The sequence below is a fragment of the Hyperoodon ampullatus genome (assembly GCF_949752795.1).
Source record: "Hyperoodon ampullatus genome assembly, chromosome: 5".
Classification (NCBI taxonomy): Eukaryota; Metazoa; Chordata; class Mammalia; order Artiodactyla; family Ziphiidae; genus Hyperoodon; species Hyperoodon ampullatus.
In genome coordinates, this window is record NC_136918.1 from 20747669 (window position 1) to 20819757 (window position 72089).

General features: G+C 37.4%; 1 protein-coding gene across 1 annotated transcript; it reads right to left on the reverse strand.

The window, feature by feature from the left end:
- Nucleotides 1-30511: 30511 nt before the first annotated feature.
- Nucleotides 30512-33096, reverse strand: STRIT1 (small transmembrane regulator of ion transport 1; the record flags this gene model as incomplete). Its single annotated transcript, XM_079705199.1, has 2 exons — nucleotides 30512-30606; nucleotides 33084-33096. 2 exons carry the CDS (start codon nucleotides 33094-33096, stop codon nucleotides 30512-30514), a joined length of 108 nt encoding a protein of 35 aa, XP_079561325.1.
- Nucleotides 33097-72089: the final 38993 nt, after the last annotated feature.

A 72089-nucleotide genomic window follows, 5' to 3' on the forward strand; every position in this document is an offset into this window, starting at 1 on the left:
CAAACTGGCTTTCTTGACACAAACTTACCCCCAATCCTGGAAACAACAACTAGGGAATACCAGTTAAAATGCATGAGTTGTTTTGAGCCAAGTCGTGGAAGAAGTAAACTCAGTAAACATTTGTTATTTTAAAATGTTGATTCACAATTTAAAGGAAGGGTTTAGATAAATTTATGGTTTGTAGGTCCATAATGTATCATTAAGAAAAGCTGATGATATTTAGGATACATTTTGTGGTTGATATCTACAAGGTTAATGATATACTTTCACAAAACAAAGACTTAGTTCTTTGACTGCAAAAGGGCTGAAAGTTCGTGTAGTTCCGTCTCTTAATTTTACTAGAGAAAGAAAATAAGGTCAAGAGAGGCTAAGTGATGACAACCAACTAATGACTCTTAACTAGATGCCAGACCTGGGGTACACAACTTTATCCAGATGCTATTCCAAAAAATCTATACATCTATCTGTAGATAGATATACATATATATACATATGTAATCATTAGAGATTCAAAATGTGCATTATCATATAAAAAATTCTGAGTACTCTTTCAGTAAAGAAATCTGTTCAGCTTTACTAAACTTAACCTTTCTAAATTCACTTGACCACAAACCCCTTTTTTGCCATGCAACAATTATTAAGATCCCATGAAACTGGGACATGAAAATGCTACATGAAAACTTCCTTTGTGTCCATAATTATTCTATTTGGTTTGCTGGCTCATTTTTTAACCTACTTAATTCAAGCTAGAAATATAGGCAACACGTAAAAATAGATTTTTAAATAAAACCCCACACAGTTTTTCACTCAATCAGGTCATTAAAGTAATAGTGAAATTCCAAGCAGATCTGCTGCATGGCCAGAACCAATGGTGACCTCTGTATTTTTATACACTTGCCAACTAATACAACATTGGCCTACTTTTTTCAAAGGCAGATAGGCATAGCATTACACATATGCAAACTGATTTGAAGAGAATTGTCTTCAAAACTTACAGATATTTTGTGGTATAAAACACAAAGTATCCCACTCAACAGAGCAATGTCTGCAGACCTTTAATGTATCATTAAGTGTATATTTATTAGTTTGAGCTATATCCTTATCTCTAAATTAAACAAAAAGAGCTTAATGCCTTATAGAGATGTATAAAAGCTTCATTCTGTTTTAAAACTTACTCAGCAGTTCCTGTGGCCTTGTCCTTTCATCTTTGTGAAATGGAAATATTAGGCTGTCAGATGGTATGGAAATTCTTATATCCTTAACTGTTTGTATAATCTTCTGGCTCAGGAAAATCAACCTGGAGAGGTAGTATTCACTTCTGCCAAATGCTGCAGAACCCTCTGTTTGGTACACCGACACTACTCATTTCATCCCTCATGGCAGAATAATTTCTAGTAGAATCATGCATACACTGGCCAGTATTAATGTCATCTGTGTTCCCTCGAGATGAGCATATTTCACACACACACACACACACACACACTCACACACTCACACACTCTCACACACACCAAAATTGCAAATGCCTGGAAGGTATTTGACATCCCCTTAAGCTTAAAATGTACCCAGCACCACTATCTGACTTAGGAGTTTTAGTAGTTTTAGTAGTTTTAGGAGACTTAAATGCCAGTCTAGTCAATATTCTGCCCAAGCGTCACATGTAAGCAATCTGTATTCATGTTGATTCCCTGTAAACCGCTTCTCTTGAAATAGCTGCTAAATGAAATAGAAAGGTATCTAGATAAACTCATGTGATTATCATAGTCTAATACTGCTAAATTGCAACCCATGGGATAATTTAAGGGGAAATTACATTTACACCTCCAATCAGTGAACCAACGTTATGACTCATTTTGTAACCAGCAATTTTTTGACTTTGCTCATCTCCACCCTTGAATGGATATTTTTAGACTGAGGCGGAAAGGATTATTTGTTGTAGTCTTGCCCTTAATACTGCTTTGTGTATCGTTCCATACACATAATTGGCTCTGTGAGAATTAGAGGATAATAAGATCATTAATAAGGGCTAATATTGCTACAGTTCCATAGGAAATGTGAGTTTCAAAGAATTTACAGAACTTGAAGTAATTGTCTTTCTTTAAAAAATAATTTATTTTATTTTTGGCTGTGTTGGGTCTTTGTTGCTATAGGCGGGCTTTTCTCTAGTTGCAGCTCGCGGGGGCTACTCTTTTTTGCGGTGCGCAGGCTTCTCATTGTGGTGGCTTCTCGTTGTGGAGCACAGGCTCTAGGCGCGAGGGCTTCAGTAGTTGTGGCACGTGGGCTCAGTAGTTGTGGCTCACGGGCCCTAGAGCGCAGGCTCAGTAGTTGTGCCTCACGGGTTTAGTTGCTCTGCGGCATGTGGGAATCTTCCCGGACCAAGGCTTGAACCCGTGTCCCCTGCATTGGCAGGCTGATTCTTAACCACTGTGCTGGGAAGCCCGAAGTAATTGTCTTTGATGAGTGGTTTCTCTCTTACTATCTGCCTCATAGAATAGTTGAAATCAACCTTGATTGCTTTGTAGGTCTGGTAAATTGAGTAACTGGATGTCCTATATTTTAGTTCTTCTAAGAATGCTTGCAAGCCAAAAAAGTCTGAACAAAACAACGAGATGATATGTGATACTAAGGCCAGGTCAAGTCAAGTTCTACAATAACTCATGCTTTTTGGCACTAATAGATTAGAATAAATCTCAGTAGAACTAGAATTTAACTATCTGAATAAATAATGAATAAAAGTTTGGTGATATTTTCATCAGTTTTCTTCTAGAAGAGGCAGTTAGAGAAGTACTAATCTCTGTTGAGACTGAAGAAGATGTTTCATTTGATGTAATAATTTTAAGATGGTATCCCTACATTTTTTAATACCCAATATCCTTCCTACTGGTATTTAGCATCCATTTTAAAATTGCATACACATAATAAAACAGACTTTCCAAGAAAGAGCTATTCTTTTTTACCCTATTACCAAGGCAGCTAAAATCTACCTTTTAAAAAAAAACTTACCATCTCCTTCATTTTCCTCTTCTCTACAATCTCTTAATGTTGGAACATGCCAGGGCTCAGTCCTTGGGCCTCTTTTCTACACTCACTGCTTTTGGTGATTTCATCCATGCAGTAAATATTACCTATGTGCTGATAGCTCCAAAATTTATATCTCCAACTCAGTTGTCCCTCCAAAAATTTCCAAACTCCTATATCCAAATTCCTAGTCAACAGTTCCACTTGTATTTCTTTTATTTTTAAATTGAAGTATAGTTGATTTACAATATTAATTTCAGGTGAATAGCATAATGATTCATTTTTGTTTTTGTGGATTATATCCCATTGTAGGTTATTACAAAATACTGGGTATAATTCCTTGTGCTGTACAGTAAATCCTTTTTGCTTATGTAGTTCGTGTATAGTAGTTTGTATCTGTTAATCCCATACTCCTAATTTTTCTCTCCCCCCGCCTCTTCCCTCTCCCTTTTGGTAATCATAAATTTGTTTTCTATGTCTGTTAGTCTGTTTCTGTTTTGTTATAGATTCACTGTATTATTTTTCAGGTTCCACATATAAGTGATATAGTGCCTGTCTATCTCTGTCTGACTTACTTCACTAAGCATAGTATTCTCTATGTCCATCCACAGGCATTGCTGTCTGTGGCATTATTTCATTCTTTATTATGGCTGAGTAGTATTCCATTGTGTATTATACCACATCTTCCTAAGCCAATCGTCTGTTGATGGGCACTTGGGTTGTTTCCATGTCTTGGCTATTGTAAATAGTGTTGCTATGAACATTGGAGTGCATTTATCTTTTTGAATTAGTTTTAATTTTTTTCTGGATATATACCCAGGAGTGGGTCATATGGTAATTCAATTTTTAGTCTTTTAAGGAACCTCCATTCTACTTTTCATAGTGGCTGTACCAATTTACATTCCTACCAACAGTGTAGGAGGGTTCCCTTTTCTCCATATCCCCTCCAGCATTTATTATATGTAGATTTTTTGATGATAGCCATTCCAACAGGCTTGAGGTGGTTTTGATTTTGCATTTCTCTAATAATTAGCAATGTCGAACATCTTTTCATATGCCTATTAGCCATCTATGTCTTCTTTGGAAAAATGTCTATTTAGGTCTTCTGCCCATTTTTTGATTGGGTTGTTTTTTGTTTGTTTGTTTCTTTGTTATTGAGCTGTATGAGCCATTTGTATACTTTGGAAATTAATTCCTTATTGGTCACATCATTTACAAATATTTTCTCCCATTCCAGAGGTTGTCCTTTCATTTTGTTTATGGTTTCCTTTGCTGTGCAAAAGCTTTTAAGTTTTGTTAGGTCCCATTTGTTTACTTTTGCCTTGGGAGACTGATCTAAGAAAATATTGATACAATTTATGTCAAAGAGTGTTTCATCTATGTTTTCTTCTAGGAGTTTTGTGGTGTTATGACTTACATTTAGGTCTTTAATCCACTTTGAGTTTTTTTTGTGTGTGCGTGTGTGGTACGCGGGCCTCTCACTGTTGTGGCCTCTCCCATTGTGGAGCACAGGCTCTGGATGCGCAGGCTCAGTGGCCATGGCTCATGGGCCCAACTGCTCCGTGGCATGTGGGATCTTCCCGGACCAGGGCATGAACCCGTGTCCCCTGCATTGGCAGGCAGACTCTCAACCACTGCACCACCAGGGAAGACCCTGAGTTTATTTTTTTATATGGTGCGAGGGAATAGTCCAATTTCATTGTTTTACCTGTAGATCTCCAGCTTTCCTAGCATGACTGTTGAAGAGACTGTCTTTACTTCATTGTATATGTTGCATCCTTTGTTGTAGATTAATTGACCATAGGTTAGGGGATTTATTTCTGGGCTCTCTATTCTGTTCCATTGATCTATGTGTCTATTTTTGTGCCAATACCTCCACTCGTATTTCTAATAAGATCTAAATCTCACACTTCCCAAAACTAAACTGCTGATCTTTTCCACAAAAGCTACTCTGCCCATAACTTTCCTCTTCTCAGTTGATAGAAGTTTTGTTCTTTCAGTTGCTCAGGTCAAAACCTTAAGTCATTCTGGACTTCTCTCTTTCTTTCACATCTTACAACCAATCTAATTGGAAATCAGGTTGGTTCTATCATCAAAATAGATCCAGATATCAGTATGAACTCATATTTAGTTTAGGAATTATACAGACAGATAGATACATAAATAAATGTAATATGTATATGTATGCATATTGGTAGGTAGAAGAATGCCCCTTCCACAAAGATATCTACATTATAATACTTGGAATCTTTTACCATACATGGTAAAAGGGACTTTGAAGATGTGATTAAGTTTTAAACCTTGAAATGGGGGAATTAATTTGGATTATCTGGGCTTGTCCAGTGTAATCACAACAATCCGTAAAAGAGAGGAGGAGATGTGATAACAGAAGCAGAGTGTCAGAGTGATGCAATGTGGACTTGAAGGTGTTATGATACTGACTTTGAAGATGGAAGATAGGGCCATGAGCCAAGGAATGCAGGAAGCCTAGAGAAGATGGGAAAGGCAAGGAAACAAATTTTCTCCTAGAGCCTCCAGAAGTAACACAACCCTGCCAACACCTTGATTTTAGCCCACTGAAATCCATTTCAGATTTTGACCTTCAGGGCTGTCAGATAATGAATGGGTATTGTTTTAAGTCACTAAGTTTATGGTAATTTATTACAGCAGCCTAGGAAACGAATACACTTGTCTTAGAAATAAACATCTATTTCCTAGCTCTGTCTGCTGAGAGGGTCTAGAAGCAGTGACCTCCCAGTAGTAATGAGTCCATCTAGTGTCCAGATCCTGGTTTCTATATATTATTCTCCAACACAAGGTACCAGGGCTTCTTGGGAAAATGGCTGATTCTAGGGCTGGGGCAGAGAAAAGGCAAAAATAGTTTGGAGCATTTTATAGCACCAGAAAACAAGGAAGTGCTCTAAAACATGGGACACTTCAAAAAGGCACAGGAACAAGACTGAAAGACTTTCCAATGGCCAAAACTGGAATAATTTAAGCAACAACATAACAATAGTATTGGATTATAACTCAAAGGGGAAAATAATCCATGAATTTATACTGATATAAATAAATGATAAGATACATAAATGCATTGGTGAATAGACACAAATCCTCCTTTCAAAAAATATTCCAATTAATAAATGTGGAAGGAATGAGGGATATAGAAAATCACCATTACAACCCCACAGCAATAACTTTTGCAGGCAAGATCTGCTTAGTGCAAAACTCTAAGGAGAAACAAGATATTTGCAAAGTAATATCTCTCCCAAAATATTTACTAACTACTATAGTAATTTTATCATATGTACACAAATTCTTTGCTATTCCTCCCTCTAGGAGGTAAAGCTTAATTCTACAACCCTTGAGTGTGGACTGGACTCAGTGACTTGCTTCTAAGGAATAGTGTATGGAAAGAGGGAAATAGTAACTACAGAGAAACCTAGAAGACACCTCTTCAACCAAGTGACCACAGTTGCATTACTGGTAATAAGTCACGTTGATATCATGTATCCTCTGCTAGGATGTGATGAGAAAGGCCCCTCATCTTTGTGGTATTCATCTCCCTAATCTACAATCAATATCAAGCAAACCCAAATTGAGAGTCTATGAAATCCTGACCAGTACTCAAAAGTGGCAAGGTCAGAAAAGACAAGGCAAAACTGAGAAACTGCCACAGACTGGAGGAATTTGCATTGTGACAACCAGGTTCAATGTGGTATCCTGGATTAGATCCTGGACCAGAAAAAGACACTAGCAGAAAAAAAACTGATGAAATCCAAATAGTCTATTTCTCCACAGTAGAATGTCAATTGCCCTTCATGAGAACAGGAATCTTTGGTTTTTTCTTGTTTTTGTTTTTGTTTTTGTTTTTTGTTTTTTTTTAATCCAGTGATATATCCCAAGCACCTAGAACAGTATCTGGCACACAGTAGATACACAATAAATTGTTGTTAAATTGAATTTAACCTGACACATTCAGATCCCTAGAATATGAAACAATCTTCAGATGGTATCAGACTCCCTAGAAGCTTTCATGTAAATTCTTTCTCTTCAAGTCCATATACTTATATGCTTTGCCTTTAAATAAAAGTTTACTACTTAGGTTTAATAATGTATTCAAAATTCATGATATATTACCTTATGAAATTACCATTTTTGTAGATCAAAATAGGTGAGCATTACAACTTCATATAATTCAAGCTAATGAGATAATTTTGATCAGTTGTTTACTACTAATAATTATAATTATAACTCAATTCAGATGATTTTTAAACTGCTTTATTGAGGTATGATTGACATACAAAAATTATATACATTTATATACAACTCGATGAGTTGAATTTTAAGTATACATTTGTAAAACCTTACGATAGTCTATGCCATAAACAATATCCATAACCTCCTCTATTTTATTTAGTAGTATTATTTTATGTGATAAGAACATTTATCATAAGATCTACCCTCTTAGAAAAATTTTAAGTGTACAATACAGTATTGTTAACTATAGGAAGTATGATATACAGTAGATCTCTAGGACTTATTCATCTTGCATAACTGTAAGTTTGTACCCTTTGACTAATTATTACATCCCTGTTTCCCCCTTCTTCCTGTCCCTGGCAACCACTATTCTATGCTCTATTTTATCTATTTTAGATCCCTCGTGTATTGTCATGAAGTATTTATCCTTCTGTGTCTGACTTTTTTCACTTAACATAATGTCCTTCAGTTCATCCATGTTGTCACAAGTGACAGAATTTCTTCTTCTTTAAGACTGAATAATATTCTATTGTATGTATATACCACATCTTCTTTACCTATTCATCTATTCACCTGTCCATGGATAAAAGTGTCTGATATACAGCAAAGTGATTCATTTATATAATATATATATATATATATTCTTTTTCAGAATCTTTTTCATTATAGTTTATTACAAGATATTTAATATAGTTTCCTGTGTTATACAGTAGGTCCTTGTTGGTTATCTATTTTATATATAGTAATGTATATCTGTTAATTCCAAACTCCTAATTTATCCCTCCATCCCTTTCCCCTTTGGTAACCATAAGTTTGTTTTCTGTCTGTGAGTCTGTTTCTGTTGTATAAATAAGTTCATTTGTATCATATTTTTAGATTCCACATATAAGTGATATCATATGATATTTGTCTTTGTCTGACTTACTTCACTTAGAATAATAATTTCTAGGTCCATCCATGTTACTACAAATGGCATTATCTCATTCTTTTTTAAGGTTGAGTAATATTCCATTGTGTGTGTGTGTGTGTGTGTGTGTATGTCTATGTCTCTTTATCCATTCATCTGTTGATAAACATTTATTGTTGCTCCCATATCTTGGCTCTTGTAAATAATGCTGCAGTGAACATTGGGGTACATGCATCTTTTCGAATTATAGTTTTGTCCAGATATATGCCTGGGGTGGATTGCTGGATCATATGGCAACTCTACTTTTAGTTTTTTGAGGAACTTCCATACTATTTTTCACAGTGGCTGCACCAATTTACTTTCCCACCAACAGTGTAGGAGCATTCCCGTTTCTCCACACCCTCTCCAGCATTTGTTATTTATAAATTTTTTAATGATGGCCATTCTGACCAGTGTGAGGTGGTACCTCATTGTAGTTTTGATTCTAGTGTTTATCTAATAATTAGCAATGTTGTGCATCTTTTCATGTGCCTGTTGGCCATCTGTATGTCTTCTTTGGAGAAATGTCCATTTAGGTCTTCTGCCCATTTTTCTATTGGGTTGTTTGGGTTTTTGTTGTTGAATTGTATGAGCTATTTGTATATTTTGGAAATTAAGCCCTTGTCAGTTGTATCATTTGCAAATATTTTCTCCCATTCTGTAGGTTGCCTATTCATTTTGTTTATAGTTTTCTTTGTTGTACACAACCTTGTAAGTTTGATTAGGTCCCATTTGTTTATTTTTTCTTTTATTTCTATTGCCTTGGGAGACTGACCTAAGAAGACATCGGTATGATTTATGTCAGGGAATGTTTTCCCTATGTTCTCTTCTAGGAGTTTTATGGTGTCGAGTCTTATATTTAAGTCTTTAAGCCATTTTGAGTTTATTTTTGCGTATGGTGAGAGGGAGTGTTGTGACTTCATTGATTCACATGAAGCCATCCAACATTCCCAACACCACTTGCTGAAGAGACTGTCTTTTCTCCATTGTATATTTTTGCCTCCTTTGTCGAAGATTAATTGACCATAGGCGTGTGGGTTTATTTTGGGGCTCTCTATTCTGCTCCATTGATCCATATGTCTGTTTTTGTGTCAATTACCATGCAGTTTTGATTACTGTACCTTTGTAGTATTGTCTGAAGTCTGCAAGGGTTATGCCTCCAGATTTGTTTTTGGGTTTTTTTCCCCCCCTCAGGATTGCTTTGGTAATTCTGGGGCTTTTGTGGGTCTATATAAATTTTAGGATTATTTGCTCTAGTTCTGTGAAAAACGTCATGGGTAATTTGATAGGGATCACACTAAATCTGTAGATTGCTTTGGGTAATATGGCCATTTTAACTATATTAATTCTTCCAGTCCAAGAGCATGGGCTGTCTTCCCATTTCTTTGAATCATCTTCATTTTCCTTTATCAATGTTTGATATTTCTCATTGTATAAGTCTTTTACCTCCTTGGTCAGGTTTGTTCCTAAATATTTTGTGTTTTTGATGTGATTTTAAAAGGATTTTTTTTTTTTTTTTTGCTTTCCATTTCTGATATTTCATTGTTAGTGTAAAGAACTGCAACAGATTTGTGTATGTTAATTTTGTGTCCTTCTACCTTGCTGAATTTGCTTATCAATTTTAGTAGTTTTTGTGTGGAGTCTTTAGGGTTTTCTATATATGGTAACATCATCTGCATATAATGACAATTCTACTTCTTCCCTTCCAACTTGAATATCTTTTATTTCTTTGTCTTGTCTGATTGCTGTGGCTAGGACTTCCAATACTGTGTTGAATAGAAGTGGTGAGAGTGAGCATCCTTGTCTTGTTCCAGATTTTAGTGGTAAGGCTTTCAGCTTTTCACCATTGAGTGTTATGTTAGCTGTGGCTTTTTCATAAATAACTTGTATTATGTTGAGATACGTTCCCTCTACCCACTTTGGTAGGTCACTTCTCATTGCAGTGACTTCTCTTGTTGTAGAGCACGGTCTCTTAGGTGTTTGGCTTCAGTAGTTGTGGCACACAGGCTTCAGTAGTTGTGGCTTGTGGGCTCTAGAGTGCAAGCTCTGTAGTTGTGATGCCCGGGATTAGTTGCTCCACAGCATATGGGACCTTCCTGGACCAGGGATCGAACCTGTGTCCCCTCAATTGGCAGGCAGATTCTTAACCACTGAGCTACCAGGGAAGTCCTACTTTCTTTTTTTTTTTTTCCTGCGGTACACGGGCCTCTCACTGTTGTGGCCTCTCCCGTTGTGGAGCACAGGCTCCAGACACGCAGGATCAGTGGCCATGGCTCACGGGCCCAGCCGCTGCCTGGCATGTGGGATCTTCCCAGACTGGGACACAAACCCACGTCCCCTGCATCAGCAGGCAGACTCCCAACCACTGCGCCACCAGGGAAGCCCTACTTTCATTTTTATAATTTGGCTTTCTGTCTGCTGTTCTGATTGGGTGATTTCCATTATTCTATCTTCCAGATCACTTATTCATTCTTCTGCATTATTTGGTTTGCTACTTATTGCCTCTAAGTTGGCTTTCATCTCAGAAAATGAGTTTTCTAATTTTTCTTGGCTCCTCTTTATAGTTTCTAGTTCTTTGTTACAGTGATCTGCACTTCTATTGATAACCTTTCTTAATTCCTTCAGTATTTTCATTACTTCCTTTTTGAACTCAGGGTCTAGTAGACTGGAGAGGTCTGTATCGTTTGTTTTTTCAGGGGAATTCTCTAGTTCTCTGAACTGAGAGTAGTTCCTCTGCTTCTTCATTTTACTTATATTTCTCTGACTCTATGTATTTAGGAGGAGCAGTTATCTACTGTGACCTTAAAGGGCTGTTTTTATGTGGGAGCATCCCTGTGTAGGCTGCATGAGTCTAATTTTTTTGGTGCAAAAAAATATTTTTATTTTAGTATGGATGCCTGCCACAACTTTCCTCCATGTGTGCTGGCCATTATCCCCTTGATAGAGGTTATAATTGGCATTGTGGTGACCAGATGTGTGTATGTGTGTGTGTGTGTGTGTGTGTGTGTGTGTGTGTGTGTGTATAATGGCCATCCTAACAGATGTGAGGTGATATCTCATTGTGGTTTTGATTTGCATTCCCCTGATGATTAGTGATGTTGAACACCTCTTCATATTCCTTTCGGCCATTTGTATATCTTCTTTGGAGAAATGTCTATTCAGTTCCTTTGTCCATTTTTTAATTGGATTACTTGGCTTTTTTGCTTGGGTTATAGAAGTTCTCTATATATTTTGGATATTTGGTTTGTGAATATTTTTTCCCATTCCATAGATACCCAAACTGGGATAGTTGGTCACTTTTCCAATGCCCATGTGGAGCTTTACCAAAGACTTTAAACTATGTAAGTTCAGTCTTTGCAAAGAATGTCACAGCAGCCAGTTCTGTGCAAGAGCCATCTGATAGTGGGCATCTACACAGTAACCCCAGAAAAAGATGTCTCAGGGAATTCTGTATCATGGGCCAATACTTCAGAGAAAGGTCCCATAAGGTATCCATCATCCTTGTAGCCACCAGAGAAAGGCGTGATTAAGTGCTAGCTCTGAGGATGTAACCATAGAGCATTTTGTCTGACCCAGGTACTGTGTTGGTTTTTTTTTTTTAATTAATAGACAGCACTTTAAATACAAAGACTTCACATTTTTTTAAAAAAAGATATTTTTAGCTTCTCTTGAAAAATTGGAAGTTCTGATAACATTTGTCTTAAGCTCTTACATGCCAAAAATCTGTTTCAGCTAAGAGTAGTGACTTCCTACTTCAGATGGGGCATTTGTTTCCAAATCATCATAGTCTCCAACCAACCAGTTTTACTCTTTCCATCACCTGAACCTTGCAGGCATTTGAGTTTATAACCCACTGATTTAGTTGAAAAGGGGAACAGAGGAAGGAAGCCGTGTTTCAGAAACTAATGATTCAGATTTCAGTTCTACAATTGGCCAATTTCTTAGCTAAACTTTTAGAATTTTATCTACTTCATGGTTGAAAATACCAGGGTATAGAGAATTTCACTGTCATCAGAACATAAACATATGAGTTTTAAAACATATAAATGATCTTGTATGAAAGAAAAAAAAGAGAAACTTTATCAATTATACTTCAAAAACAAACAAACTCATAGAAAGGGAGATCAGATTTGTGGTTAACATGGTGGCGGATGGGGAAGGAAGAGGGGAATTGGATGAATGTGGTCAAAATGTACAAACTTCCAGTTATGATATAAATAAATACTAGGGGTGTAATGTACAAGATGATAAATATAAATAACACTGCTGTGTGTTATATATGAAAGTTGTTAAGAGAGTAAATCCTAAGGGTTCTCATCACAAGGAAAAATATACTTTATATATATATATATATTTTAATTTAAGTGTAGGGCTTCCCTGGTGGTGCAGTGGTTGAGAGTCCGTCTGTCGATACAGGGGACACGGACTCGTGCCCTGGTCCGGGAAGATCCCACATGCTGCAGAGCAGCTGGGCCCGTGAGCCATGGCCTCTGAGCCTGCCTGTCTGGAGCCTATGCTCCACAACGGGAGAGACCACAACAGGGAGAGACCACAACAGGGAGAGACCTGCATAACGCAAAAAAAAAAAAAAAAAAAAAAAAAAAAAAATTAAGTGTAGTTTATTTACAGTGTTGTACTAGTTTCATATGTACAGCAAAGTGATTCTGTTATATATATATGTATATATATATATTTTTTTTCAGATTCTTTTCCATTAGAGGTTATTACAAGATATTGAATATAGTTCCCTGTGCTAGATGGTAGGTCCTTGTAGTTTATTTATTTTATATATAGTAGTGTGTATATGTTAATCCCAACCTCCTAATTTATCCCTCCCCCTTCCTTTCCCCTTTGGTAGCCATAAGTTTGTTTTCTATTTCTGTGAGTTTATTTCTGTTTTGTAAATAAGTTCATTTGTATCATTCTTTTAGATTCCACATACAAGTGATATCATATGAAATTTGTCTTTTTCTGTCTTACTTCACTTAGTATGGTAATCTCTAGGTCTACCCATGTTGCTGCAAATGGCATTATCTCCCTCTTTTTTATGGCTGAGAAAATATTCCATTGTGTATATACACCACATCTTCTTTATCCACTCATCAGTCAGGTTGCTTTAGGTTGCTTCCATGTCTTTGCTATTGTAAATAATGCTGCTATGAACATTGGTGTGCATGTATCTTATCAAATTAGAGTGTTCTTCAGATATATGCCCAGGAGTGGGATTACAGGATCATATGGCAACTATATTTTCAGCTTTTTAAGGAACCTCCATACTGTTTTCCATAGTGGCTGCCCCAATTTACATTCCCACCAACAGAGCAGGAGGGTTCCCTTTTTCCCACACCCTCTCCAGCATTTATTATTTGTAGACTTTTAAATTATGGCCATTCTGATGAGTGTGAGGTGATACCTTATTGTAGTTTTGATTTGATTTCTCTAATAATTAGCGATGTTGAGCATCTTTTCATATGCCTATTAGTCATCTGCATGTCTTCTTTGGGAAAAAAATGGCTATTTATATCTTCTACCCATTTTTTTGATTGGGTTTTTTTAATATTGAGCTGTATGAGCTATTTGCATATTTTGGAAAATAGTCCCTTGTTGGTCACATAATTTGCAAATGTTTTCTCCCATTCCATATGTTGTCTTTTTGTTTTGTTGATGGTTTCCTTTGCTGTGCAAAAGCTTTTGAGTTTTGTTAGATGCCATTTGTTGATTTTTTATTTTATTTATTTGTTTATTACTTTAGGAGATGGATCCAAAAAAAATATTGCTGTGATTTATGTCAAAGAGTGTTCTGCCTATGTTTTTCTCTAGGAGTTTTGTAGTATCTGGTCTTACACTTAGGTCTTTAATCCATTTTGAGATTATTTTTGTGAATGGTGTTAAAGAATGTTCTAATTTCAATCTTTTACATGTAACTGTCCAGTTTTCCCAGCACCACTTATTGAAGAGGCTGTCTTTTCTCCATTGTATATTCTTGCCTTCTTTGTTGTAGATTAATTGACCATAAGTACATGTGTTTATTTATTGTATTTCTATTCTGTTCCATTCATCTGTGTGTCTGTTTTTGTGCCAATAGCATGCTGTTTTTATTTCTGTAGCTTTTTTGTATAGTCTGAAGTCAGGGAGTATGATTCCTCTAGTTGGGTTCTTCTTTCTCAGGATTGTTTTGGCTATTTGGGGTCTGTTTCCATACAAAAGTTAAAATTATTTTTTCTAGTTCTGTGAAAAAATGCCATTGGTAATTTGGTAGGGATTCTATTGAATCTGTAGATTGCCTTGGGTAGTATTGTCATTTTAACAATATTGATTCTTCCAATCCAAGAACATCGTATATCTTTCTGTCTGTTTATGTCATCTTCAATTTCTTTCATCAGCATCTTATAGCTTTCAGAGTACAGGTCTTTTTTCTCCTAAGTAGATTTATTCCTAGGCGTTTTATTTTTTCTGATGCAATGGTAGGTGGGATTGTTCCCTTAATTTCTCTTTCTGATATTTCATTGTTAGTGTATAGAAATGCAACAGATTTCTGTATATCAATTTTGTATGCTGAAACTTTACCAGATTCATTGATGAGCTCTAGTAGTTTTCTGGTGGTGCTTTTGGAATTTCTATGTATAGAATCATGCCATCAGCAAACAGTGACAGTTTTACTTCTTTCCTTCCAATATGGATTCCTCTTATTTCCTTTTCTTCTCTAATTGCTGTGTCTAGGATTTCCAAAGCTATGTTGAATAAAAGTAGCAAGAGTGGGCATCCTTGTCTTGTTGCTGATCTTAGAGGAAATATTTCCAGCTTTTCGCCATTGAGTATGTTAGCTGTGGGTTTGTCATACGTGGCCTTTATTATGTTGAAGTATGTTTTCCTCTATGCCCACTTTCTGGAGAGATTTTTTTTTTTTTTTTTTTTGCGGTACGCAGGCCTCTCACTGTTGTGGCCTCTCCCGTTGTGGAGCACAGACTCCAGACATGCAGGCTCAGCATCCATGGCTCACAGGCCTAGCTGCTCCATGGCACGTGGGATCTCCCCAGACTGGGGCATGAACCCATGTCCCCTGCATCGGCAGGTGGACTCTCAACTACTGTGCCACCAGGGAAGCCCTGGAGAGTTTTTATCATAAATGGATTTTGAATTTTACCAAAAGCTTTTTCTGTATCGATTGAGATGATCACATGGTTTTATTCTTCAGTTTGTTAATGTGGTGTTTCACATTGATTTGCCGATACTGAAATATCCTTGCATCCCTGGGGTAAATTCCACTTGATCATGGTGTGTGATTCTTATAATGTATTCTTAGATTTAGTTTGCTAATATTTGTTGAGGATTTTTGCATCTATGTTCATCAGTGGTATTGGCCTATAATTTTCTTTTTCTGTGTGTGATATATTTGTCTTGGAAATGTTCCTTCCTCTAGAATTTTTGGGAATAGTTTCAGAAGGATATGTGTTAACTCTTCTCTAAATGTTTGATAGAATTTGCCTGTGAAGCCCTCTGGTCTTGGAATTTTGTTTGTTGGGAGTTTTAAAATTACTGATTTAATTTCACTATTGGTAATTGGTCTATTCATATTTTCTATTTCTTCCTGGTTCAATTTTGGGAGATTGCACATTTCTAGGAATTTGTCCATTTTTTCTAGGTTGTCCATTTTATTGGCATATAGTTGCCTGTACTAGTGTCTTATGGTCCTTTGTATTTCTTTGGTGTTTGTTGTAGCTTTTCCTTTTTAATTTCTACTTTTATTGATTTGGGCCCTCTTCCTCTTTTTTTTGGATGAGTCTGGCTTAAAGTTTATCAATTTTATCTTTTCAAAGAACCAACTTTTAGTTTCATTGATCTTTTCTATTGTTTTTAAATCTCTGTTTCATTTATTTCTGCTTGGACCTTTGTGATTTCTCTCCTTCTACTAATTTTGGGTTTTGTTTGTTCTTCTTTCTCTAGTTCCTTTAGGTGTAAGGTTAGGAAATTTATTCGAGATTTTCTTGTGTCCTAAGGTAAGCTTGTACGGCTATAAGCTTCTCTCTTAGAACTGCTTTTGCTGCGTCCCATAGGTCTTGGATGGTCGTGTTTTCATTTTCATTTGTCTCTAGGTATTTTTTAATTTCCTCTTTGATTTCTTCAGTGATTCAGATGTTGTTCAGTAGCATATTGTTTAGCCTCCACGTGTTTGTGTTTTTTGCACTTCTTTCCTTGTAGTTGATTTCTATCTCATAGTGTTGTGATTGGAAAAGACAATTGATATGATTTCAATTTTCTTAAATTTACTGAGGCTTGTTTTGTGGCCTAGCATGTGATCTATCCTGGAGAATGTTCCACGTGCACTTGAAAAGAATGTGTATTCTGCTGCTTTTGGATGGAATGCTGTATAAATATCAGTTAAGTTCATCTGGTCTAATGTGTCATCTAAGGCCTGTGTTTCCTTATTGATTTTCTGTCTAGATGATCTGTCCATTTAAGTAATTGGGGTGTAAATCTCCCACTATTACTGTGTTACTGTCGATTTCTCCCTTCATGTCTTTAACATTTGCCTTATATATTGGGGTGCTCCTATGTTGTGTGCATATGTATTTATAATTCTTATATCTTCTTCTTGGATTGATCTCTTCATCATTAGGTAGTGTCCTTATTTGTCTTTTGTAACAGTCTTTATTTTAAAGTCTATTTTGTCTGATATAATATTGCTACTCCAGCTTTCTTTTTATTTTCACTTTCATGGAATACCTTTTCTCCATCTCATCACTTTCAGTCTGTATGTGTCTCTAGGTCCGAAGTGGGTCTCTTGTAGACAGCATATATATGGGTCTTGTTGTTGTATCCATTCTGCCAGTCTATGACTTTCTGTTGGAGCATTAATCTATTTACATGCAAGGTAATTATCAATGTGTATACTCTTATTGCCATTTCGTTAATTGTTTTGAATTTGTTTTTGTAGGTCTTTTTTTCCCCCTTTCCTATTTTGTCCTCTTCTCTTGTGATTTGATTACTATATTTAGTGTTGTCTTTGGATTCCTTTTTATTTTTTGTATGTATATCTATGACAGATTTTTGGTTTGCAGTTACTGTAGTGTTTTGATATAGCAGTCTATATATGTACATGATTTTTTAAAGTTGCTGATCTCTTAATTTCAAATGTGTTTTAAATATCCTGCATTTGTATTCTCCCCCTCTCATGCTTACTGGTTTTGATTTCATATTCATGTGTGGATGACTTCCTACCTTTACTGTATGTTTGCCTTTACCAGTGAGGTTTTCATTTTGTAATTTTCTTGTTTCTAGCTGTGGCCTTTTCTTCTTCACCTAGAGAATTTCCTTTAACATTTGTTGTAAAGCTGGTTTGGTGGTGCTGAATTCCCTCAACTTTTGCTAGTCTGTAAAGCTTTTGATTTGTCCATCAAATCTAAATGAGAGCCTTGCTGGGTATGGTATTCTTGGTAGTAGTTTTTTCCCTTTCATCACTTTAAACAGTCATGCCACTCCCTTCTGGCCTGCAGAGTTTCTGCTGAAAAACCACCTGATAGCCTTATGGGAGTTCCCTTGTATGTTATTTGTTGCTCTTCCCTTGCTGTTTTTAGTATTCTCTCTTTATTTTTAAGTTTTGTCATTTTGATTACAATGTGTCTTGATGTGTTCTTCTTTGGGTTCATCCTGCGTTGGACTCTGTGCTTCCTGGACTTGGGTGACTCTTTCTTCTCCCAGGTTAGGGAATTTTTCAGCTATTATCTCTTTTAATATTTTCTCAGGTTCTTTCTCTCTCTCTTCTCCTTCTGGGACCCCTAGAATGTGAATATTGGGTGCTTGATGTTGTCCCAGAGATCTCTTAAAATTCTTTTTCTTTTTTCTGTTCAGTGGCAGTGATTTCCACAACTCTGTTTTCCAGCTCACTGATTCATTCTTCTGTATTATTTAGTCTACTCTTGATTCCTTCTAGTGTATTTTTTTTTTGTCTAATTTATGTATTCTTCATCTCTGGTTAGTTGTTCTTTATATTTTCTTACTCTTTGTTTAAAAATTCTAACTTCTCACTCTATGCATCCATTCTCCTCCTGAATGCTTTGATCACCTTTACAGTCATTACTCTGAACTCTTTCTCTGGTAGATTGCCTATCTCCATTTCACTTAGTTCTTCTTCTGGGGTTTTATCTTGTTCTTTCATCTGGAACACATTCCTCTGCCACCTCATTTTGTCTAAGTTGCAATGTGTATTTTTATGTATTTTGTAGGTTAGTTATATTTCTTGATCTTGGAGAAGTGGCTCTCTGAGGAAATGTCCTATGCATCCAAGCAGTGTCCTCCCTTCTCATCACCTAAGCTATATGCTCTAGGGGTTCCCCTAGAACCCCTAGAGCATGTGTCTATCTAGTGTTGTGGGCTGACTATGCGGGCTGTCTGGTAGGCTTGGTTGGCCCCTTGTCTGGTTGGTTGCCAGACCCTGCCTTGTGCAGATACTTCTGGCTGCTCTTTAGTGGGGCCTGGTCACAAGATGGATGTTTGTAGAACCATGGGGGCCCCTGGGGCTAGTGGTGGCTCACTGGTGGGCAGAGTCAGGGTCCACTCACTGGCAGGTAAAGATAGATCCTGGGGTTAGTGCCGGACTGCTGGCAGTCAAATCTTGTTCCTGGAGTCTGGCTGCAGGGCCCAGGGATCCCAGAGTTTGTTTCAATCATTGAAGGAGGAGGGCTGGTTGCTGATATGGTTGGGTTTGGGGTGAGTGTGTCTCAAAGGTTGCATTGGCTTGCTAGTGGGAAGGGCCAGGGCCAAGCTGGTCTCGGTGTAGGGTCTGGCTTGTTGTTGGCAGACTCATTCCACAGGCTGCAGGATCATAGTTTTCTTGCCTGTGGTGTCTGCCCCCTGGTGGATGAGTCTGGTCTAGAGGCTTGTGCAGGTTTCCTGGCAGGAAGGGTCAGTGCTTGCCCACTGGTAGGTAGAGCTGGGTCTTGGCCTTTTGATGGGCAGGGCCATGTCTAGGCAGCTGTGGGCTCAGGAAGTCTTTAGGCAGTCTGTCTGCTGATGGGTGGGGCTGTATCCCCACCCAGTTGTTCGGTCTGAGGAGTCCCAGCACTGGCGCCTGTAGGCTATTGGGTGTGGCTAATTAGCCAACATGGCAGCTGCCAGGAGTGTTCATGCAGTTGAATGCTCACTACCATATCTACCACCAGTGTCTACATCCCCAGAGTGAGCCTCAGCCACGCCCTGCCTCTCCAGGAGACTCTCCAAGATCAGCAGGTAGGTTTGGCCCAGGCTCCTATCAAATTACTGCTTTTGTCCAGGGTCCTGGTGTACATGAGATTTTGTGTGCACCCTTTAAAAGTGAAGTCTCTATTTCCTCCAGTCCTGTGGGGCTCCTGCAATTAAGCCCACTGGCCTTTAATGTGAAATGCTCTAGGGGCTCATCCTCTCCGTACCATACTCCTGGGCTGGGGAGCCTGACATGGGGGCTCAAAACTCTCACTCCTGTGGGACAACCTCTGCAATATAATTATTCTCCACTTTGTGGGTCGCCTACCCAGCAGGTATGGGATTTGATTACATCACAAGTCTGCCCCTCCTCCCCATCTTGTTGTGGTTCCATCTTTATGTTTTTAGTTGTAGAAGATCTTTTCTGGTGGGTTCTCGTGTTTTTCCTCGATGGTTGTTCTGCAGATGATTGTGATTTTGGTGTGCTTGTGAGAGGAGGTGCACTCAGGGTCTTTCTATTCTGCCTCTTGGCTGCTCCTCCTGGCTCCCATTCCAATTTTTGCTCTTAAAGTCTGCCTTCCTTCCTGTCTTCATGGAGATCTCTCCTCCAGTGCCTTGCCTTAGTAAACTTTTCACTAGTTTGTGGTTTGCCTAGATGGAACTTTTTTTTCCTTTGTGCTTCGTCTAGTTTCATTTGCTCATTGTGTACCACAGGCAGAAGCCTTGTACCCGGCCCTTCAGATTAGAGTTCTTCTTGTGAAAATCTATATTTCTTTCATTTTGTATCTGTATGAGATGATGAATGTTCACTAAACTTATTGTGATAATCATTTCATGATATATGTAAGTCAAATCATTATGCTGTACACCTAAAACAAACAGTGCCATATGTCAATTATATCTCAATAAAACTGGAAGAAAAAAAGAGACCCTTCCTCTAAATTTTATTTAAATGTATAGTATAGTCTCCAGAAGCCCAGCAAAAACAAATATAATCTTTAAGCTAAAAAAAAAGTCTGTTTTTCAGATTTTGAGGTGAAGGAGAAGGGGGAGTATTTGTTAACTGGAAAGCCAATATCATCTCTTCAAAGGGGAAAAAAAAAACAGAAATGTCATTTTCTTTTATAAACCTTCATTAGATGAAAGGACATCAGTAACACTTGCTTTACTTATATTAACTTTTTATCCAAAAGCCCAAGAGTCCTGTATAGTAGTGATCTTAGATCAAAAAAGTAGATCTTACATTAATTTCTCTGCCTCCCCACACTTTCATGTGTTTACAAGTTACAGCTGTCTTGTATTTGCTCTTGCATATATTTCTTAACTTAATACTAAGTGAAATCAGATGAGGAAATAAAATCAAGTCATTGTAAAAAGATCTCAAAGCCTGCACAAGCCTTTAAACTTAGTTATAAACCCTACTTTGGTTTCCTAAAGTGTAACTCAAAGCAAAGAATTTTACTGTACTATACATTTTTATTTTATTTACATATATATGTAATTCCAACAGCAATCAGAATTAAAATCACTATTTACAAGTTCTCTCCTTGAGAGTAGACATTAAATAGATCTTTTTGTTTGTTTTATTGGCTGCAGTGTAAACCAAAGATTGTAGGAAGATATGTTCTAACAGACAATATTCTTTGAGATATGTATTTCAATGAATTTGAGCAGGAAGGAGTGAACTCTCCATTTGTTCACAAAGTTGTCAGTATTTCCTGTTTTTCTTATATTGGTTTTCCATCTCTCTCACTTCTGCTACCTTGCTGTCCCCATGTGAATCTGGGACCCCTAAATTATCGACATGTATATTAATGTAGAATTCACCATGACTAAATTAGTGCCAGATTCAGAAAGAGAGCAAAAACCATTTTGTAATCTTTAATTTAAAAAGAACTTCATGGATTTCAAAGAAATAGACTGTGTCAGTATTTTTATTGATACATGCCCAAGCTGAGATGATATGTTAGGAAAGTTAGAGAGGTGGCTTGGGGACATGTTGCATTGGATTCTCAAACTTGAGCATGTGTGCCTCGGATTCACTGGGAAAACTTGTAAAAACACCAGTTGCTTAGCCCTACCCTCAAAGTTTCTGATTCAAAGTATTTGCCTTTCAAACAGGTTTGCAGATGATGCTGATACTACTAGGTCAGGGACCAAATTTTGAAAACTACTGGAATAAGAAATACCCAAAGACTTGATATAGTTTTAAAAGGAAGGAAACGTCTTTGTCAAATTTCTCTTTCAGGAGACGCACACATAGCCACACAGACTTTATTTTCTTTACTAAATGATTAAAATTCCTTTAGATAGAACCTAATGGGAGCAAAAATGATAGTAGTGAATTACTGAAAAGCAATAAATAAGATTTAGAGGGATGGGTTAGAAAGGTGGTTTGAGGGGTAGGCTTTATAAATACAGAGTGCACTGACTTGAGAGAAACCAATCCTTACCCACGCAACACCAAACAACAATATAGCTTTGGATACTTATTTGCAAAGATAATTCATACTACACAGATCTCTGGTCTGGTTGTAAAACACATTTTCATCAACTTGCTAGGGAAAAAATCTCCCTTATACTCCTTTATCAAACTATGGGCCAGATGTGGGAAAAAAAAAAAAAAAAAAGACAATACATCGAGTAGTTTTGTCAGAAATCAGTCTAACTACAGCATGATTGATCATTACTGAGCCTTTAGGTTTCCATTGTTCTTCAAGTTCTTCTTCTATAGGCAGTCACCAAGTCATACTTCACCTATCTCAAGGGCAGAACAATTCCAACAGTTTTTCCAGAGCTGTGTATTGAGTCGGATTTTTCCTTTACTGTTTCTTAGACTAAGATGATTAATCAGAAGGGCACTAATGCTTTCACTCCCTGGGCTATGGCCTTCCCCTAAAAGAAGAAATTCCAGATGATAACTGTTTAGCAAAATTATCATAGGCAATGAGTTTCAAATGCTTCTCAGTAGCTAAATTTCTTACATTGACATCAGTGAAAACTTGGATATGGCTTGAAAATGTAACAAAGAGCTCTGCCCTACACTTGACCCTGCATCTGCTTTCCTCCAGATGATGCATCACAAAACCTTGCTCTCTGCTTTGACTCCACTCTGTTCCTATGACCTGACATGTTTACACATCACACCGCTTTTCTTCTCCAAAGTTTTCCTTGTCACTAACTGTGTCCATAAAGTTACAATGATTAATGAGTTGCTGCTGCTGCTGTTATTGTTTTAAAACCTCTTTGGATTCCTGTATTAGAGTTACTACTGAAATGCCCACTGATTTATTTTTTTCACTTTTCTCTAAAGTGAATTTATGTAGATGTAGATTTTTTAAAAGTCTTCTAAAGGATTATTTTTGTGAGTATTTTTGTATCACATGTAAGTCCCAAGACTGTGAAGCAAAGTCCCTAAACTTGAAAGTTTTAAAATCATCACTTTCTAGAGACATATTCCAGGCAACCCCCAGGGAGATTTTCAGAGCTCCCACATCATCGTCACTGTACACCGCCTTTAGTGGATATACAATCAAGAATGGTGGGAAAGTGAATACATCAGCCTCTGCCTTAGAAGAAGAAGAAAAAAAAGAGGGGGAGGGGAGGAAAGAAGGTAGACTTGAGCATCTCACACCAAGGAGAGCTGTTCAAAGTGCTTTAACTACATGATGAGACAATCTAATGGGATACAGAAATATAAGCAATATAGATACGTGCAGCAGCATAAATAAGATCTAAATCATTTGCTGTAAGAGTACAATGCTCTCTGCAGCTCTACCAGGCTTAAATGCACAGGCTTTGAGACAGAATTTACTATAGCAGAAAGAATATACAACATAACATAGTGATCTCCAGGCTCAAAAGGATACTGCTTGGGGTTCAAGTTCTGATAGTGACAAACTGTGTGACTGGAGCTTGTTACTTAACCTTTCTGAATCTGTTTCTTCATCTTTAAATGGACATAATAATTACACCTAGTTAAGAAAGCCATCATAAAGATTAGATGAGCTAACACAGGCAAAATGCTTAGAACAGTACTTTTAGCATGTGATTCAGAGCCCTGGGTCAAGAATTTAAGTTCAGCTGAGCTGGTGACCAGCTGTGAGATTTTGGGCAAGTCCACCTTCATAAGTCTCATTACACACATCTAGATACACTGAGCTTTCATGAGAATCAAGCAAAATAATGTATAAGAAAGCATTTTTACAATTATAACATGCAAACTATTTTGTAAATGCATTGAAATGATTTTTGGATTGATACCTACTAAATTGCTAATTGTGGTTACCTCTGACCAGGGAGTAGAATTAAAGATAGGTGAAGGGAATCTAAGCTTTTTACTTTCTTCTGTATTGTTTGAAATGTTTAGAGAGAAGTCATTTATTGCATATGTACCTTTTGATGATAGTCTTCTACATAAGTTATTCTTATTAGAACTATGCAAGCATCTAAAAACTCTTGACATCTAGGGATTATAGTTTTACTTCCAAACACCTGTGTGAATATCTCTGTACAGTACTGACAACATGAAAACTCTCAACTACTCTCCGTATCTGCAGATATAGAGAAAGGTTTAAAGTTCTATGGAGGAGATTCATGTTGAGCCAAAATTTAAAGGGTGGAAGGAAGTATCAACAGTTGTATAAATGTAGGTGTTGGGAAGAGAGGTGGAGTATGTTAGGGCCAATAGTGGGTCTTTTTGGAACAGAATGTACAAAAGTGGCTTAGAGCTATAAGAGAGAGAAGGCAGCCCAGATATAGAGCTGGTCAAGAGCCTTAAGTTCTATGGTACAAGTTGCCTTTATATTAAGGGACTGTTAGAAATCTAAGAACTTGAAAACATTGCACAGAATGGGACTGAAATAACAGAAAATTATAGAAAACCAAAAGGAGGCTAAAGGAGGTAAGGAAGGTCTTGCTACAGGATTTAACTGTGAAGACCAAGAAGCATGAAAATGAAGTACTGCCCAGAAGAAACATGTGGCTGTCAATCCCTTATTTAGGTCAATGATTTCCTTCCCCTGAAATCTGGTACATCTCACAGTATAGTTGGAAAAAAAATCTGGTAATTTGGTGATCATATAGTATAGTTGAAGAACAATTTGTAATTCAAAATCAGAAGATGTGTGTTCAAGTCCTGGTTGTAATAATATTAACTATAATAATCATGAATAAGTCTCAACATCTCTGCACTCCAGTTTCCTTATCTCCACAGCATGGAGATGATGATAACATCTACTTCACAGAGTTGTTGGATGCAATAAATAAGAATGTATGTAAGAAGTAATGAGGAAGTTTGTGATACTAATAATGACTAAAATAGTCTCATACAAATTGAACATTCAATAAGTGACAGACATTGTGCTAAGAGCTTCACACGCTTGATCAATGTTCAGGCATTCATTCATTCACTTGACATATATCTGTTGGACATTTCCCTGTTATTTCCAGTGAATCCTACTTTCTCACATGTCCTACACTGAAGAAGTTTACCATCTAGTGGTGGATGCAAAAGGGAAATGGTCTCACTTAGAAACAATAAAGACCCTAGATGGGTGTGTGTGTGTATGTTTGGAGATATGGGTGGTCAGAGAAAGCTTTTACCAAGATGGTAATGTCTAAAAATACTGAATTCTAAGTAGTGCTTTTCAAATTGTTGGTCAAGCCACTGATTTTAAAATCAGTTTGGTGGGTTAAGGCTTGTATTTTTTTTTTTTTTTTTTTTTTTTTTTTGCTGTACACGGGCCTCTCACTGTTGTGGCCTCTCCCGTTGTGAAGCACAGGCTCCGGACACGCAGGCTCAGCGGCCATGGCTCACGGGCCCAGCCGCTGCGCGGCATGTGGGATCTTCCCAGACCGGGGCACGAACCCATGTCCCCTGCATCGGCAGGCGGGCTGTCAACAACTGCGCCACCAGGGAAGCCCCTGTATTTTGTTTTAAATTATAACTGACCCCACTTGTTTGTATCAGAGGACTCTGAGAATCCAGATATGTTACCAGGGTGGCAGTGAGATCCAAACAGTTCTCAGCCTGTTTGGCATCCTAATGGGGCCACTGAACTAAAGGCTTTTTGCAGAAACTTGAGGAGCCCCCTGGAGGAACTCATCTCTGTCAGAGAAGGAGCCAGGCTTGAGGAGCTCGGTGCAGTGATTGTGAATTCAGTGTGGCAGATGAGTCCGTCTGGGCCTTCCCTGGATGTATGTCTGGGTTCTAGGGAGAGAGAGGAGAGGCTGAGGATAAAAATGGAAATAACTATTTAATTAAACTCTGAGGCACATTGTGGCCTAGGCAGTGCTGCTTTAGAACTCCACAAACAGCAACTTGACTGTAGACCACCACACAAATCCAATAAGAGCTCTGATGGGACAGGTAGGGAGAAGTGGGAAAGCATCCATGGTGCCTGGGAGAAACTGTGGGGCTCTGCAGAGGAGAAGTGGTGACTAGAAGAAGCAGACATTTATTTATATGCCCGCGTGAGACCCTCCTGGGTTCCTTATCACGAGGGAAGCAACAACTAGGGAAGTTTGAATTACTGGTATTAAAGGTGATCCCATTACTCTGCACAGGCTACTGAAAGTGGAAAAGTGTGTTGGTTAAATATGAGAATAGGAAAAGTGAGAGAACATTAAATAAAAGAACAGGAGAAGAAAGGGAAAAACAAAATTGGATGGATCTGGCCACTTGCTTGAAGAGGTGATCGTACTCTGACTCCAAAGCAATCTGTCCATCTATTGTCAACAGGCTCAAAAGCAAGTTTCTACCTTTAGCAAGATAAATGAGGAATATGCCCAATGTCTACAACATGCTGATGAGATTATCAGCTTTATTAGACTAAGGGATTGCATTTTCTAAATCAAAATGCATCCTATCCTGAGTTACCTTCACATGATGCAGATGAGAGAAAATGTGGCCTTGAGTACATCAGTATGCAAACCACTAAGAAGCTTATTTCCATTTACTCTTCACTTCTGGACCAATTTTACAGAGTGAGTAACCTATAACAACTCAAAACAGTTTCTCCATGACCCTGTTTCATTCAGCATCAAGATTGCAATCAACATCTAATTTCTTTTAATATTCATAGACATAAGCTCCAAAAAAGAACTTTGACAGATATATATATGTGTCATTTAGAATTTTGAATTTATAACGGCATGTATGTCCAGCCCAAGAAAATGACTGAAAATGGACTTAAATCTAGGATAATGATGAAAGCCTTAAACTCTTGACTATTTCTGACCTTCTGAAAAAAAATCCCCAGCTCTGTGCCCACTCAGGATTCATTGAGATGATTTATAAGAAATTGCATACCTATCTCACTTTTGCAAACCAAGAAATCACTTTCAAAAGAGAGTGGAATAAAAGTAAAACATTCATCCATCTCATTCTCTGGGAAATTACCAACTCAAAATATTATTCTTCAGCTTTCAGTATTCTTTCCTAAAAGGAATCTTAGGCCAATGTATATTTATGTTTTAAGTGGAATTCCTCTGCTTGTCCAAAAAAAAAAAAAAAAAAAAAAATAGAAACAAAGAAAAAGGGGGAGGCAATGTCTGAGAAATGGCAATAAGCAATAATAAGGGATAATAAAATAAATAGTAAAAATGGGAAATAATTTCCTCAGAAAATAAAAAGAGAAGCTTTATTTAACTACAAGATCTACAGATGGACATTAGAGTCTTCCCTGGGTATCTGCATGGGACTGATTCCAGGACCCCTGTAGATACCAAAATCCACAGATGCCCAAGTCCCTTACACAAAATGGCATAGTATTTGCATATAACTTATGCATATCTTCCTGTGTACTTTATTTTTTTATGTATCCAATTTTATCTTTTTAATTTTTATCTTATATTGAGGTATACTTGATTTACAATGTTGTGTTAGTTTCAGGTGTACAGCAATGTGATTTAGTTATACATATAAATATATCCACTCTTTTTTAGAGTCTTTTCCCATATAGGCCATTACAGAGAATTGAGTAGAGTTCCCTGTGCTATGCAGTTGGTCCTTGATGACTATCTAACATATACATATATAGTAGTGTCTATATATATATAGTAGTGTCTATATGTTAATCCCAAACTCCTAATTTATCCCTTTCTCCCATCTTTCCCCTTTGGTAACCATAAGTTTGTTTTCAAAGTCTGTGAGTCTATTTCTGCTTTGTGAATAAGTTCATTTGTATCATCTTTTTAGATTCCACATATGAGTGCTATCTTATGATATTTGTCTTTCTCCATCTGACTTACTTCACTTAGTATGATAATCTCCAGAGAAATTATCTAAATAAAATAGATAATTTAAAATAGATAATAGGAGAAATGTCTATTTAGATATTCTGCCCATTTTTTTGATTGGGTTATCTCTTTTTCGATATTGAGTTGCATGAGCTGTTTGTATATTTTGGAGATTAATCCCTTGTTGGTCGCATAGTTTGTAAATATTTTCTCCCATTCTGTAGGTTGTCTTTTCATTTTGTTTATGGTTTCCTTTGCTCTGTAAAAGCTTTTAAGTTCAATTAGGTCCCATTTGTTTATTTTTGTATTTATTTCTATTACTCTAGGAGACAGATCCAAAAAGATATTGCTGCAATTTATGCCAAAGAGTGTCCTGCCTATGTTTTCCTCTAAGAGTTTTATAGTATCTGGTCTTACATTTAGGTTTTTAATCCACTTTAAATCATTTCTATGTTACTTATAATACCTAATACAATATAAATGCAATGCAAATAGTTGTAAATACAATGTAAATCTATGTAAATAGTTGCTGGCATGTAGCAAATTCAATTTTTGCTTTTTGGAATTTTCTGGAATTTTTTCAAATATTTTAGATTTGCAGTTGGTTGTATCCATAATGCAGAACTCGTGGGCACAGAGGGCCAACCGTAGATGGAAACATTACTGTGGGTTGTGCACAGGGATCTCACCTCTAGCCTTCTATTCTCTAGTAAATTTCCTCAGCTCTACCAGGCTTTGTTGCTCATGAGGAGTTTCCTTAGATATTTCAAAACTCATTGGAATTTACCTCTTATTCCAGACATGGCTAGTAATAAAAAAGCTTTCTTTGAGAGGTTTTTATGTCCTAATTACAGTATAGAGAAAGTAGTATTCTCAGCTCTGACATCAATACATGCCTTGATGGGGAGGAGCACAGAGTGAGGGTTGGTGATGATGTAAGGCCGAGCATTATGCAATCAGAAAATTTTAAGAAACACTTAACTCATTAAACTCTTCTTCTCAACTAGTTATAGCTGCAGTTTGATAGAATGTAAGCTGAAGGTTTTGGAAATTTAAATGCCTATAAGATTCTATGCCTTGTGAAATCTGTATGTCATCACCTACCTAATCCTATTGTTCACAGATCACTAATCACTTCTTTGAGAATTCCAATCCAGCTTACATTGCTCCAACGACATCTTGAAAGTTCAAAGTTAGAACATCAACATTGTGCATTCAAGAATATTGTAAGGAGGAAATAATTACCCATTTGTTACATATTTATTAGTTGTCTGTTTTGTACTATGAGTTGGAGAGATGAGAAATAGATTCACTCATAAAGGGCTTCAATTTAACAGAGGAAGAAACTCACATATATGAAAATATTAATGGAAAAATAATATGTATCATTATACTTCATTAATTAAAAAGTATAATGTAATATAAGCTAATATAATAAAGTGCTAATTTTTTGTTGCAGAAAAGTGGTTTGGATTTACTGATATAAGCTGTCATTGATCAGAGTCTCATGTACCAGGGAGTAATGCCTACACACACACACACACACACATATGATAGGTGTGTTTCCAAACTTCTGTGATACTAAAAATCACCTGGGGAATTGATTTCTTAATAGGCCTTCTCTAGACCTACTGAAATGAACTCTCCAGAGCAGGAGCTTGAGAATCTGTCTTTTTAACAAATGACTCAATTGTTTCAGTTCAGGCAGGTTTAGAAAACACTGCAGTCCTCACAACAATCCCATGAAAATATTATTCTTTTATAGTTGAGAAACTAAGGTTAGAGAGATTAATTAACTAACTACTCAAAGGACTCCCAAGTTAGAGTACAACAATCTGACGTCCAAAACTTTTGGTCTTTTCACTGCACTAAGCTTTCTTTGTTCTCTGAGAAAATGAGCAGGTTGGATGTGTAAACATGGAATTAAAATACTTATTATAGGGAAATTCATTTCTACTGCTGCTTAAAAACAACATTACAGTCTGCTTTAAAGTGCTAAGGAAAAGAATATTGAGCCCTTGAAATAAGAAATTATTTGTCAAAGATAGAAAGTTAAGATTTATGGAAATGCTGAAGCTTTTTGTGTTCCAGGGAAAAGTTGTGCACACATTTGAACAAGAAATGAGATATACTATAACTTCGAAGGGCTAAAGGTCAAAAGTTAAATACATATGCAATTTTGGTATTTTGATTGCTGAACACTCCTAAAAATGTTGTACCATTTTGAATTTCTAAAGACAGTATATGAGAGTGCTTATTTCCCCACAGCCTTACCAAGACATATATTGGTATATCTTCATTTTTTCCCATCTGACAGGTGAGTAATGGTTCTTCAATGCAGTGTTATTTACAGTTCTCTTATTGTAAGAGGTTAAGGGTCAAGTTTACATTCACATTTTGTTTTCTATGAACTGTCTCTTATCTCTAGCTCATTTTTTCTGTTTTTTGAGGGGTGGTCAAAAAATTTAATGTAATTTAATTTACCATACTTTTTCCTGTTGCTTATACATATTAAGTAGGATTATTTTTCCTACTCCCAGGTTATAGAGAAATTCATCTATATTTTCCTGTAGTTATTATTTATACCCATAATTTTAACATGTTTCTGAAGAGATTCTTATGTCCACTGAAGTACCAGTTTACAAATGCAAGTTTTATAAACTGATGTCAAACATTGCAGTTATTTACATAAGAAACATTTAATAATCTGTCATTTCATGCTTTTCTTAATTCTTCTAAATGATGTCAACCTGAAGTCTTCTTGCCTGCAGGATAAAGTATTCCATTAGTAAAACAGAAAAGATTATTTCTGGAGTAATGTGTATTATTTGTGAAGAAACATATTCAATTATTGAAAACTTTACCTTTCTAAGAGAAGACAACATAAACCATTACGATGCATCCCACAATCCAGCCAATCAAGAGAAGAATAGGGACCAGAAGGTGTGAAAATGTAGACACTGCTGAAAAAATAAACAAGAGAAAACAGGTCAGGTAGGTCATGTTGGTATTAAATCTTCTGAATCAAAAGGATAAGAGGAAATCTGATATAATATTAAGGGAAAAATACACTGTCTAATCACATCCATACAAGATTATTATTTTCTTTTCTACAAAGGGACTTGTGACTCAGCTGGGTATTTGGAATAGAAGACCTGTGTTCAAACCATAGGCCTTCCTTTTACAGTTATGTGACCTTGGACAATCCTGAGCTTGAACTTCCCTATTTGTAAGATACAGAGAATGAAACTTGTGCTATCCACCTCCAGGAGTTTTTGTGAGGATCAAACGGCATCATGTGTTTACAAAGGCTTTGTAAACTCTAATTACTGTGTGGGTGTGGTGTATACAGAACAGATTCATGCATTTGTTCAATAACACAGAGACCAGCTGTTTACATAGAAACACTGGAAAGTGATTCTGAGGTAATTCTTACTAAACTAGTCATAACATAGGGAAAGGTGTTGAAAATCGTTCTTAGACTTGATAGCTGCCTTTATCATAGGAAAAGGAAAGCATTACACCTTATGTAATCATTGAGAAAAGAGATTCTATTTTTTTAACTGGTTCAATACGGCAACCAACACTGATCCAACACACGCGTAAAAGACAAAAGTATAATAATTCCTCTTGTGTCTCCTCTTTGTACCCTTACCTGTAAAAAAAGCAACTTATAAAATTATCCTTTTTAAAATATTCACTGTATCTCAATCTTGTTTCAACCACACACCACACAAAATGATTCAAAACAGCACAGAAAGACATAGTATAGAATTAATGTCCCTGTGTTAAAGCCTCAGATATATTCCTAATTGAAAAACACAGTTAGATTTTATGCCATTAGCTAACAAAGAAAATGCATATTCTTAGCAATTGCATTCCTATTACAATTTCCATCACTCTAAAAGTGAAGTTTTTTAAGTGCTATTAAAATCATCAGGAAATGAGACACTTCTAAAATTAGAAGACACATAACAGCAAATATTCTGAAATTAAAATGAATTTTTATAGTTTAAATCTATTTTTCCAAAAGTTTTGGAGTCTTTCTTAACTCTCACAAGTTCAGCAGCTTTCCTTGCTTGTCCATCTCACTGTGACCTTGAACAAAGCGTTAAACTCGAAATGAAAAAAAAACCTTTCTTTCTCTTTACCTGACTTGTGGTATTGCTTTAAGGATAAAGGAAACATTATGATATGTTCTTTACTCTCATTTGGATGAAAGCCTTTTTATGAATTAAGGTAGCATTACAGTGGAAGTACGTAGTAATTTCTTGAACTGTTCCTATATTGATTTAGTATTTTTCCCAATTTCAAAGAACTTATAAATGCTCAATTAAAATATTGGTATTAACTTTTAAGTATTTTATACAAGCATATTTTAATACAGTTCTGAAATTTACATATAATAAAGCACTAAAAGTAGTGTATCCCATTACTTATTATTCTTTGTAAAAACAATACAATTGACTGTGCATTTAAATACTTAAAGTATACCTGCATTTGTGTTCTGTTAACAGTAGTGTTTTAAGTTTTATTATAATCTGTAGCATTGGTTTGAAATAGGAATATTTAGGAACACAACATACTCTGCATACATCACACTAGTAACACAAATAAGCACAGAACCTCTTTTTAAATATGAACAGTAATTCCAAAATTCTTCTCTCCGGGTTTAAAACCTGGTGCCACCACACTCTTATATGTGATCTCAAGCAAGTTACTAAAATTTGCTATGCCTCAGTTTCCTTATCTATAAAACGGGAATGATGATAACACTTCATATTTCATGAGATTGTTATCAGGATTAAAAGCATCAATTCCCATAGGCATTTGAAAACTTACTTGGACACTATATATATATATATATATATATATATATATATATATATTCAGCCCATTTTATCATTTATTACAGTCAATCATTTTTCTTAAAAATAAAAAACATTTAAAAACCAGAAAACAAGAAATTCAGACGTGAAGCATACTAAGCCTATTTTATTTATTTTTGTTTCAGAGTCAGAATACACACTCAGAAAGGTAGAGGGATTTCCCCCAAACTCACATGGCCATTTAGTAGCAGATCTGACACAGAATTCAAATGTCCTTAATGCTAGCCCAGCATACCACAATGCCTCAAATCCAGTACAACACTGGAGAATAACTGACCTCTAACTTATCTTTCAAAACAAGCACGAACAAATTAAGCTCTTTTGTTTATCTGATCCTTTCGAAATTATTCACGTAACGTATAGACATGGTCCATAAATTGCGTATCTAATGTATTTTTTGCAGCCACATTAACATATATGGTTAATGATCCTTTAGCAGAGATACCACACTCTTCAGAATAACTAAGAAACAACAAATATTGGGAAATAGACAATAAACCAGGGAGCCTGGAGCCTTTTTTGCCAAAAGAGTTGGATGTCTTAAATCTTACCTTTTTCAGCCATTCTTCCTGTTGTGGGGTGGGCTGGTCAGGGCCACGCTTACCTCTTTGTTATTGTTATCCAACATCTCTTTGAACTTTAAATAGACATCTGAAGAGTGTGGCAGCTGCCTGACTCCTGGCTGCCAATTGTGTGGGTGATGTAAGACATTGGAAAGCAGAACTCCTCTGTCTCTTTCTTTATCCTGTTATTGTGGAGGAAACAAGGAGCTACATGACCTAAACAATTAAGTAAGTTGAATTACCCTAACCCAGAGATAGGTAGATTTTTTTTTAAAACTTACCCAGTGCCTCAGACAACATGAAGGAAATGTTGGAAAGGGGGTATATAGAGGAAAGATGGCATTGCGATTAGAGAAGTCCTATTAAAGAGGAAGTGTGGTATATTGGAAAGAAAGGACTTTGGAGTTGGAGAGACCTGGCTTCAAATTCCAATTCTGCTATTTCTGTAATAAAGACTAGTTGCTTAACTGAGCATCAGCTTCTTTGATTTTAAAATGAAGATAGTAATACCTACCCAAGGAAGAAGTGTCATAAAGATGAAATGAAAAAGTTATATCAAATATAGACATTTATTATATTACAGAATACAAAAGATAAAATAATGCCTCTTCCTATGAACCATTCTAGAAACAGAAAATTGTAGTATAAATGTCCTAGAAACTAAAACAATAAAACGCTGTGGTATTGCCTAGACTTCTCAGAGAGCAGTCACAAGCTTGTTGTTTTTATTAGCAACGTATAAAAATAGGACATTCCATTTTTCAAAGTCCAACCTGGCTTATGTAACATGATCTAGATTATGCTCTAGATTCTCATTGGAATAACTTTTGGGTCTGGATGGAAAGGTTTGGCAAAATGACCTTGTAACCGACTTTCAAACAATCTAACACAAGACTGAGTGTCCTCCCCTAAAAAACAAGATTTACCTGATCAGATCTACCTCCACACAGTTCCAAGAGTAATGTTTCCTGCAAATGACCACATGTCTCATCACTGGTCAAAACCCACGAATGGTTCTCCATCTCCTAGAGAATAAAAATCAGAACTCCTTGTCAAGATACCTAAAAAGCCCCACCTCTTTACTTTCCCATTTGCAATGATGCTTCGACCACACTGAACTTGCTATTATATGAATCCAGAATGCTACAACCCACACAGGCAAGAATAACATATGAATTTCTACCTCAAGTCATATACCTATAGATTAGAGTGTGCAGCCAAAAATCTGGTAAATTTATTGCTTGTTTAATGTCATTTAAGCCAAGTTATCATCTCTCTCTCCCTCTCTCCAATTTAATGTTGAAAAAATGCCTGGCTATACCAGATAAGAAAAGAGATTATGTAACAAAATCCCTGATAAAGTCAGGAGGTTTTTCCAATATTAAATAATTACATATTGAACAAAAGTTAATCGAGGGCAATTTCACTTAAATGCTGAAAATTTTAACTAAATAGGCTCAAATGAACACCCTTTCTTAAAGCCAAAAAAAGATACTTAAAAAAAACAGTAAGGTACACTCCAAAGAACAAAGATACATATACTCGGGTAAAATAATCTTCCTGAAATGGATAAAGATAGAATGTATGAAAATACTTCTACATTAAAAATATTTATTTCCATGTCAGTCATCTTAAACTTTCTTTTTTGATATGAAATATTAACATTACTGCTACAAATTTGGATTCTGAGGAGGGATTACTTTATAACTCATTTATTTTTCTATTCTATAGAAAGAGACAGGAAAAAAAATTAATTCAATGAACATGAATTGCCCCGATCTCAGAGAAAGTTTCAATCTAGAATCTCACTTCCTTGGTATGCCTTCAGTTAAGAAGAAAAGTTTTATAGTATTTATTTAGGAAAAAATGTTTTATTCATTATTGGACTAGTTTTGCTTTGAACTCATAAACCCGATGTTTTACCATTTTCTAACCTTCCTCTTAGGGCATACCATTTAGGTACGTAAGTACATTGTCTAATTTGCATATTTTCTTGAAGATTTAACTCTCAAATCCTTTATTATCAAGGTGACATTAGATTCTTCTAGGGTATTTAAGCTAAAAAATTCAAATACTTGGCTCCTTATTCAAGAAAATTCAGAATTTATTCACTTTTCAAACATTTTTAACTATCAGTGTCTGGAATTATAGTAGAAAGATCTACACATGGTAGATTAAATGGACAAATTCCTATAAAGATATAAACTACCAAAACTGACTCAAAAAGGAATAGAATATTTGAATAGACTTATAAAAAATAAAGAGATTGAAGTCATAAACAAAAAAATGTCCCACAAGGAAAAGCCCTGGAACAGATGGCTTCACTGGTGAATCCTACCAAACATGTAGAGCTAACACTAACACTTAAAAACTCTTCCAAATGTAGAAGAAGAGGGAAGACTTCCCAACTCATCCTATGATGTCACTATTACCCTAAAATCAAAGCCAAAGATATTATAAGAAAGCTGCAGACCAATCTCGCTAATGAAGATAGGTGCAAAAATTCTCATCAGTAAACTAACAAACCACATCCAGCAACATCATATAAAAGCATTATACACCACAACCAAGTGGGATTAATCCCAGGAATGCATAGTCAGTACAACATTCCAATTCCAGTTAATGTTACACACCATATTAATAGAATAAGAAACAAAAACCACATGATCATCTCAGTAGATGCAGAAAAAACATTTGACAAAATCCAACACCATTTCAAGATAAAAACAATAAGTTAGGAATAAATGGGAACTTCCTCAACCTCACAAAGGGAATGTACAAAAAACCCACCGCTGGCAAAACACCTAATGGAGAAAGACTAGGTGCTTCCTCTACAACATGATGAACAAGACAAGGATGTTTGCTGTCATACTTTGAATCAATATTGTACTGGAGGGTGTAGCCAGGAGAATTAGGCAGGAAAATGCAGTAAAATGCATCTAAATTGGAAAAGAAGAAATTAAACTATCGCTGTTTGCAGATGACATGATCTTATATAGAGAAAATCCTAAAGAATCCACACACACAATCTTTTTTTAGAAATAGATTTATTTATTTATTTATTTATTTATTTATTTATGTTTGGCTGTGTTTAGTCTTCATTGCTGCACACGGGCTTTCTCTAGTTGCGGCAAGCAGGGGGCTATTCTTCATTGCGGTGCACGGGCCTCTCATTGCAGTGGCTTCTCTTGCTGCGAGCATGGGCTCTAGGGGCACAGGCTTCAGTAGCTGTGGCTCGCAGGCTCTAGAGCACAGGCTCAGTAGTTGTGGAGCATGGGCTTAGTTGCTCCTCGGCATGTGGGATCTTCCCGGACCAGGGCTTGAACCCGTGTCCCCTGCATTGGTAGGCAGATTCTTAACCACTGTGCCACCAGGGAAGTCCCCTCCACACACAGTCTTTTAGAGCTAATAATCAAATTCAGCAAGGTTACAAGATCAAGACACAATCAGTTGTATTTCTACATGCTAGCAATGAACAGTTTGAAAATTAAGAAAAAAATGACAATTACAATAGCATCAAAAAAATAAAATACCTATGGGCTTCCCTGGTGGCGCAGTGGTTGAGAGTCCGCCTGTGGATGCAGGGGACACGGGTTCGTGCTCGGTCTGGGTAGGTCCCACATGCTGCGGAGTGGCTGGGCCCGTGAGCCATGGCCACTGAGCCTGCGCGTCCGGAGCCTGTGCTCCGCAGCAGGAGAGGCCGCAATGGTGAGAGGCCCGCGTACCGCAAAAAAAATAAAATAAAATAAAATACTTAGGAATAAATTTAACTAAAGGTATATAAGACTTGTAAATGAAGACTGACCAAACATTGCTGAAGGAAATTAAAGATCTAAATAAACAAGACATTCCATTTTTACAGATTGAAATGCTTAATATTGTTAAAGATGGCAATACTACCCCAAGCAATCTACAGATTCAGTGTGTTCCTATCAAAATACCAATGGCCTTTTTTTTTTTTTTTTGCAGAAATGGAAAACCTAACCTTAACATTCATATGGGGGACTTTCCTGGTGGTGCAGTGGTTAAGAATACACCTGCCAATGCAGGGGACACGGTTTGAGCCCTGGTCCAGGAAGATCCCACATGCTGCGGGCAACTAAGCCTGTGCACCACAACTACTGAGCCTGCGCTCAAGAGCCCGTGAGCCACAGCTACTGAAACCTGTGCCCCTAGAGCCTGTGCTCCACAGCAAGAGAAGCCAATGCAATGAGAAGCCCACGCAACGCAATGAAGAGTAGCTCCCTGCTCGCCACAACTAGAGAAAGCCCGCATGCAGCAACGAAGACCCAACACAGCCAAAAATAAATAAATAAATTTCTATTTTAAAAATTCATATGGAATTGAAAGGGAGCCTGAATAATCAAAACAATCTTGAAGAGGAAAGCAAAGTTGGAGAACTTATGCTTATTGATCTCAAAACTTACTACAAAGCTACAGTAATCAAGAATATATGGGACAGGCATAAGGACAGACATATAGATCAATGGAATAGAATTGAGTGTCCAGAAATAAACCCAAACACTTACAGTCAATTGATTTTCAGTTGACTACCAAGGGTTACCAAGACAAAATATTAGGGAAAGAATAGTCTTTTCAACAAATGGTGCTGGGACAACTAGTTTTTCACATGCAAAAGAAGGAAGGTGGACCCCGTACCTAATAACATATTCAAAACTCAACTCAAAATGAACCAAGACCTAAATGTAAGAGCTAAAACTATAAAATCAGAAGAAAACATAGGAGTGAATCAGGCAATGATTTCTTAGCTATAACACCTAAGCAGAAGCAATCAAAGAATAAATAGGTAAATTGGCTTTCATCAACATTTAAAACTGTTGTACATCAAAGAACACCATCAAGAAAGTAAAGAGGCAATCTATGGAATGGAAACAAATATTGAAAATCATACATCTGATAATGGTTTAGTATCCAGAATATATTTTTTTAAAAACTCTTAAAATTCAACAATTAAAAAAAACCAAGTAATCACTTTTAATATGAGCAAAGAATTTGAATAGACATTTATCCAAAGAAGATATACAAGTAGCCAATAAGCACATGAAAATATACTTATATCATTAGTCATTAGGGAAATGCAAATCAAGACCACCATGAGCTACCACTTCACCTCCACAGAGATAATTATAATAAAAAAGACAGACGATGACAAGTATTGACAAATATGTGGAGAAACTAGAACCCTCTAGTGCTGATGGGAATGTAAAATGGTACAGGCACATTGAAAAACAGTTTTGCAGTTCTTCAAAATGTTAAATATGGAATTATCTTATGACCTGGCAATTTTATTCTTACATGTATACCCAAGAGAACTAAAAACAGGTGTTCAAACATACTATACACAACTGTTTATAGCAGCATTATTTACAATAGTCAAAAAGTAGAAACAACCCAAATGTCCATAACTTGATGAATGAATAAACTAAATGTATAGACATACAATGTGATGTGTTCAACCATAAAAAGGAATGAAGTTTTGCAACAGAATACACACTTTTCTCAAGTGCTCATGGAACATTCTCCAGGATAGATCATATCTTGGGTCACAAATCAAGCCTTGGTAAATTTAAGAAAATTGAAATTGTATCAAGTATCTTTTCTGACAACAATGCGATGAGACTAGATATCAATTACAGGAAAAGATCTGTAAAAAATAAAAACACATGGAAGCTAAACAATACACTACTTAATAACGAAGTGATCACTGAAGAAGTCAAAGAGGAAATAAAAAAAAAATACCTAGAAACAAATGATGACCCAAAACCTATGGGATGCAGCAAAAGCAGTTCTAAGAGGGAAGTTTATAGCAATACAATCCTACCTTAAGAAACAGGAAACATCTCGAATAAACAACCTAACCTTTCACCTAAAGCAATTAGAGAAAGAAGAACAAAAAACCCCCAAAGTTAGCAGAAGGAAAGAAATCACAAAGATCAGATGAGAAATAAATGAAAAAGAAATGAAGGAAATGATAGCAAAGATCAATAAAACTAAAAGCTGGTTCTTTGAGAAGATAAACAAAATTGATAAAACATTAGACAGACTCATCAAGAAAAAAAGGGAGAAGACTCAAAATAATTAGAAATGAAAAAGGAGAAGTAACAACTGACACTGCAGAAATACAAAAGATCATGAGACATTACTACAAGCAACTCTATGCCAAAAAAATGGACAACCTGGAAGAAATGGACAAATTCTTAGAAATGCACATCCTGCCAAGACTGAATCAGGAAGAAATAGAAAATATGAACAGACCAATCACAAGCACTGAAATTCAAACTGTAATTAAAAATCCTCCAACAAACAAAAGCCCAGGATCAGATGGCTTCACAGGCAAATTCTATCAAACATTTAGGGAAGAGCTAACACCTATCCTTCTCAAACTCTTCCAGAATATAGCAGAGGGAGGAAGACTCCCAAACTCATTCTACGAGGCAACCATCACCCTGATACCAAAACCAGACAAGGATGTCACAAAGAAAGAAAACTACAGGCCAATATCACTGATGAACATAGATGCAAAAATCCTCAGCAAAATACTAGCAAACAGAATCCAACAGCACATTAAAAAGATCATACACCATGATCAAGTGGGGTTTATTCCAGGCATGCAAGGATTCTTCAATATATGCAAATCAATCAATGTGATACACCATATTAACAAAGTGAAGGAGAAAAACCATATGGTCATCTCAATAGATGCAGAGAAAGCTTTCGACCAAATTCAACACCCATTTATGATAAAAACCCTGCAGAAAGTAGGCATAGAGGGAACTTTCCTCAACATAATAAAGGTCATATATGACAAACCCACAGCCAACCTCATCCTCAATGGTGAAAAACTGAAAGCATTTCCACCAAGATCAGGAACAAGGCAAGGTTGCCCACTCTCACCACTCTTATTCAACACAGTTTTGGAAGTTTTAGCCACAGCAATCAGAGAAGAAAAGGAAATAAAAGGAATCCAAATCGGAAAAGAAGAAGTAAAGTTGTTACTGTTTGCAGATGACATGATACTATACATAGAGAATCTTAAAGATGCTACAAGAAAACTACTAGAGCTCATCAATGAATTTGGTAAAGTAGCAGGATACAAAATTAATGCACAGAAATCTCTGGCATTCTTATACACTAATGATGAATCTGAAAGTGAAATCAAGAAAACACCCCATTTACAACTGCAACAAAAAGAATAAAATATCTAGGAATAAACCTACCTAAGGAGACAAAAGACCTGTATGCAGAAAATTATAAGACACTGATGAAAGAAATTAAAGATGATACAAATACATGGAGAGATATACCATGTTCTTGGATTGGAAGAATCAACATTGTGAAAATGACTCTACTACCCAAAGCAATCTACAGATTCAATGCAATCCCTATCAAACTACCACTGGCTTTTTTCACAGAACTAGAACAAAAAATTTCACAATTTGTATGGACACACAAAAGACCCCAAATAGCCAAAGCAGTCTTAAGAATGAAAAACGGAGCTGGAGGAATCAGGCTCCCTGACTTCAGACTCTACTAGAAAGCTACAGTAATCAAGACAGTATGGTACTGGCACAAAAACAGAAATATAGACCAATGGAACACGATAGAAAGCCCAGAGATAAACCCACGCACATATGGTCATCTTATCTTAGATAAAGGAGGTAGGAATGTACAGTGGAGAAAGGACAGCCTCTTCAATAAGTGGTGCTGGGAAAACTGGATAGGGACATGTAAAAGTATGAGATTAGATCACCCCCTAACACCATACACAAAAATAAGCTCAAAATGGATTAAAGACCTAAATGTAAGGCCAGAAGCTATCAAACTTTTAGAGGAAAACATAGTCAGAACACTCTATGACATAAATCACTGCAAGATCCTTTTTGACCCTCCTCCTAGAGAAATGGAAATAAAAACAAAAATAAAGAAATGGGACCTAATGAAACTTCAAAGCTTTTTCACAGCAAAGGAAACCATAAACCATAAACCTCAGAATGGGAGAAAATATTTGCAAATGAAGCAACCGACAAAGGATTAATCTCCAAAATTTACAAGCAGCTCATGCAGCTCAATAACAAAAAAACAAACAACCCAATCCAAAAATGGGCAGAAGACCTAAATAGACACTTCTCCAAAGAAGATATACAGACTGCCAACAAACACATGAAAGGATGCTCAACACCATTAATCATTAGAGAAATAAAAATCAAAACTACAATGAGATATCATCTCACACCAGTCAGAATGGCCATCATCAAAAAATCTAGAAACAATAAATGTTGGAGAGGGTGTGGAGAAAAGGGAACACTATTGCACTGTTTGTGGGAATGTGAATTGGTACAGCCACTATGGAGAACAGTATGGAGGTTCCTTAAAAAACTACAAATAGAACTACCATATGACCCAGCAATCCCACTACTGGGCATATACCCTGAGAAAGCCATAATTCAAAAAGAGTCATGTACCAAAATGTTTATTGCAGCTGTATTTACAATAGCCAGGAGATGGAAAAAACCTAAGTGTCCATCATCGGATGAATGGATAAAGAAGATGTGGCACATATATACAATGGAATATTACTCAGCCATAAAAAGAAACGAAAGTGAGCTATTTGTAATGGGGTGGATGGACCTAGAGTCTGTCATACAGATTGAAGTAAGTCAGAAAGAGAAAGACAAATACCGTATGCTAACACATATATATGGAATTTAAGAAAAAAAAAAGTCATGAAGAACCTAGGGGTAAGACAGGAATAAAGATACAGACCTACTAGAGAATGGACTTGAAGATATGGGGAGGGGGAAGGGTAAGCTGTGACAAAGTGAGAGAGTGGCAATGGACATATATACACTACCAAACGTAAAATAGATAGCTAGTGGGAAGCAGCCGCATAGCACAGGGAGATCAACTCGGTGCTTTGTGACCACCTAGAGGGGTGGGATAATGAGGGTGGGAGGGAGGGAGACGCAAGAGGAAAGAGATATGGGAACATATGTATATGTATAACTGATCCACTTTGTTATAAAACAGAAACTAACACATCCTTGTAAAGCAATTAAAATCCAATAAAACTGTAAAAAAAAGAAACAAGAAAAAAAAAGGAATGAAGTTTTGTAACATGCTAAACACGGCTGAACCTTGAAAATATTATCTTAAATGAAAGAAGCCATATCGTATTATATGATTCCATTTTACAAAATGTCCAGAACAGGCAAATCTATAGAGACAGAAAGTGGATCAGTGGTTGCTTGGGGATGAGGGATACAAGAATGGAGAGTGACTGTTAAAAGCTATGAAGTTTCTTTGGGGAATGATGAAAATATTCTGAAATGAGATAGTGGTGATGGTTGTATGGCCTTATGTATATACTAAAACCAGTGAATTGCACACTTTGAAAGAATTAATTTTATAGTAGTTGAATTATATCTCAATTTTTAAAAGTTCAAATTGGTTCTTGAAACAGTTTCAGAGAAGAACCCCCAGACCCTCCAGGTGAAAATGGGGGAGGGAGGCTGAACAGGATTAGGAGAAATGCCAGGCAAAATAGTAACAAAGTTGAAATTTTTGTTTTTAAAAGAAGCGTTTACTGAGCACCTACTATGTACTAGACACCATTCTAGGCACTTGGGATACATCAATAAAAAAAGATCCCTGCCCTCCCAGAGTTACATTCAGAAAGGTGATAAGTGCTATGAAAAAAGAAAAAGCAGGGCTGACTAAGGTTAATAATTAGGTTGATCTGGGTTTTCCTAGCAGGACTGAAGCACAGCAAGGAGTTAGTATGCCTCCAGCAGGGTGATGAAGGGGCGAGCTCTAAGAGAAGAGGTCAGAGAGGTGAGTAAGGAGGGTTTTATTAGCCACTGTTAGAATGTTGAATTCTTCTCTGAGTGAAACAAGCAGCCAAAGGAAAGTTTTAAAGAGAGAACTAACATAGTCTGAGTTAACATTTTTAAAGTATCATTCTGGCTGCTGTGATTGGGAGCAAAGATATAAGCAGGAAGACTTGTTGTAGACTACTGTACTAATCCAGACAAGGGTGGTATTTGATTACTCATCAAGAAGGGGCACTACTGATGAGGCCAAAGTACGGTGGGCATTTGTGATGGATCTGACTTGACTAATACGGTTTTGATGGGTTGGGTGTGACTTTCCCCTATTATCAACTTTTGTTGACTGAGTTGCTAAGTGTAGAAATTTGTGTTCAAAGTCCAATCAAAGGGTCTGCAAACTGCAGTAGAATGTAATGAGCAAGGTTTATCCAATCTGAGATGTCCAAACTGTGAAATGTATCAAGACTAATGAATAAGAGGCAACAAAGTATTACAGCCTACCTGATCTCCTTCCCTGGGACCCCTTCTTGCATGTCACAGAAAGGGAAGGGTGGCTCAGAGCAGAAGGCAACACTATGATGATGGAGAAGCAAGAACCTGGGATCAAGTCAAGTCGAGGGACCATATCTATGGACCCTCAGGCCTCAGCAGAAAAGGGGTTGCAGGAGTCCATTTTTCAGCTTCTACTCATTCCTCCATGTACTTCCGATCTGGCTTCAGCCTGCATTTCACCATTGAAACAACTTATTTTTAAGATCACTAAGATCTAAGATCATGTGACTTCTGTGTTGCTAAAGTCAATACAAAGTTTTCAGTCCTGATCTTACTGATGACCTCTTGGTGTCACTTGACACCATTGGTTACTTTATCCTTCTTGAAATCATTTCTCTTGGCTTCTGTGGCATCAGACTCTTCCCATTTTTGACTGTGCATTCTTAGTCTTGTGAGTTTATTCTCATCCACCCAAACACTAAATAGTGGCTCTTTGATGAAAATATCAGAACTGAGCTTCCATGATAGGGGAAGATGAATTGGAGAGAGCTGGTAAGTGAAATCTCTGTCATGTATATCTACAGAGCCCTGAGAGTTCCTCTCATGCGTGCAACCTATACAGTCATTTAGGACTCCATGCTGAGAAGGACCCCATGCTTGTTTTAATGCTCTGCTCTGAGTGTCTTGAAATTCTTAATAACTTTTTTTTTTTTTGGCCACGTCGCACGACATGTGGGACCTTAGTTCCCTGATGAGAGATCAAACCCACTCCCCCTGCAGTGGAAGCATGGAGTCTTAACCACTGGACCGCCAGGGAAGTCTGAAATTCTTAATAATCTTTTATCTTTGAACTTACATTTTGTCAGAGGTTATGGGACAATGGAGCATGCACATGAGCAGAGGTGGTACAGGGGAGGTGACGCATTTGAGCTGTAGTGGTCCTCAGGCTCTAGGCACTGCAAACTGTGTCCACAAAGCACTCAGCCCTGAGTATATGTCAGGGCCTGGGACATTCCAGAGCTGCAGGGAGTGAGGGAGTGGAACCAGGTTGGGACGTGGACACAGAATGGCAGTAGGGACAGCAGCAAGCATGCCTGGATGCAACTGCTGGTGGATAAGCAGTGAATTTCAGCAGTGGATTGTGGAATCTTCCATTTTAAAAACTGTGGCAACCTGTCCCACAAAATATCCACAGGTTTCAAAATAGAAATTAAATGTAAAGATTGCTACGTTCAATGGCAAATAACACTATTTTCATATGAAGCTGTGGATGAACCAGATATTAAGAAGTAGACCATTTAAAAATTATTTTTTCCTGGTAATTGAAGATAAGACAATAGGATGCATAGCAGATGTTTTGAAATACATACAAATCATAAAGCTACTTTTCGTTTCTTGCACAACTTCCATAAGTTACCAAAAATGTCAGAAGAAATGTCAAAATGCCATTGTATAAATTTACATTTAAAATTAAATTCAGACTTACACAAAACTGATTTGTATGGAGAGTTAAATCTTTTTCTAGAAAAATTGTTCCACAAGAATCATCAACTCTAGATGTACTAAAATTTATGTTTTGATGGATTTTGATATAAATTTATCAGAAATTTATCCTAATATTGTCACAGCCTGTAAAATACTCTTAACAGCTCTCCAGTAAGTTACATCAGCAGAAAAATCTTAAAATTAAAACTTATCAAAAATTGTTTGCAGTCTTGCATTTGCAAAGAGTGACTAACGTTGCTGTCAATCATATAGAAAATGGCGTTGCTTAAAATATAAATTCTGAGGACCTAATATATAATTTGCAGAAAAGTGAGCCAGAAACAAAGTCTTATGGTCAATAAGTATATGAAATTATTAAAGTATTATTATATATTGTATTTCATAAAATTATAACACCCAAAATATTAATTTTTTGCAGTTTGTGAGTCTGTCATTACTCATGTATCACAAATACACCTTTACATTTAATGTCATCAAATATTTTTAAAGGAAAACACTTTATAGCATATTTAATGCTACACTTTATAGCATATTTAATGCTATATAGATTTTTTTTTGAACAACATTTCTGAATTTTCATCTTGCCTTGGGCCCTGCAAATTTTGTCATCAGCCCTGATTCTTTCCCTAAGTAAAGGAGGCAATGGGGTAGCAAGAAAGCAGGGCCTTCCACATCTGTTTCTTCCTCACTTCCTTTAACCATAGTGTTTCTCTTTCATTTGCATCGTGTATTAAGGTTGTGGTGCTTAAAAAGTTTAGAAACCTCCCATCTAGTGCAACCACACATATAGGAAAAAGCACAAAACTAAAGTACAGAAAAGCGAAGTGACTTTTCTACTTTTCTAACTTTAGGGTCAGCCTCCTGAATCCCAACCTCTAGCCTTCGTGCTGTTTTCCTGGTATTCATGACCCCATCCTGGTGACATGACATGTCCAGTGACTATATATGAGAGCCCCTTTTCTGGAACCCAGTTTGGAGACCCCTATTATTAGCCTACTTTAAAATGTAAAACAAGTTGAGAAAGAAGGTTGGGAGAGTGATGCCCAAATGTGAGCATCTATTGATCTGTTTCTTACTCCAAGAGACATTCCCTAAACTTCAAGTCATTGATACCAAGATCCCCTACCTTGCAAAGCAGTTTATAGGATACGCTACCAGCCTAAACCTTTCTATTTCTCAAATGTTTTAATATAGATACAGACAGAAGTAAAAAAAATAAAGTGCTGTCAGTATCATTTTTCAATTGAAGTATAGTTGTTACTTAAAATAATAGCTTCAGGTATATAACATAGTGATTTGATATTTTCATAGATTATGCTCCATATAAAGTTATTCTAACACATTGGCTATATTCCCTGTGCTGTTCATTGCTTCCTTGTAACCAAAATACATAAAGCACTCATACAACTTAATATCAAAAAAAACAAACCACCTGACTAAAACAATGGGGAAAGGAAGTGACTAGGCGTTTCTCCAGAGAAGATATACAGATGACCAACAGGTGCATGAAAAAATGCTCAATGTCATTCTTAGTGTCATGCTCATGTTCCTGGACTCTGTGGCCTCAGCAATCTCCACTAACGCAGAAACAAAAGGTGCTATTACTTCAGATTGATGTTTATTGACTCATTTGGATGGTTTTGCCATCCAGATAACCCTTGTGCTTCAGAGATGCCTTGGCTGTGAGGGAGAATTATCTGCACAGACCTGATAGACTCCAACATTCTTAAAAAAATAAAAAACAAGTTAACGTTGCTAAGTCATAACAAAGGGTTGACTACCAGGGCTGTGCAGTCACCGTGACAGGGGTTCAAATCTCTACTCTTCTAATATTTGTGGGACCTGGGGGCAGGCTACTGTCAGAGAAATTCTCCAAACTTAGAAATAAGGCAAAAAAGTGGAGGCAGACTCTTTCAGCACCATAGGGGGACAAAGTCACCCAAGGATTGTCAAAACCTGTACTTAGTTCATCTCACTTATACTGTTGATTAACGTTTCCATACTTAAAGAATGTACTTGCTAACTTGTAATTTTTTGTCCAGTAGAGATGCAAATACTTTCCATGCAATGGAACAGATAACCCCAAACATCAAGGGCCAGCTGAACATTAAACATTTCTATGTCTAGCTCAGCAATCTCATCCTAACAAATACACTAGCTTCTTAGAAGCTCTTTGAACTGAACGCATTTTTCCCTCCTTAATTAATGAATTCAATAAAATATTCGATACATTGTCCTTTTTATATTTGCCCAAGAGTCCTGATTTTATCTTTTTGAAAATTACACTTTAACATGATTAACTCTTGGACCCACTCTCTTATCTGTAAAATGGATATAATAAGACCTACATTATAGGGCTGCTGTGAGAACGGAGTGGCAAGGTAAGTAAGGCACTTAGCACAAAACCTGTTGCCAAGGAAATGCACGTGAGACCTTGAGCTTTAGAGCTTGGAAGCTGAGTTTCTAAAGAAGGTATTAAAGCAGCTGGAATCAGGGATATGGGCCAGGTCCTCACTGGTTGGCTTCTGCCCCTTTTCTGAAACACTCACATATTACAAACTTGCCTGAAATGACTTTTCGGCTTCTATAATCACATTCTTTAAAACCTTATTTGCTGACCCTCTGCTAATTATATACTTCACACCTCATGGAAATAATGTCCAGTGGGAACTATGTGAAACAGCTGGGTGACCTTCATCACTGAAAGCTTTCCATTGCTTGTTTCCAATAGGGATCAGGCAGGCGAAAAGTTTGAAAAGCCCATGATATTGTCAATGAAGTACATTTACTTTTTATTTTTAAAAATTTTTTTATTGGAGTACAGTTGCTTTATAATGTTGCTTTAGTTTCTGCTATACAGCAAAGTGAATCGGCTATACGTATACATACATCCCCTCTTTTTCGGATTTCCTTCCCATTTGGGTCACCACAGAGCACTGAGTAGAGTTCCTGTGCTATACAGTCAGTTCTTATTCGTCATCTATTTTACATATAGTAGTGTCTATACGTGAATCCCAATCTCCCAATCCATCCCACCCCCCTCAATGAAGTACATTTAAACCAAAAGACAAAAAAGGTTTTTCTCAGAAACTTTGCATTAGCGTTTCCGTATTCCAAATGGTAATTTTTCAAGACACAAAAGGGTGACATCATATATGACATTTTCAACGAGGGATATGCTGAGGAAATATATTCAGTTGTAAACATATTCTGTAAACTGTTTTCTTTGACACTTTCCCCTCCCTGAGAGCTCTCCACCCTGACCTTTCCCCTTTGGTAAACATAAGTTTCTTTTTGAAGTCTGTGAGTCTGTTTCTGTTTTGTAAATAAGTTCATTTGAATCATTTTTTTTCAGATTCCACATATAAGTGATATCATATGACATTTGTCTTTCTCTGTCCATCTTACTTCACTTAGTATGATAATCTCCAGGTCCATGCACATTGCTGTGAATGGCATTATTTCATTCTTTTTTATGGCTGAATAATATTCCATTGTATATATGTACCTCATCTTCTCTCTCCATTCCTGTTGATGGACATTTAGGTTGCTTGTCTTGGCTATTGTAAATAGTGTGGCAATGAACACTGGGGTGCGTGTATCTTTTCAAATTATGGTTTTCTCCAGATAGATGCCCAGGAGTAGGATTGCTGGGTCTAACAGTAGTTCTATTTTTAGTTTTTTAAGGAATCTCCATACTGTTCTCCATAGTAGTTTTACCATTTACATTCCCACCAACAGTGTAGCAGGGTTCCCTATTCTCCACACCCTCTCCAGCATTTATTGTTTGTAGACTTTTTGTTGATGGGCATTCTGATTGGTTTGAGGTGATACCTCATTATACTTTTGATTTGCATTTCTCTAATAATTAGTGATGTTGAGCAATTTTTCATGTGCTTTTTGGCCATCTGTATGTCTTCTTTGGAGAAAGGTCTATTTAGATATTCTGCTCAGTTTCTGATTGGGTTGTTTGTTTTTTTGATATTGAGTTGCATGAGCTGTTTGTATATTTTGGAGTTAATCCCTTTTTGATTGTAAAGCTGGGATAGTTAAAACAGATTGTTACTAGGGTGTGAAGAGACAGGTCATTAGTAAAAGCTAGCAAGTCAAGAAATAGATTCAGTTCTTTTATTTATTTATTTATTTATTTATTTTTGCGGTATGCAGGCCTCTCACTGTTGTGGCCTCTCCCGTTGTGGAGCACAGGCTCCGGACGCGCAGGCTCAGCAGCCACGGCTCACGGGCCCAGCCGCTCCGCGGCATGTGGGATCTTCCCGGACCGGGGCAAGAACCCGTGTCCCCTGCATCGGCAGGCGGACTCTCAACCACTGCACCACCAGGGAAGCCCCATGTGTATCAATTTTTAGGTAAAACCTATAAGTGATATCATAGGATATCTGTCTTTTGGTTTCATTGTTACTTCAAGTTGCATGATTATCTCTAGCTCCTACTATGGGGTTGCAAACGGCACTGTTTCATTCTTTTCCATGGCTAATATTTCACTGTGTACAAGGAACACTTCTTCTTTCTGCATTCATCTGTTGATGGACATTTCAGTTGCTTCCAACCCTTGGATATGATAAATATTGCTGCAATGCAGGATTGCCAGCCTGTTTCATTTTGATTCTGGTCTTCTCAAGTGATAGTCCCAGCAGTGGGCCTTCCAGATCATATGGTAGCTCAATTTTTACCTTTAAACTCAGCTCCATTATCTTCTCATGACTGGCTATTACCAGTTTACATCCCACCAGCAGGTAGAGGATACACAGTTCTCTAATACCAGTTCAGCATTTATCCTTTGTAGATTTTTTGGTGATGATCATTCTGACTGTTGTGAGGTGAACGTTTTTGTAGATTGGATTTGCATGTCTTTATTAATTCATGATGTTGAACATTTTTCATGCCCAGTGCTGGGGCTCTCAACTGAGAAGATGAGGATCAAAAAGTCACAGGCTGGCAATGCTACAGTCCAGCAATATTTACCATAGTCAAAACTTGGAAGCAATGAAAATGTCCATCCACAGAGAAATGCACAAAGAAGAAGTGGTCCATGTACACAAAGAAATATTACTCCAATAAAAAATATGAATTAAATTTAACAACAAATATAAGTAGGGAGACATAAGCTTTGGGGGATTTAACAGGGCACATTCCACTCTCTTTTATAACTGAGGAACACCACTGGCAGGAAGGTCTGTTTCCCTCGGTACCAGAGTGGGGAACGTAGAAATGCTGCCGCTCTCTGGCCATTACCTGCAACAGCAGCTTTAAAATCTGTGCCAATGGTCACTTCATATGAACAAATACTGCAGGGCTGTAATCACAGTTTGAAAAAAAAAAAAAGGACATGCCTTAAAGCTCAATTTCAACAGATTATTAGACGCAGGCAAATCCAACCACAAAGAGGTATCAGCTCACACCAGTCACAATAACCATCAGCAAGGAAAGTACAAACACGGAATGCTGAAGGTGTTGTGGAGAAATGCATACTCTTAACTTTAAGTGGATGTAACCTGCAAAGAGCCCCTAATGAGAACAGAATGCAGGTGCCTTTAAAAGGTAAACGTTGAGCTACCATAAGATAGAGCAGGCCCATGCCTGCACCTATAAACTAAGAAGACAGAATTGGAAAGACACAGGCAGGCAAATCTGCATTGCACAGTATTACAATAGCCAAGATATGGAAGCAACCAAAAAGTCCATCAACAGATGGTGGACAAACAAGAACTGGTACATGTACAGAAGGAATATTATTTAGGGGAAAAAATGAAACAATGCCATTTGCAGCACCACAGACGAGTCTAGAAGTAATCACACAACTTGTAGTAAGTCGGAAAGTGAAAGACACATATCCTATGGTACCACTTATAGTTGTTACGTAAAAATGACACTAATGAAGATATTTCCACAGAGGAAAGCAATCATAGATTCATTAACAAACTTATGGTACAGAAAATGTAAATGTGTGAGGATTGGATATATTAGGATATTGGAATTAACAGGGATATACAAACACATGTGAAATATATAATCACCAAAGACCTACGGAATACCAAGAGAAGAATACTCAACATGTGTCATAACCTAAATGGGAAAAGGACCTGAAGAAGAATAGATATATGTATATGTGTAAAAGAACCACATCTTGCACACCTAGAAGAAACAAAACATTGTAATCAAATTTGCTGTGATAAAAAATAAAAATTAAAAAAACGACCAAGAACCAATGAGACATAAAATTAAGGGGCTTTTTCCTGGAACATTCCATTCTAATTTACGACCTAGGAAAACGACTTTCAGAAACGCTCTGCTGCCCTAGCAAGCTGATTTGGGAATGGAGAAATGCTGCCGCCTTGTGGCGTTTTTCCACAATAGCAGCTTTAAACCTAGTGCTAATGGTCGCAAAACATTCACAATCATTGCAGCTTGTAAACGTCACCTACACTGAAAAAAAAACATGGGGTCGAAAATCGACAAAAAATTTCAAAAGAGGGCAACCTTCCAAGAAAACAGTTTCAGGACGTATACTGTACTCACACTTTTTTCTTTTCTTTATTAACACAAAAGAAAAGGGCGTGGAAAAATGTGAACGTTAGGAATTATTAAAGACATGCAAATCCAAATTAAAAAAAACCTATCAGCTCACACCACTCAGAATAGACATTAGCAAAAATTCTGCAAACAATAAATGCTGAAGGGGTTGCGGAGAAATGTGTACACTCAGTGCTAAGTGGTACGAGGTAAGAGCCACTAATGGAAGCATAATGGAGGTACTTTGAAAAGGTAAAATTTGAGCTACCAGTCAAGCAAGCATGCCCACTGCTTTGCCTATCATTTGAGAAAATGAGAATGAAAAAGTCACAGGATGGCAAACATGTACTTCAGCAATATTTACCATAGCCAACACTTAGAAGCAACGAAAATGTCCATCTACAGAGGAAAGCAAGAAAAAGAAGTAACCCATGTACACAACGGAATAGTACACCACTAAAAAATATAAATTAAATTTAAAACAACAAACATAAGTAAGCAGACATCAGGTTTTGTGGGTACATCCGGGCACATTTCATTCTAATTCATAACCGAGGAACACCACTGACAGGAAGGTCTGTTTCCCTAGTACCAGAGTGGGGAACTTAGAAATGCTGCCGCTCTCTGAACTTTACCTGCAACAGCAGCGCTAAAACTTGTTCTAATAGTCACTTCATATGAAAAAGTACTGCAGGACTGTAAGTGAAACCTGGCCTCAAAAAGTCTTGTGGGAGGTAATGGCCAAAAATTTTCAAAATATGACACATAATTTAAGAAAACAACTGGAAGAAGTAACCTGTAATCACACTTTGAAAAACAAAGGATATGCCATAAAGCTCAATTTCAAAGGATTATTAGACGCATGTAAATCCAATGACAAAGAGCTATCAGCTAACAACAGTCAGACTACCAATCAGCAAGAAAACTACAAACATGGAATGCTGAAGGTGTTGGGGAGAAATGAATACCCTCAATTTAAGTGGGATGTAACCTGGAAAGAGCCCCTAATGAGAACAGAATGCAGGTGTCTTTAAAAGGTAAACATTGTGCTACCGTATGATCTAGCAGACACATTCCTGGACCTATAAACTAAGAAGACAAAATTGGAAAGACACAGGCAGGAAAATCTGCATTGCAGCAGTATTACAATAGCCAAGGTAGGGAAACAACCAAAAACTCCATCAACAGGTGGGTGGACAAAGAAGAACTGGTACATGTACAGATGGAATATTATTTAGGGGAAAAAATGAAACAATGGCATTTGCAGCATCATAGATGAGTCTAGAGGTAATCATGCAACTTACAGTACTCGGAAAGCGAAAGACATATAACATATGATATCATTAATAGTTGTTACCTAAACATGATACCAATGAAGATATTTCCACAGAGAGTGGCAATCACAGATACATTAAACAGACTTATGGGGTTCACCAAATGTAAATGTGTGAGGATTGGATACACTAAGATATTGGAATTAACAGAGATATACAAACACATGTGAAATATATAATCACCAAAGACCTACGAAATACCAAGAGAAGAAGACTCAACATTCTGTCATAATCTACATGGGAAAAGGACCTGAAGAAGAATAGATATATGTATATGTGTAAAAGAGCCACATCTTGCACACCTAGAAGAAACAAAACACTGTAATCAAATTTGCTGTGATAAAAAATAAAACTTAAAATAAGGAACAAGAACTAATGAGACATAAAATTAAGGGGCTTTTTCCTGGCACATTCCATTCTAATTTACAACCTAGGAACAAGACTTTCACACACGTTCTGCTGGCCTAGCAAGCAGATTTGGGAATGCTGCCACCTTGTGGCCATTTCCCACAACAGCAGCTTTAAGCCCACCGCTAATGGTCACGTAATATGCAAAATAACTGCAGGCCTGTAAATGACACCTGCCGACAAAAAAAATCCTGGCGTCATAAATCGACCAGAAAATTCAAAAGACGTCAACATTACAAGAAGACAATTTCAACAGGCATATTTCACGCACACTTTGTCCTTCTTTTTTGTGTTGTTTAAAAAAAACAGTTATGGAAAAATGCTCAACATCAGGAATTAATAAAAGCCATGCAAACCCAATCTACAGAAATGTTCACCTCACAGTCGTCAGAATGATCATCAGCAAAAAGTTTACAAAGAATAACTGCTGAAGGGGATTCAGAGAACTGTGTACCCTCTAGCCGCTGTAGGGATGTAAAGTGGTAACAGCCAGGAGTGAGAACAGAATGGATGTACGTCGAAACGTAAAAATTGAGGTACTCTGTGATCTTGTAGGCACTTTAATGGGCCTATCACCCAGGCAGAGCAGAATCAAAAAGAAACAGACTGGCAATCCTGCACTGTGTGAACATTTATCATAGCCAACATGTGGAAGAAAGCGAAATGTCCATCAACAGAACAACACACAAAGAAGAAGAGGTCCATGTTCACAGTGGGATATTAGCCATGGAAAAGAATGAAACAGGACCGTTTGCACCACCATAGAAGGACCTAAAGATCATCAACCAAATTGAAGTAAGAAAGAAATCAAAAGACAGATATCCTATGACATCACTTCTGGGTGTTATCTAAAACTTGGTAGCCAAGAACTTATTTCCAAGAGAAGGAAATGCATGGATTAAAAAAAAATTATGTTTAACCAAATGGAAAGGTGTAAGGAATGGATGAATTAGGAAATGGAGGTTAACAGACATGTACTAATATATATGAAATATATAATCACAAAATACCTACGGAATACCAAGAGAGGTCTACTCAACACTCTGTAATAACCTACATGGGAAAGGATCCAAAGATGAAGAGACAGGTCCACAGACATAATAAACTGGATCCTGTACACCTAGAACCAGTACAACATTTTTATCTAATTTACTCTGATAATAAATAAAAATTAAATTTAAGAAACAAACAAGAAGTAAGGAGATATAAACTCTTGGGGATTCGCCCAGGCACATTGTACTCTAATTTTCAGCTCACTAATAAGATTTCCAGGAAGGCTCTTTTGCCCAAAAATGCAGAGTTCGAAATGGAGATATGCTGCCAACTTGTGGCCGTTTCCACAAGAGGGGCTTTAAGGCCACAGCTAATGGTCACTTAACATTCAAAAGGAAACAGGGCTGTAAAGGACACATGCCCTCAAAAAATATCCTGAGCTAGGGAATGGCCAAAATAATTCAAAACAGGCAAATATTTCAAGAAGAGAGTATGAAGAGATAAGTTTTACTCACTCTTTTTTTAAAAAAGGAAAATGGATAAAAGCTCAGCTTCAGGAATTACTAACCTCATGCAAATGTAATCTGCAAAATAGTGTCAATTCACACCAGTCGACTGACCATCAGCAAAAAGTCTACAAACAATAAATGCCTGAGGGGTTTTTGAGAACTGTGTACCCTCTAGCTGCTGGTGGGATGCAACGTGGTAAGAGCCACTAATGAGAACAGAAAGGAGCTGCGTGTAAAAGTAAAAATTGAGCAACCATTCCATTCAGCACACCCACCACTGAGCCTCTCACCTGAGAAGACCAGAATCGAGAAGACACAGGCTGAAACACCTGCACTGCAGCCATATTCACAATAGAGAGGACATGGAAGGAACCAAAATGTCCATCAACAGATGAATGGATAAAGAAGTGATCCATGTACACAGTGGAATATTAGCCATGGCAACCAGTGAAACATTGCTCTTTCAGGCACCATAGATGAGTCTAGAGATAGTCACGGAACATGAGGTAAGTCGGAAAGAAAAAGACATATATCCTAGGCTATCACTTATAGGTGTTATCTAACAACTGACACAAATGAACATATTTCCACAGAGAAAGACACTCACAGACTTAGAAAACAAACTATGCTTCTCTAAAAGGAAAGGTGGTGGGAATGGATAAATTAAGATTAGGGTTACCATACGTATACAAATACATATTAAATATATATAACAAAAAAACTGGCCATATAGTAACGGAGGTCTCCGGAACACTCTGTAATAATTTACACGGGAATAGGATCTGTACTTGAATAGATATATATCTAAAGGGTAAATGAACCAGAGTGTGTACACCTTGGACAAACAACATTCTCATCATTACCCCGATTTAAAAAATTAAAACAACGAACCAGAAGTAATGAGACATAAACTTATGGGTTTTTTTCCTGGCACATTCCATTCAAATTTACAACCTAGGAAAGCGACTTCCAGAAGGGCTCTGCTGCCCTAGTAACCAGATTTGGTAATGGAGAAATGCTGCCGCCTTGTGGCCGTTTTCCACAACAGCAGCTTAAACCCAGTGCTAATGGTCATTAAATATTCACAATCATTGCAAGCCTGTAACTGACACCTGCCCTCCAAAAATTTCCTGGGGACGAAAATCCACCAGAAATCTCTCAAGGAGGGCAAACTTTCAACAAGAGACTTCCAAGAGGTATATTGTACTCACACTTTTTTCTTTTCTCTTTTTTTAAACAGAAAAGAAAAAGGCCTGGAAAAATGATAAATTTTAGGAATTTTTAATGACAGGCCAAACCCAATTACAAAAGCCTATCAGCTCACACCAGTCAGAATGGCCATCACCAAAAATGCTGCAAACAGTAAATGCTGAAAGGATTGTGGAGAAATGCGTACGCTCAGTTCTAAGGGGACGTTGTAAGAGCCACTAATGAAAACACAATGGAGGTGCTTTGAAAAGGGATATACTGAGCTACCAGTGAATTAAGCATACCCACTGCTGGACCTATCACCTGAGAAAATGAGAATAAAAAAGTCACAGGCTGGCAAAAATGCACTCCAGCAATATTTAGCAGAGTCAACTCTTGGAAGCAACAAAAATGTCTGCTCAACAGAGGAATGCACAAAGAAGAACTGGTCCATGTACACAAAGGAATATTATTCCAATAAAAAATATAAATTAAATTTTAAAAAAGGAACATAAGTAAGGAGACATAAGCTTTTGGGGGTTTATTAGGGCACATTCCACTCTGTTTTATAAATGAGAAACAGCACTGGCAGGAAGGTCTGTTTCCCTAGGTACCAGAGTGAGGAACATAGAAATGCTGCCGCACTCTGGCCGTTACCTGCAACAGCAGCTTTAAAATCTGTGCCAATGGTCACTTCATATGAACAAGTACTGCAGGGCTGTAAACGAAACCTGCCCTCAAAAGGTCTTGAGGCAGGTAATGGCCAAAATATTCCAAAATGCGGCACATACTTTAAGAAAACGATTTGAAGAAGTAAGCTGTAATCACAGTTTGAAAAAAAAAAAGGACATGCCTTAAAGCTCAATTTCAACGGATTATTAGATGCATGTAAATGCAACCACAAAGAGGTCTAAGCTCACACCAGTCACAATAACCATCAGCAAGAAAACTACAAACACGGAATGCTGAAGGTGTTGTGGACAAATGAATACCCTCAACTTAAATGGGATGTAACCTGGAAAGAGCCCCTAATGAGAACAGAATGGAGGTGCCTTTAAAAGGTAAACATTGAGCTACCATATGATCCAGCAGGCCCATTCCTGGACCTATAAACTAAGAAGACAGAATTGGAAAGACACAGGCAGGCAAACCTGCATTGCAGCAGTATTACAATAGCAATGGTAGGGAAACAACCAAAAAGTCCATCAACAGATGCGTGGACAAAGAAGAACTGGTACATGTACAGATGGAATATTTGCTAGGGAAAAATAATGAAACAATGCCATTTTCAGCACCGTAGATGAGTCTAGAAGTAATCACGCAACTTGTAGTAAGTCAGAAAGTGAAAGACACCTATCCTATGACATCGCTTATATGTGTTACCTAAAAATTGATACCAGTGAGGATATTTCCACAGAGGAAGTCTATCACAGATTCATTAAACAAACTTATGGTTCACCAAATGGAAAGGGGTGAGGAGTGGATACATTACGATAGTGGGCTTAAAAGAGACATACAAACACATGTGAAATACGTAATCACCAAAGACCTATGGCATACCAAGAGAAGACTACTCAACATTGTGTCATAACCTACGTGGGAAAGGGATCTGAAGAAGAATACATATATGTATATGTGTAAAAGAACCACATCGTGAACTCCTAGAATAGAGCAGTGTAATAAAATTTGCTCTGTTAAAAAATAAAACTTAAATTAAAAAAACAAACAAAAAGTAATGAGACATAAACTTAAGAGGCTTTTGCCTGACACATTCCATTCTAATTTACAACCTAGGAACACGACTTCCAAAAACGCTCTGCTGCCCTAGCAACCAGACTTCGAAATGCAGAACTGCTGCCGCCTTGTGGCCGTTTCTCACAAGAGTAGCTTTAAACCCAGTGCTAAAGGTCACTAAATATTCACACTCATTGCAGGCCTGTAAATGACACCTGCCCTCAAAAACAATCCTGGGTTCTAAAATCGACCAAGAAATTTAAAAGGGGGCAACATTCCGAGAAGAAAGTTTCAAGAGGTATATAGTACTCACACTTTTTATCTTTATTTTTTTAATAGAAAAGTAATAGCCGGGAGAAAATGCTGAACATTAGGAATTATTAAGGATGTCCAATCCAAAATATAAAAACCTATCAGTTCACACCAGTCAGAACGGCCATGGGCAAAATTGTGCAAACAATGAATGAGGAAGGGGTTGTGAAGAAATGCAAAGAGTTGGTGCAATGTGCGACGTGGTAAGAGCCACTAATGAAAAAAGAATGGAGGTGCCTTCAAAAGCTAAACACTGAGCTACCATATGATCAAGCAGGCCCATTCTTCGACCTATAACCTACAAAGAGAGAATTGGAAAAACACAGGCAGGCAAATCTGCATGCAGCAGTATTAGAATTGTCAAGATATGGAAACAACCAAGAAGTCCATCAACAGATGGGTGGACAAAGCAGAACTGGTACATGTACAGATGGAATATCATTTAGGGGAAAAAATGAAACAATGCCATTTACAGCACCATAGATGAGTCTAGATGTAATCATGCAACTTGTAGTAACTTGGAAAGCGAAAGACACATACCCTAAGATACCACATATAGTTGTTACCTAAACATGATACCAGTGAAGATATTTCCACAGAGGGTGGCGATCACAGATTCCTTAAACTGACTTATGGTTCACCAAATGTAAATGTGTAAGGATTGGATACATTAAGATATTGGAATTAACAGAGATACACAAACACATGTGAAATATATAATCACCAAAGATCTACAAAATACAAAGAGAAGAATACTCAACATTGTATCATAACCTACATGGGAAGAGGACCCGAAGAAGAAAAGATATATGTATATGTGTAAAAGAGCCACATCTTGCACACCTAGAAGAAACAAAACACTGTAATCAAATTTGCTGTGATAAAAAATAAAACTTAAAATAAGGAACAAGAACTAATGAGACATAAAATTAAGGGGCTTTTTCCTGGCACATTCCATTCTAATTTACAACCTAGGAACAAGACTTTCACACACGTTCTGCTGGCCTAGCAAGCAGATTTGGGAATGCTGCCACCTTGTGGCCATTTCCCACAACAGCAGCTTTAAGCCCACCGCTAATGGTCACGTAATATGCAAAATAACTGCAGGCCTGTAAATGACACCTGCCGACAAAAAAAATCCTGGCGTCATAAATCGACCAGAAAATTCAAAAGACGTCAACATTACAAGAAGACAATTTCAACAGGCATATTTCACGCACACTTTTTCCTTCTTTTTTGTGTTGTTGTTTTAAAAAATAACAGTTATGGAAAAATGCTCAACATCAGGAATTAATAAAAGTCATGCAAACCCAATCTACAGAAATGTTCACCTCACAGCCGTCAGAATGATCATCAGCAAAAAGTTTACAAAGAATAACTGCTGAAGGGGATTCAGAGAACTGTGTACCCTGTAGCCGCTGTGGGGATGTAAACTGGTAATAGCCAGGAGTGAGAAAAGAGTGGATGTGCATCTAAGCGTAAAAATTGAGGTACTCTGTGATCTTGTAGGCCCTTTAATGGGCGTATCACCCGAGCAGAGCAGAATCAAAAAGACAGAGGTTGGCAATCCTGCACTGCAGGTATATATACTATAGCCAAGATTTGGAAGAAACCAAAATGTCCATCAACAGAACAACGCACAAAGAAGAAGAGGTCCATGTACACAGTGGAATATTAGCCATGGGAAAGAATGAAACACTACCGTTTGCACCCCCATAGAAGGACCTAAAAATCATCACCCAACTTGAAGTAAGAAAGAAACCAAAAGACAGATATCCTATGACATCACTTCTAGGTGTTACCTAAAAATTGGTCCGCAAGATCTTATTTCCAAGAGAAGGAAACGCATGGATTAAAAAAATATTATGTTTAACCAAATGGAAAGGTGTAAGGAATGGATGCATTAGGAAATGGGGGTTAACAGACATGTACTAATATATATGAAATATATAATCACAAAATACCTATGGAACACCAAGAGAGGTCTAATCAACACTCTGTAATAACCTACATGGGAAAGGATCCAAAGATGAAGAGATAGATCCATAGACATTACAAACCGGATCCTATACAAATAGAACCAGTACAAGATTTTTATCTAATTTGCTCTGATAATAAATAAAAATTAAATTAAAAAAACAAACAAGAAGTAAGGAGATATAAACTCTTGGGGATTTGCCCAGGCACATTCTACTCTATTTCGCAGCTCACTAGAACGATTTCCAGGAAGGCTCTTTTGCCCAAAAATGCAGAGTTCGAAATGGAGAAATGCTGCCGACTTGTGGCCGTTTCCCACAAGAGGGGCTTTAAGGCCACAGCTAATGGTCACTTAACATTCACAAGGAAACAGGGCTGTAAAGGACACATGCCCTCAAAAAATATCCTGAGCTAGGGAATGGCCAAAATAATTCAAAACAGGCAAATATTTCAAGAAGAGAGTATGAAGAGATAAGTTTTACTCACTCGTTTTTTTAAAAAGGAAAATGGATGAAAGCTCAGCATCAGGAATTATTAGACTCATGAAAAGCTAATGTACAAAATGGTTTCAACTGACACCGCTCGACTGACCATCAGCAAAATGTCTACAAACAATAAATGCCGAAGGGGTTTTTGGGAACTGTGTACCCTCTAGCTGCTGGTGAGATGTAACGTGGTAAGAGCCAATAATGAGAACAGAAAGGAGCTGCGTGTAAAAGTAAAAATTGAGCCACCATTCCATGCAGCAGGCCCACCGCTGAGCCTCTCACCTGAGAAGACCAGAATCGAGAAGACACAGGCTGCAACAGCGGCACTGCAGCCATATTCACAACAGGGAAGACCTGGAAGGAACCAAACTTTCCATCAACAGATGAATGGATAAAGAAGAATTGATCCATGTACACAATGGAATATTAGCCATGGCAACCAGTGAAACATTGCTCTTTCAGGCACCATACATGAGCCTAGAGATAATCACGGAACATGAGGGAAGTCGGAAAGAAAAAGACATATATCCTAGGCTATCACTTATAGGCGTTATCTAACAACTGACACAAATGAACATATTTCCACAGAGAAAGACACTCACAGACTTAGAAAACAAACTATGCTTCTCTAAAAGGAAAGGTGGTGGGAATGGATAAATTAAGATTAGGGTTACCATACGTATACAAATACATATTAAATATATATAACAAAAAAACTGGCCATATAGTAACGGAGGTCTCCGGAACACTCTGTAATAATTTACACGGGAATAGGATCTGTACTTGAATAGATATATATCTAAAGGGTAAATGAACCAGAGTGTGTACACCTTGGACAAACAACATTCTCATCATTACCCCGATTTAAAAAATTAAAACAACGAACAAGAAGTAATGAGACATAAACTTATGGGTTTTTTTCCTGGCACATTCCATTCAAATTTACAACCTAGGAAAGCGACTTCCAGAAGGGCTCTGCTGCCCTAGTAACCAGATTTGGTAATGGAGAAATGCTGCCGCCTTGTGGCCGTTTTCCACAACAGCAGCTTAAACCCAGTGCTAATGGTCATTAAATATTCACAATCATTGCAGGCCTGTAAATGACACCTGCCCTCCAAAAACTTCCTGGGGACGAAAATCCACCAGAAATCTCTCAAGGAGGGCAACCATTCAACAAGAGATTTCCAAGAGGTATATTGTACTCACACTTTTTTCTTTTTTCTTTTTTTTAAACAGAAAAGAAAAAGGCCTGGAAAAATTATAAATTTTAGGAAGTTTTTAAAGACAGGCAAACCCAAATTACAAAAACCTATCAGCTTACACCAGTCAGAATGGCCATCACCAAAAATGATGCAAACAGTAAATGCTGAAGGGATTGTGGAGAAATGTGTACCCTCAGTTTCTAAGGGGGACGTGGTAAGAGCCACTAATGAAAACACAATGGAGGTGCTTTGAAAAGGAAAACATTGAACTACCAGTGAATCAAGCATACCCACTGCTGGAACTATCACCTGAGAAAATGAGCATCAAAAAGTCACAGGCTGGCAAACTTGCACTCCAGCAATTTTTAGCAGAGTCAACACTTGGAAGCAATGAAAATGTCCACTTAACAAGGAGTGCACAAAGAAGAAGTGGTCCATGTACACAAAGGAATATTACTCCAATAAAAAATATAAATTAAATTTAAAAAAGAAAGATAAGTAAGGAGACATAAGCATTTGGGGGTTTATCAGGGCACATTCCACTCTCTTTTATAACTGAGGAACACCACTGGCAGGAAGGTCTGTTTCCCTCGGTACCAGAGTGTGGAACGAAGAAATGCTGCCACTCTCTGGCCGTTACCTGCAATGGCAGCTTTAAAATCTGTTCCAATGTTCACTTCATATGAACAAGTACTGCAGGGCTGTAAACGAAACCTGCCTTATAAATAACTTGAGGCAGGTAATGGCCAAAATATTCCAAAAGGCGGCACATAGTTTAAGAAAACGATTTGAAGAAGTAAGCTGTAATCACAGTTTGAAAAGGAAAAAAAGGACATGCCTTAAAGCTCAATTTCAACGGATTATTAGATGCCTGCAAATGCAACCACAAAGAGGTCTCAGCTCACACCAGTCAGAATAACCATCAACAAGAAAACTACAAACACGGAATGCTGATGGTTTTGGGGAGAAACGCATACCCTCAACATTAATTGCGATGTAACCTGGAAAGAGCACCTAATGAGAAAAGAATGGAGGTGACTTTGAAAGGTAAACATTGAGCTACCATATGATCCAGGAGGCCCATTCCTGGACCTATATCCTAGGAAGAGAGAATTGGAAAGACACAGGCAGGAAATCTGCATTGCAGCAGTATTACAATAGCAAAGGTAGGGAAATAACCAAAAAGTCCATCAACACATGGGTGGACAAAAAGAACTAGTACTTGTACAGAGGGAATATTTGCTAGGGAAAAATAATGAAACAATGCCATTTGCAGCACTGCAGATGAGTCTAGAAGAAATCACGCAACTTGTAGTAAGTCAGAAAGTGAAAGACACCTATCCTATGACACCACTTATAGGTGTTACCTAAAAATTGATACCAGTGAAGATATTTCCACAGAGAAAGGGCATCACAGATTCATTAAACAAACTTATGGTTCACCAAATGGAAAGGAGTGAGGAGTGGATACATTATGATATTGGGCTTAACAGAGATATACATACACATGTGAAATATGTAATCACCAAAGACCTATGGCATACCAAGAGAAGACTACTCAACATTGTGTCATAACCTACGTGGGAAAAGGATCCAAAGAAGAATACAAATATTTATATGTGTAAAAGAACCACATCTTGCACTCCTAGAACAAACAGAACAGTGTAATCCAATTTGCTCTGTTAAAAAATAAAACTAAAATTAAAAAAACAAACAAGAAGTAATGAGACATAAACTTCAGGGGCTTTTTCCTGACACATTCCATTCTAACTTACAACCTAGGAACACAACTTCCAAGAATGCTCTGCTGCCCTAATAACCAGATTTTGTAATGCAGAAATGCTGCCGCCTTGTGGCCGTTTCTCACAAGAGCAGCTTTAAACCCAGTGCTAAAGGTCACTAAATATTCACACTCATTGCAGGCCTGTAAATGACACCTGCCCTCAAAAACAATCCTCGGTTCTAAAATCGACCAAAACATTCAAAAGAGGGCAACATTCCAAGAAGAAAATTTCAAGAGGTATATAGTACTCACAATTTTTTTCTTTTTCTTTTAATAGAAAAGTAAAAGCCAGGAGAAAATGCTGAACATTAGGAATTATTAAGGACATGCAAATCCAAATTACAAAAACCTATCAGCTCACAACAGTCAGAACGGCCATGGGCAAAAATAGTGCAAACAGTGAATGAGGAAGGGGTTGTGGAGAAATGCATACCCTTGGTCCTATATGTGACGTGGTAAGAGCCACTAATGAAAAAACAATGTAGGTGCCTTAAAAAGGTAAACATTGAGCTACCATATGATCATGCAGGCCCATTTCTAGACCTATAACCTACAAAGAGAGAATTGGAAAGATACAGGCAGGCAAATCTGCATTGCACACTATTACAATAGCCAATTTCTGGAAGCAACAAAAAGTCCATCAACAGATGGGTGGACAAAGAAGAACTGGTACATGTACAGACAATATTATTTAGGGGAAAAAATGAAACAATGCCATTTGCAGCACCATAGATGAGTCTAGAAGTAATCACGCAACTTGTAGTAAGTCGGAAAGCGAAAGACACATACACTATGACACCACTTATACTTGTTACCTAAACATGATACCAATGAAGATATTTCCACAGAGGGAGGTGATCACAGATTCATTAAATAGACTTATGGTTCACCAAATGTAAATGTGTGAAGATTGGATACATTCAGATATTGGAATTAACAGAGATATACAAACACATGTGAAATACATAATCACCAAACACGTATGAAACACCAAGAGAAGAGTACTCAACATTGTGTCATAACCTACATAGGAAAAGGACCCGAAGAAGAATAGATATATGTATATGTGTAAAAGAGCCACATCTTGCACACCTAGAAGAAACAATACACTCTAATCAAATTTGCTGTGATACAAAATAAAAATTAAATTAAAATAAGGAACAAGAACTAATGAGACATAATATTAAGGGGCTTTTTCCTGGCACATTCCATTCTAATTTACAACCTAGGAACAAGATTTCCTCATGATCTGCTAGCCTAGCAAGCAGATTTGGGAATGCAGAAATGCTGCCGCCTTGTGGCCATTTCCCACAACAGCAGTTTTAAGCCCACCGTTAATGGTCACGTAATATTCAACATAATTGAAGGCCTGTAAATGACACCTGCTGACAAAAAAAATCCTGGCATCATAAATCGAACAGAAAATTCAAAAGACGTCAACATTACAAGAAGACAATTTAAACAGGCATATTTCACGCACACTGTCCTTCTTTTTTCTGTTGTTTAAAAAAAAACAGGTATGGAAAAATGCTCAACATCAGGAATTAATAAAAGCCATGCAAACCCAATCTACAGAAATGTTCACCTCACAGTCGTCAGAATGATCATCAGCAAAAAGTTTACAAAGAATAAATACTGAAGGGGATTCAGAGAACTGTGTACCCTCTAGCCGCTGTGGGGATGTCACCTGGTAACAGCCAGGAGCGAGAACAGAATGGATGTGTGTCGAAACGTAAAAATTCAGGTACTCTGTGATCTTGTAGGCCCTTTAATAGGCCTATCACCCAAACAGAGCAGAATCAAAAAGAAACAGATTGGCAATCCTGTACTGTAGGAACATGTATCATAGCCAACATGTGGAAGAAAGCGAAATGTCCATCCACAGAAAAACGCACAAAGAAGAAGAGGTCCATGTACACAGTGGGATATTAGCCATGGAAAAGAATGAAACAGGACCGTTTGCACCGCCATAGAAGGACATAAAGATCATCACCCAAATTGAAGTAAGAAAGAAATCAAAAGACAGATATCCTCTGACATCACTTGTGGGTGTTACCTAAAACTTGGTACCCAAGAACTTATTTCCAAGAGAAGGAAATGCATGGATTAAAACAAAATTATGTTTAATCAAATGGAAAGGTGTAAGGAATGGATGAATTAGGAAATGGGGGTTAACAGACATGTACTAATATATATGAAATATATAATCACAAAATACCTATGGAATACCAAGAGAGGTCTACTCAACACTCTGTAATAACCTACATGGGAAAGGATCCAAACATGAAGAGACAGGTCCACAGACATAATAAACCGGATCCTGTACACCTAGAACCAGTACAACATTTTTATCTAACTTGCTCTGATAATAAATAAAAATTAAATATAAGAAACAAACAAGAAGTAAGGAGATATAAACTCTTGGGGATTTGCCCTGGCACATTGTACTCTAATTTTCAGCTCACTAATAAGATTTCCAGGAAGGCTCTTTTGCCCAAAAATGCAGAGTTCGAAATGGAGAAATGCTGCCGACTTGTGGCTGCTTCCCACAAGAGGGGCCTTAAGGCCGCAGCTAATGGTCACTTAACATTCACAAGGAAACAGGGCTGTAAGGACACATGCCCTCAAAAAATATCCTGAGCTAGGGAATGGCCAAAATAATTCAAAACAGGCAAATGTTTCAAGAAGAGAGTATGAAGAGATAAGTTTTACTCACTCTTTTTTTAAAAAAGGAAAATGGATAAAAGCTCAACTTCAGGAATTACTAAACTCATGCAAATCTAATCTACAAAATAGTTTCAACTCACACCAGTCGACTGACCATCAGCAAAAAGTCTACAAACAATAAATGCCGAAGGGGTTTTTCAGAACTGTGTACCCTCTAGCTGCTGGTGGGATGCAACGTGGTAAGAGCCAATAATGAGAACAGAAAGAAGCTGCGTGTAAAACTAAAAATTGAGCAACCATTCCATGCAGCACACCCACCACTGAGCCTCTCACCTGAGAAGACCAGAATCGAGAAGACACAGGCTGAAACACCTGCACTGCAGCCATATTCAAAATAGAGAGGACATGGAAGGAACCAAAATGTCCATCAACAGATGAATGGATAAAGAAGTGATCGATGTACACAGTGGAATATTAACCATGGCAACCAGTGAAACATTGCTCTTTCAGGCACCATAGATGAGCCTAGAGATAATCACGGAACATGAGGGAAGTCGGAAAGAAAAAGACATATATCCTAGGCTATCACTTATAGGTGTTATCTAACAACTGACACAAATGAACATATTTCCACAGAGAAAGACACTCACAGACTTAGAAAACAAACTATGCTTCTCTAAAAGGAAAGGTGGTGGGAATGGATAAATTAAGATTAGGGTTACCATACGTATACAAATACATATTAAATATATATAACAAAAAAACTGGCCATATAGTAACGGAGGTCTCCGGAACACTCTGTAATAATTTACACGGGAATAGGATCTGTACTTGAATAGATATATATATACATATAATATGTAAATGAACCAGAGTGTGTACACCTTGGACAAAAAACATTCTCATCATTACCCTGATTAAAAAAATTAAAACAACGAACAAGAAGTAATGAGACATAAACTTATGGGGTTTTTTTCCTGGCACATTCCATTCAAATTTACAACCTAGGAACACGACTTCCAGAACAGCTCTGCTGCCCTAGTAACCAGATTTGGTAATGGAGAAATGCTGCCGCCTTGTGGCCGTTTCTCTCAAGAGCAGCTTTAAACCCAGTGCTAAAGGTGACTAAATATTCACACTCACTGCAGGCCTGTAAATGACACCTGCCCTCCAAAAATTTCCTGAGGACGAAAATCCACCAGAAATCTCTCAAGGAGGGCAACCTTTCAACAAGAGACTTCCAAGAGGTATATTGTACTCACACTTTTTTCTTTTCTCTTTTTTTAAACAGAAAAGAAAAAGGCCTGGAAAAATGATAAATTTTAGGAATTTTTAAAGACAGGCCAAACCAAATTACAAAAGCCTATCACCTCGCACCAGTCAGAATGGCCATCATCAAAAATGCTGCAAACAGTAAATGCTGAAAGGATTGTGGAGAAATGCATACGCTCAGTTCGAAGGGGGACGTTTTAAGAGCCACTAATGAAAACACAATGGAGGTGCTTTGAAAAGGGATATACTGAGCTACCAGTGAATCAGGCTTACCCACTGCTGGACCTATCACCTGAGAAAATGAGAATCAAAAAGTCACAAGGTGGCCAACTTGCACTCCAGCAATATTTAGCAGAGTCAACTCTTGGAAGCAACAAAAATGTCCACTCAACAGAGGAATGCACAAAGAAGAAGTGGTCCATGTACACAAAGGAATATTATTCCAATAAAAAATATAAATTAAGTTTTAAAAAGGAATATAAGTAAGGAGACATAAGCTTTTGGGGGTTTATTAGGGCACATTCCACTCTGTTTTATAAATGAGAAACCCCACTGGCAGGAAGGTCTGTTTCCCTAGGTACCAGAGTGAGGAACATAGAAATGCTGCCGCACTCTGGACATTACCTGCAACAGCAGCTTTAAAATCTGTGCCAATGGTCACTTCATATGAACAAGTACTGCAGGGCTGTAAACGAAACCTGTCCTGAAAATGTCTTGAGGCAGGTAATGGCCAAAATATTCCAAAATGCAGCACATACTTTAAGAAAACGATTTGAAGAAGTAAGCTGTAATCACAGTTTGAAAAAAAAAAAGGACATGCCTTAAAGCTGAATTTCAACGGATTAATAGATGCATGCAAATGCAACCACAAAGAGGTCTCAGCTCACACCAGTCATAATAACCTTCAGCAAGAAAACTACAAACACGGAATGCTGAAGGTGTTGTTGAGAAATGAATACCCTCAACTTAAATGGGATGTAACCTGTAAAGAGCCCCTAATGAGAACAGAATGGAGGTGGCTTTAAAAGGTAAACATTGAGCTACCATATGATCCAGCAGGCCCATTCCTGGACCTATAACTTAGGAAGACAGAATTGGAAAGACACAGGCAGGCAAATCTGCATTGCAGCAGTATTACAATAGCAAAGGTAGGGAAACAACCAAAAAGTCCATCGATAGATGTGTGCACAAAGAAGAACTGGTACATGTACAGATGGAATATTTGCTAGGGAAACATAATGAAACAACGCCATTTGCAGCACCATAGTTGAGTCTAGAAGTAATCACGCAGCTTGTAGTAAGTCAGAAAGTGAAAGACACCTATCCTATGACATCGCTTATAGGTGTTACTTAAAAATTGATACCAGTGAAGAAATTTCCACAGAGGAAGTCTATCACAGATTCATTAAACAAACTTATGGTTCACCAAATGGAAAGGGGTGAGGAGTGGATACATTACGATAGTGGGCTTAAAAGAGACATACAAACACATGTGAAATACGTAATCACCAAAGACCTATGGCATACCAAGAGAAGACTACTCAACATTGTGTCATAACCTACGTGGGAAAAGGATCCAAAGAAGAATACATATATGTATATGTGTAAAAGAACCACATCGTGAACTCCTAGAACAAACAGAGCAGTGTAATAAAATTTGCTCTGTTAAAAATTAAAGCTTAAATTAAAAAAACAAACAAGAAGTTATGAGACATAAATTTAAGGGGATTTTGCCTGACACCCTAGGAACACGACTTCCAAAAACACTCTGCTGCCCTAGTAACCAGATTTTGTAATGCAGAAATGCTGCCACCTTGTGGCCGTTTCTCACAAGAGCAGCTTTAAACCCAGTGCTAAAGGTCACTAAATATTCACACTCATTGCAGGCCTGTAAATGATACCTGCCCTCAAAAACAATCCTGTGTTCTAAAATCGACCAAAACATTCAAAAGAGGGCAACATTCCAAAAAGAAAATTTCAAGAGGTATATAGTACTCACACTTTTTTTCTTTTTCTTTTAATAGAAAAGTAAATGCCGGGAGAAAATGCTGAACATTAGTAATTATTAAGGACGTGCAAATCCAAATTACAAAACCTATCAGCTCACACCAGTCAGAACGGCCATGGGCAAAAATTGTGGAAACAATGAATGAGGAAGGGGTTGTGGAGAAATGCATACACTTGGTGCTAAGTGTGACGTGGTAAGAGCCACTAATGAAAAAACAATGGAGGTGCCTTAAAAAGGTAAACATTGAGCTACCATATGATCCAGCAGGCCCATTCTTGGACCTATATCCTAGAAATACAGAATTGGAAAGACACAGGCAGGCAAATCTGCATTGCAGCAGTATTACAATAGCAAATGTAGGGAAACAACCAAAAACTCCATCTACAGATGCGTGGACAAAGAAGAACTGGTACATGCACAGATGGAATATTTGCTAGGGTAAAATAATGAAACAATGCCATTTGCAGCACCGTAGATGAGTCTAGAAGTAATCACACAACATGTTGTAAGCCAGAAAGGGAAAGACACCTGTCCTATGACATCACTTATAGGTGTTACCTAAAAATTGATACCAGTGAAGATATTTCCACAGAAAAAGGCCATCACAGATTCATTAAACAAACTTATGGTTCACCAAATGGAAAGGGGTGAGGAGTGGATACCTTACGATATTGGGCTTAAAAGAGGTATACAAACACATGTGAAATACGTAATCTCAAAGACCTGTGGCACACGAAGAGAAGACTACTCAACATTGTTTCATAACATACGAGAAAAAAGGATCCGAAGAATTATACATATATGTGTATGTGTAAAAGAACCACATCTTGCATTCCTAGAACAAACAGAACAGTGTAATCAAATTTGCTCTGTTAAAAAATAAATCTTAAATTAAAAAAACAAACAAGAAGTAATGAGACATAAACTTAAGGGGCTTTTTCCTAACATATTCCATTCTAATTTACAACCAAGGAACACGACTTCCAAAAACGCTCTGCTGCCCTAGTAACCAGATTTCGTAATGCAGAAATGCTGCTGCCTTGTGGCCGTTTTCCACAACAGCCGCTTAAACCCAGTGCTAATGGTCATTAAATATTCACAATCATTGCAGGCCTGTAAATGACACCTGCCCTCCAAAAACTTCCTGGGGACGGAAATCCACCAGAAATCTCCCAAGGAGGGCAACCTTTCAAAAAGAAATTTCCAAGAGGTATATTGTACTCACACTTTTTAGTTTTTTCTTTTTCTTAAACAGAAAAGAAAAAGGCCTGGAAAAATGATAAATTTTAGGAATATTTAAAGACAGGCACACCCAAATTACAAAAACCTATCAGCTTACACCAGTTAGAATGGCCATCATCAAAAATGATGCAAACAGTAAATGCTGAAGGGATTCTGGAGAAATGCGTACCCTCAGTTCTAAGGGGGACGTGGTAAGAGCCACTAATGAAAACACAATGGAGGTGCTTTGAAAAGGAAAACATTGAACTACCAGTGAATCAAGCATACCCACTGCTGGAACTATCACCTGAGAAAATGAGCATCAAAAAGTCACAGGCTGGCAAACTTGCACTCCAGCAATTTTTAGCAGAGTCAACACTTGGAAGCAATGAAAATGTACACTCAACAAGGAGTGCACAAAGAAGAAGTGGTCCATGTACACAAAGGAATATTACTCCAATAAAAAATATAAATTAAATTTAAAAAAGAAACATAGGTAAGGAGACATAAGCATTTGGGGGTTTATCAGGGCACATTCCACTCTAATTTATAACTAAGGAACACCACTGGCAGGAAGGTCTGTTTCCCTAGGTACCAGAGTGGGGAACGTAGAAATGCTGCCGCTCTCTGGCCGTTAATTGCAACAGCAGCTTTAAAATCTGTGCCATTGGTAACTTCATAGGAACAAGTACTGCAGGGCTGTAAACGAAACCTGCCTTCAAAATGTCTTGAGGCAGGTAATGGCCAAAATATTCCAAAATGCAGCACATATTTTAAGAAAACGATTTGAAGAAGTAAGCTGTAATCACAGTTTGAAAAAAAGAGGACATGCCTTAAAGCTCAATTTCAACGGATTATTAGATGCATGCAAATGCAACCACAAAGAGGTCTCAGCTCACACCAGTCCGACTAACCATCAGCAAGAAAACTACAAACACGGAATGCTAAAGGTGTTGGGGAGAAATGCACACCCTCAACTTTAAATGGGATGTAACCTGGAAAGAGCACCTAATGAGAAAAGAATAGAGGTGTCTTTAAAATTTAAACATTGAGCTACCATGTGATCCAGCAGGCCCAGTCCTGGACCTATAAACTAAGTAGACAGAATTGGAAAGACACAGGCAGGCAAATCTGCATTGCAGCAGTATTACAATAGCCAAGGTAGGGAAACAACCAAAAAGTCCATCAACAGATGCGTGGACAAAGAAGAACTGGTACATGTACAGATGGAATATTTGCTAGGGAAAAATAATGAAACAATGCCATTTGCAGCACCGTAGATGAGTCTAGAAGTCACGCAACTTGTAGTAAGACACAAAGGGAAAGACACCAATCCTATGACATCATTTATAGGTGTTACCTAAAAATTGATACCAGTGAAGATATTTCCACAGAGAAAAGCCATCACAGATTCATTAAACAAACTTATGGTTCGCCAAGTGGAAAGGGGTGAGGAGTGGATGGAAAGGGGTGAGGAGTGGATACATTACAATATTGGGGTTAACAGAGATATACAAACAC